Here is a 71,422-nt window from a genome sequence, read left to right as displayed (position 1 = left end):
TTGATTTCTCTGCTTGGAAAGATGCTGAAGTGAATATGCATCTATTTAACCTGGAATGTATACTTTTCAAATTACTTTTCAGAACGTGCAGGCTGGCGAACGGGGAGCAGAGCTGAAATCTCATTTACACCTAGTCTGGAATCTGCACAACGTGTAGATGCTTGGATCTGTAACCAGTTTTGAAACTCTTCCATTTCTCCACATCTGGAAAGGTTTTGTGGCTACTCTGCAGATACCCAACTGTTTTAGAGAGGGAGGCAGAAGGAAGCAAAGTCCTCACACCTTCTTAGTATCCGTCTGTGTATTCAACAAACATGTGAGTGCCAGGTACTGTTCTAGGCTCTGAGCACACAGCAGATGAAACAGATACAAATGTCTGCCCTTGGGGGCTTACACCCTAATAGACGGAGGGAGGGAAGACAGACAACACAAAAAATGTCTTCTGAAAAGTGCAATGGAGAAAAACAGAGCGGCAAAGGGACAAAGCAAGGCAATTAAAACAGCAGTGCTTAAGAAAGACCCCCCCCCCTCCTTCAAGTGCCTGCTGGGGATGAGGGAGCCAGGCAGCTATCTGGGGACACCAGTCCAGGCAGGGGGACTATACAAACACTTGGAAGAAAGGACAGGCTTGGATCTAGGAGCAGCAAGAAGGCTCGTGACTGGAGCTGAGGGAGTGAGGGGGAACGAAATAGGTACGAATTGCTACCATATTATTCATAAGGGAAAAAACCTCACAGAAGTCAAATTCCAGGCAAAGAATGGGAGAGGAGAAGGGAAAAGGGATTTGAAAAAAGACTGTGTTTCTGAGCGAATCTGGATTGGTATAGAATTTCCCTTGGAATCTGGGGTTCTTCTTATGACATCTGAGGTCTACATCCCTCGGATGTGCCAACAAGCAAAAAGCAAAACAAAACAAAAACCCCCCAAAGTATTAATAACTTCTGGCATAACAGTATAATGGGAGGATTTTGTCTAATGTGAGTGAGTGTCACTGGCATTATCTCCACACATAATATTTATAATTGTTATAATGTCAGGTTTTTTAATTTTTAGAAAAGATTTTACTTATTTGTCAGAGAGAGAGAGACAGACAGACAGAGGAAGAAGTAGACTCCCCACTGAGCAGGGAGTCCATGTGGGGCTCAATCCCAGGACCCTGGGATCATAACCTGAGCTGAAGGCAGATGCTTAATGGACTGAGCCACCCAGGCATCCCTAATTTCATTTTCTTACCAAAATATAACCTCATAAAAATCTGCATTGTCTGGAGTTCATAGGAGGGAAATAGAAACATGGTCTGTTGACAATACTGTCCAAGTACTGTGTAATGTCCCTTTTGCCAGCCTCGATCTCAATCCAGTTCCTGATTTCAGAGCAGTTTGTCTCCACCAGCCAGCCCTGACTTCAAAGGCTGCTCAGCCCCTGAAGGCTGGCCTCCATCTGCCCATCATCTGCTCGTCTCCCCTCGTGCAGCTGCGACGTGGCTCTGCTCCAGGGGCATCACGGTCCTGTCCCCTTGGTTTGCCATGGGCCCACTTACCCATCTGCTGTGTCCACAAGTACAAGTCAAGCTTGCTCCTTAGTTGGGCTTCCAAAATGCTATCTCAGCCGTGATGGGAAGTTGATTGACAGATGTGAAGTCTGTAACGCAGAATGGAGAAGAGAGCGGAAAATCCATGGTACCCTTTCTCTGGTGGCACATTAGTCTTTAGGATGTTTTCTATCCTAACGAAACGCAGCCCAGATGATCAGATTTCTAGTATGATTATGCAGGTTGAATCATTTGAAGAAGCCTATCTCTGACCATTTTTGATTTCATACAATTCAATTTCAGCTTTCGATTCTCTCTTCCTGCTCCAGTAATTATGAAATTAAATTTTCATCTCCCTTTTCATGACCAGATTATCAGCATCAACTCATTTATTGAACTGAAATCTGCAAGTTCGGATTTAGTCTTCTGTCCAGGCCAGTCCAGCTGCCTCTTAAGGGACATTGGCTGCCCTATCCCAGCAGCCTCTGATAGACATTGCTGAAAAATCTGAACAACGCAACCAAACAGCCCTTAGACCAGAGGCAGTGGTTACTTCACGTTCTAAATTATGTCCCCCTTTAACCTGTAGATGACCCATTGGGGCCATTTTTACAAAAGACTGTGAAAACTCACTGGCTTACAAAATAATTGATCAAGGATTTACAGATATTCATCCATGGGGCAATTTATATTTATTGGGTATCTGTGATGTACAGGAAATTGTGAGGCAATGTCAGGAACAGTAAAATCAGATATCATCTGATTATTATCGGAGTATTATCGGAGAACTAAAGCATGGAACATCAATAAATATAATGCACAAATAAACACGCAGCAGCAAGCAGTAAGTGCGATGAAGGAAGTACCAGCCTCGTGCTCTACCATCTCAGTACATGGAGAGACCCTGTTCTCATATGAAGGAATCCAGAAACGCTCCAAGGAGGTGGCCAACCTTCTGAGAAGCTGGGCCTCCAATGAGGCCTGAAGGGTAGACGCATTGGAAACAACCGTCAGAACTGCCATTTGTTTACTGAGTACGTGCCCTGTGTTAGCCCCAAGCTAAGTCCTCCATCAACGGGAGTCTCATTTACTTCTCATAGCAGCCCTTCGAGGTAGGTCTTATAATTCCCATCTTGCAGACAGAAAATAGGTGCAGAAAGGTGAAGAAAATTGCTCAAGATCATCCCTAGAATCTGTAAGTGGAAGAGCCAGGAATCACACTCCCGTGGCCCGTGAGGTCTACCCGCCTGAGATTACCCAAGTGGCCTGAACAGTAGGGGCACTTTCCAGGTTCTGTTCTGGTCTTCTCCTTGCCTGGTCATCCCTGCTCTCTCCCGCCCCCTTGTGTCACAATGACTCATTATCCCTGATTTCCCAGTCCCTGGGGGCTCAGGCTCCACATCTTCCTACAAGTGGCCGTGCGTCATGATTGGATAACCAGGTCAACGCAGTTCTGATTATTACTCATTACTTCTCCCAAATGGCCCAGTGCCTTAATACCATCAAAATGATTATGATTTCTGGGAACTACTCATTGGAATTTCAGGCATTGTGGGAATGAGGAGAAGTGGATGGTGATATTTTTAGTTTTAAGGCTCTCTGGATGCTTCTCAAACCATGCAGTCGTGTGGACGTTTCTATCCCTAACAAGGACCTAACCACTCACCTAACTACGGGAACTTAGAGCGCTGTGTGCGCTGACTGTGGCAATTTGAATTTTTTAGCTACTCTTTTGAGGCTACCCTTTTTGGAGGTTACTGATGTCTTCTTTCATATAAATCTTATTCTTTTCTGAATTTCCAGAAGGCACGGTCCTAGCTGCTAGGGATACAGCAATGAACACATCAAAGTCCCTTTCTCTGATCTAATTTCTATGAGGACAACTGACAACAATTAATATATATATTATATTATAAATATAAATATATATATTATATATATTTTTATAAAATATAAATACATAAAACAGGATTAAGTGGTGACCAAGTGTGTGAAGAAAAATAAAGCAGAGGAAGGAGACAGTGTAAAGAGAGCTGATCTTATAGATAGAGGGACCAGGAAAGGCTTCTCTGAGCAGGTGTCATTTGAGAAGAAATTTGGATCTGGGAAGGAAGGGAGCCATGGGCAGGGAACCTTCCAGAGAGAGAGCAGCAAGTCCAAGCCTTCTAGGAGGTTGTCCACTCCATGTGTTTGAAAAATAGCAAGGAGAACACTGCAGGGTCACATAGAGCTCTAGAGAATGAATGGCTGAGCTCTGGTAGGTTTTTTTTCTTAGTATTCTCCGCATACAATGATGACCATATGCCTCATATTTCCCAGAAGAATTCTAATTTTTGAATTTCCTCCTTTTCACATGATTCATTGAAGTTGTAACAAAATGTGATTTGATACCCATACTCATAAAAGGTTTTCCAGAATAAATATACCTTTGGACATCGGAAAGAATGTCCTTTGTCATCTGTCTCAATCTGGGTTTCACAAAACTAGTGCATCAAGAGCCATGTGTTTCATCTTTACCTTAGGCCTCCTCCCTCTAGTTGCTGGTAACCCCCTGGAGTAAGAGGATTAAGGTCAAGGGGCTTTAAGAAAGAATAGGCAGATATTCCAACTAGTCAGAAGAAAAAGCTACAAATGGGTTGAATTTCTCAGATGTAGATAGTCTCAATGTCAACCAGGAAGAAGAGGGCCTTAGGGGAGAGGATCATTGTCTTAGAGAAATGTCTTCGGTTGCACGTACCTTGGCAACAGCTCCATGGAAACAGACTGAAGTCTACTACAGTCTATAGCCAAGGCTCACATTTTCTCATGTTAACTGTTTTTGAACTCTAGGCTTTTTTCTAAGCAGATGATCTCCAAATCTGCCTTCTAACGCAGGGGGCTTCTCCATCATCAGTCCTTGTCGGTGAAGGATTCAACCATTTGTGAAGAGCAGATTGATATAACAGATTGATATCTCCATAGAATTGTGAGTAATACCAAGAGACTGACCTTGGTTATTTCAAGGTTAAACACACAAAGCATATATGGCTGTGCAAGAGGGAACCCATGTATGCCCCCCCCGCCCCAGATTACAAATTCCCATAGGCTGAAGTGAAGAACAGGATGGGTTGTAACGTGTGAAACATCTGGTTTTGGTTTTGTTTTTGAGACAAATTCTACGATGACAGTAAACCACAGGTGCAATTTTGTAGTCATTGTTGCTGCCCAAATTCTCTATGGCTCATCGTAGTCGGATAACTTCGGTTTCTTAGGGATATTACCTTTGAACATAGATTCACTTGGGAAGCATTCATTAAGTGCCTGTTCGTCACTAGGTAGTGCCTGGGAAATAAAGAAGAGGCAAATGAGGAGATCTCTCCCTGCCTTCAAGGGAAGAATTTCGCAAGTAGAACCTAGAACTGTGGACAGGCACTATGGGCCTGCAGAGGAGGAGCAGTGTACCGCAGACTATGGAGTCAAGGAAAGCAACACAGTGGAAGTGACATTGAAGTTATCTTGACAATTCCTGACCCCAAACACTCTGGTATCTCTTCCCTGTATTTTCCCATCTAGAAGCGCCTACTCAGAGCCTGCCTTAGGCACAAACATCAAGGAGACCAAGTCTTTTTCATAATCCCGCCTCCCTTGTTAGCATCCCTCTGTGCTCAAGAACGCTCAGTCAGTGTTGGGGCAGGAAACAGCCTTCACCTGAAGGAAGGGACCCTTTGCATAGGCATGGGCAAGTTTAAGGGAGTTCATAAGGGATACCGCGGCACGCAGAAACTGGTAATCATGGAAGGCCTGTTACTGACCCTAGAGTTGCAGAGGTAAGCGTAGCAGACAGTTTCACTGAGGCTCAGTGGGAGCTAGAACCATGGGGAAGGGACTGTTTACGGAAAACTGCGTAGCAGAGGCGCACAGCTACCCCCAGACGCGTTACAGAATGAGGGCAAGGAGGAAGAAGGAAATACCCCAACCTCTCCTTCCTCCCCGCTCTCTGATCTCTTTCCTCTCAGGTCCTCCCACGGGGTGTACCCAAACAGATATCAGCCTACGAGAGCAATAAGGCGATGCAGTCTGTAGCCGTCAGCTTCTCAGGGCGTAAGATAGAACAGAGAAAGGTTGGAGTCTAAGGAGTCAGAAGGAAAATAGCCAGCGGAAAGCGACCTTTCCTGTCCTTTATGGCTGACTGGTTTTATTTCATTTTCTACCAACGATCAGCATGTTAAATATCCACATCCAAAAGTGCTGTGACATTGTGGCAAAGCCTGGGACTACGGGCTTGAGGACCTGTGTCTACTTGAGACTTTGTTGGTGAGTTGAGTCAGCCTCCCTACTCTACGCCTGGGTTTCCTTATCTTGAAATGGGGATATATTCTTAGCCCACCACAAAGGGTTGTAAGACTATCACATGAAAGACTATGTGTAGAGTAGGTATTATGTGATATATAAGCTTTGAGCTTCTAGAAATATCACCCGTTTCCTCCTTCCTCCCTTCTTCTTTCCATCATTTATCTCTTATCCTCACCCCCAGTCTTTCCCCTTTCTGACGTGAATGGTGGGACTTTTCTGGATTAAATTTCTATAGAAGCAGGAGCTATGTCTGTCTGATTCACTGTCGTATCTCCCAAAGTGTTTTGCATCTAGTAGCTCATCAACCAACATTTGTGGAATTAATATACAGATGATGTGAAAGAGCTTTTGACTGTCAAGTACATGAGCCCAGACTGATTTCTAGACATTGCCTGCCAAACCACTCTGGAGGACCAGCCCCTTGCTGGGTGAGCAGTTGCTTAAGACAGAGAAGCCTGGTGCTTCCTGCCCGTGGGCCTTCTCATGTATTTCAGACAACAGAAGGCCCATGTGCTTTCCCAGTGACATGGATCCCCTAAACAATAGAAAAAAGAATCCTCCTATTCAGTTGATATCTCTTTACACCCAGTAAACAAGTCCAGAACCATCATTTTTATCTTTCTGGGATCTTTTGTGACAAGTATGGCTTATGGTAAAGAGAAAACAAACTAACAAAAACCAGAAATAAGCCAGAGCAATGGATCTGCCCCACTCTTCAGCACCCCTGAAACTCAGGAAAGTGAGGAATTTGCCAGGAGGGTATTTCCAGAATGGCTTCTATCCCTTGGAAGGCTGATGACATGAAAAGTCTCTAGTGGCTCCACCAAATCTTGCTCTGCAGCAGCTCAACAACCTAGCAACACCCAGGGCCCTCTCCTAATAAAAACAGGGAGAAATACTGAGTGTCATCAGTTGCTAGGTAGAATAGAGAGACAAAATGGCAGGGCTTATGGCCTTCCAAGGTGACTTTTAACCCTTTATTGGTCTCACACACTGCTTCATCCTTTTAGTGTGCCTGTCTTGACCCTATTCCCAACTTTTAATTATTTTTGGAGCAGAGCAATGTGCAAAGGCGCAGAAAGACCAACAATACCTGGTCCCTTAAGGAGCTCAAAAGAAAAGAAGCCTTTGGTTCTTCACTGGAGCTTAGTTTGCACCCAGGGTCAAGGTAAAAGATTCACACAAAGCTCCCAGAATTTGAAACTCCCTCCTCTGGCTTCCTGCAATCTTAGACCCCTTTTGTCTGAGACAGTATGTATCACTGACTGTCTGGTTATTTTTAGCTTAGGTCTATCATTCCTTGTTGCTTTAGCACCCAGCACAATAAGCTCAAAACATGCTTGTTGAATAAAGGAGGGCAAGAAAAAGTCCTAAAAGAAGATCCCGAGAGGCAGCCACTTGACTTGCTTGATTAGAAATCCCTATGATCAAGCTGTGACTATACCTCAGTCGGTCAGTTGGTCGTCAGGAGAGCATATCAAGTTGAGAAACAGCAGCTTAAGCTTGTCCGGGAAGCTGGGGGATGGGCCCAGATTGGGAAGAGGAAGTAGAGGTGAATGGGAGAGTAGAGTGGAGGCAGGGCCATGAGGAAGGCTGGCTTGTGCTGGGGTTCAGGTATCTGGGTTTGTGTCCCAGCTGCTTGACCTTGGGCAGAATCCCACATTGCACCAAGGCTCAGTCTCTTCAGCATTAAAAGCAAATCCTGGCATATGTTGCACAAGGTTGTTGAAATATCAGATGTGGTTCTGGTTTATGATGCCCCTTGTAGGCAGCAGAACTGTGAACATTGGCTTCCTTCTGTGGTAGGCAGGATAATGTCCTCACTCCCATCACCCTAAAGTTATCCACATCCTAATCTCCAGAACCTGTGAAAATGTTATCTTACATGGGATTTAACAGATATGATTAAATTAAGAATCTTGAGATAGAAGATTATCCTGGATTATCTGGTGGACCCAATATGATCACAAGAGTGTCTTAAAAGGAAGGCAAAGGAGTCAGATTCAGAGAAGATGTGACAATGGAAGCAAAGGAGGCCATTGTTGAAAGGGGACCCACGCCAAGGAATGCAGGCAGCCTCTAGAATGATAAAGAGAAGAAATAGATTCTACCCTAAAGCCCCAAGAAGGAATGCAACCTCCCAGCACTTTGATTTTAGCTCAGGAGACCCACTTTCAAACTTCTGACCTCCAGAACTGTAAAAGAATACCTTGTGTCGCTCTAGGTCACTAAGTTTATGATCATTTGTTACAGCAGCAGTGGGAAACTATTTGTCTTTCATTTCCCCAAAGAAAAAAGAAGCCAAGTAATGAAATCAATATTCAGGAACCTTCCAGCCCCTCCTAACACTTTTTCTTCTCAGATCTTTATGTTTCTTTCTTCCTTTCCTTCTTCTTTTTCTCCTCTGTTCTTCCCTTTGTTCTTCTTTTAACAGTGGATTTCAAAAAGGAGAATCAAGACAATCAATTTGGGAACACTGAAAAAAAGATTAAATTTAATTTAGAAAAATAAAAAATAAAAATAAAAAGGAGAATTGCTTTAACGGTCCCTAAATTCTCAAATAAATAGATTTGATGATAATCAAGATTGTAAAGGACAAGTGAAGCCTGCCACACCCCCTAAGCTGGGAATCCCTGGGGTAGGTAAGAGGTCTGTGAATTCTCCTTGGGAAGAACAAGCCCTCCCTCTGAGCAATTGTCTATCCTTAAATCTCGGGCTGTACTTTTTAGTGTTCTGTACTTATCTTGTTCACTATGGATCCCTTTAATTTTACCTCGGCTTTGTGTGTGTGTGTGTGTGTGTGTGTGTGTGTATGTCCTGGCTTTTAATATCTACATTATCAAAAAGCCCATCTGAAGAATCTGACCCAATAGGACAGGTCACCCTCAAAAACCAAAAGACAAATTATCAAATTAGCAGGAGAGTCTGTTTGTTAAATAATGCTGTTTTTCATACAATGTAGTTTATCACGGTCAATAAATAGTTTCCTCTTGGCTATTTTAAAAAACTCAGTAGGTGTGCCTGTGCTCAAGCACGTGTGCCCATGGGTGAGTGCATGGGGGTGTGTGTCTGAAGTCTGATCTGAACCATTAGGTACCATTACCTAATCTGAACCATTAGGTGCTTAGGTAAAATCCATTTGCTAATTTTGGGGGAAGACTAGCCCTTGTGCAAATGGGCAGTAGAATACGGTAGCAAAGAACATGGGTTTAGGAGTCAGACAAACTTGTATTCCAATGGGGCTCTGCCATTTCCTACCTATGAGACCGGGGGCAAATTATCAACCTCTCAGAGCCTCATATTTCTCATGTGGAAAAGGGGTAATGACAGTATCCTCCTTGCAGGGTTGTGTGGATTCAGTGAGATCCCCGTGATGGAACCAAGAGGTGACCAGTTACTTGGTGGGACATTAGAGCACTAGTATCACACACACAATCAACATCAGCCCTCTTGAGCCTTCCCAAATAAACCTGCAATTTAAGGAAAGGCAGTGGGTCTATCTTGTAACCTTAATTCAAGCCTCCTTGCCCTGGCATACAAACACGTTCTAAAACCTGCCCTACGTAGAAATTCTGGAGCCACTTCTGAAGATGTGCATGGATTAGCACAATGTCTGCTACATAGTAAGTCAATGTTAGCAGTCATTGTTACTATGTTTAGGATTCTCTTGTTTTCCAGGAGAGATTCCCTGTACCCTGACAAATTTGTAGAAAATGGTAAAGGTCAACCTGTCCTCCTACAATGGTTCAAATTCACTATTTTGTCAAGGAGGTCACTGAATTCCAATAACACATTTTAACTTTTAATAGTATCAATATCCATCCATTCATGCATGCTTAACTTGCCTGATTCTAGAAACAGTCCTGGGATCGAGTTCCACATGTGGCTCCCTGCTCAGCCCTCTCTCTCTGCTCTTGTGTTCTCTCTCTGTCAAATAAATAAATAAAATCTTTAAAAAAAAAAAAAAAAAGACTGCTAACTTTTTTTTTTTTTTAAAGATTTTATTTATTTATTTGACAGAGAGAAATCACAAGTAGACGGAGAGGCAGGCAGAGAGAGAGAGAGAGAGGGAAGCAGGCTCCCCGCTGAGCAGAGAGCCCGATGCGGGACTCGATCCCAGGACCCCGAGACCATGACCTGAGCCGAAGGCAGCGGCTTAATCCACTGAGCCACCCAGGCGCCCCAAGACTGCTAACTTTTGATGTAGTTTTTGAACATGTGGTCACTTGGCTTTCTCACTTTTCTTTTTTTTAATTTTTTTTTTTTTTACTTTTTGTATTTCTGATTATCCAAGTAAAAATTATGAAATTTTAAATACATTTCCTTTTTTATACATATAAACATTTTCTATGTATAAAGACATTTGTATATATGTATAAATATGTATATAAAATGAATGTATATATGTTTAAATGTATACATATAAATGAACAGTGTATATAAAATTGTATATCATAGGGGCACCTGGGTGGCTCAGTGGGTTAAGCCTCTGCCTTTGGCTCAGGTCATGGTCTCAGGGTCCTGGGATGGAGCCCCGCATCCGGCTCTCTGCTCAGCAGAGAGCCTGCTTCCCTCTCTCTGTCTGCCTTTCTGTATACTTGTGATCTCTCTCTCTGTTACATAAATAATTAAAATCTCTTAAAAAATGTGTATCATATATTCAATGTTGTGTCTTGCTGTTTTCCATATTTGTCATTATACACTTTAAAACATCTCTAATAATCACCAAATGTACATTCTATAAATTCTTAATCACTGGGGCACCTGAGTGGCTCAGTCAGTTAAGCATTTGGCTCTTGATCTCAGCTCAGGTCTTGATCTCAGGGTTGTGAGTTTGAGCCCTGCTTTGGGCTCCACACCAGGCCTGGCTCGTACTTAAAAAAAAATTCTTAATCACTTTTTTTTTTTAAGATTTTATTCACTTGACAGAGATCACAAGTAGGCAGAGAGGCAGGCAGGGAGAGGAGGAAACAGGTTTCCCACTAAGCGGAGAGCCCGACACGGGGCTCAATCCTGAGATCCTGACCTGAGCCGAAAGCAGAGGCTTTAACCCACTGACTCACCCAGGTGCCCCTCTTAATCACTTCTTAATGTTGGTATATATGAGTTGAATAGAATTCCTCCCTATTTATTTTAAACCAATATGTAGAGAGTAAGAGTGGGAGATGCTGGTAACATCCAAGGAGTGAAAAGAAAATAACCACTGTGTGTCTGTCTCCTGTGTCTGGGACTGGGAAACATAGTCATTGCTGGATCAATGGAAACCAACATAAGTGAATGTTTCCTGGAGTGTTCTAGAACACAGGGTTTTTAAAAAATTGGGAAAATGATGAAGAATGTAATACCTAACGTGTATGTAACACTTTTCTCCCTTACTCTGTGCTGTTTCAAAAAGGATTGAGAGTGAACTCAGCAACGAAAAACAACTCAAGAAATAAGCAAAGAATTTGAAGGGAACCTGCTGGCTCAGTTGGTAGAGCATGTGACTCTTGATCTTGGGTCAAGATCCCAAGCCTCACATTGGGTGTAGAGATTACTTAAAAATAAAATCTTAAAAAAAAAAAAAAGAATTTGAATAGATATTTTGCCAAAGAAAATACACAAATGATCAACAAGCACACAAAAAGATGCTCCACATCACTAACCATCAGGGAACTCTAAACCAAAACCACAACGACATACTGCGTTACACCTGTTAGTAGGGGTACTATTAAAAACAAACAAACAAACAAAATAACAAGTGTTGGAAAGGATGTGGAGAAATTGAAACCCTGTGCACTGTAAGTGGGATTGTAAAACGGTGCAGCCATTGTGGAGGCACTCTGGTGGTTTCGCAAAAAATTAAAGTAGAATTAGCATACAATCCAGGAATTTCATTTCTGGTTATATACCCAAAAGAATTGAAAGCAGGGTCTTGAACCAGTATTTGTGCACCTATGTTCATGCATCATGATTCACAATGGCCAAAAGAGAGAAGGAATCCAAGTGACCATGGATAAATGAATAGATAAACAAAATATTGTATGTACACACAACTGAATATTATCCAGCATTTAAAAAAAAAGGAAATTCTGACACATGCTACAACATGAATGAATCTTGGGGACCTTACGCTAAGTGAAATAAGCCAATCACAAGAAGACAAATACTGCATGTTTTTGGTTAGGGGATTCCTACTGTAGTCAAATTCACAGATGCAGAAAGTAGAACGGTGGTTGCTAGAGGATGGGGGGAGGGTAGAAGAGAGTCGTTGAGTTGGTACAGAGTTTTGTTTTTGCAAAGATGAAAAGAGTTCTGGACATTGGTTAAGCCAACACTGTGAGTATATCTATCACTACCGAATTAAATGCTTAAAAATGGTTAAGATGCTAAATTGTTACTTATATTTTACCACAAGGAAAACATTTTTTTTTAAGATTTTATTCATTTATTTGACAGACAGAGATCACAAGCAGCAGAGAGAGAGGAGGAAGCAGGCTCCCTTCCAAGCAGAGAGCCCAATACGGGACTCGATCCCAGGACCCTGGGACCATGACCTGAGCTGAAGGCAGAGGCTTAACCCACTGAGCCACCAGGCGCCCAAGGAAAACATTTTTAAATTACTCTTTTAAAAGGATTTGGGACACTTACAGCTACCCGTTGATCCTTAAAACAACCCAGTGAGGGAACAGGTTGGGTATTTTTATTCCCATTTTAGAGTAGGAGGGATTCCTTTGCTGGGGTGTCATGCCCCCCCCCCCCCCCCCCAGCTTTTAGGGGAAAGCAATGGCTCTGGTCTGCCTTGGAATCCTTAATGATAGGATGTGATTCTATACTTTCTGATCCTCATTCTCATCCAATCCCTGACCTAGTGACCTGTGCTTGGCCCCCAGCAGGCTCCTTCCATCACCCACTCTCCTACCTTTGCAGACTCACTCAGGGACTGGAGTTTCTCCTGGACGCCCTCTCAGGACTGCACAGAAAACTCAGAGGTGGCATGGCAGCCTCTTCCAGCGAAATGAAATGAACAGAATCTAAATGTTACAGTTTTATGAGGTCTAACAAAGGCATTTGACTGTATAAGCCACACTCCTATCAGGATATACAACATCCACCCCTCAGAAAATTTCCTTTCCCAGTCAATACACCCACGTCAAGGCAACTACTGTTTTTATTTTATTTTTATTCCATAAGAATTTTTAAGGGTTTGGTTTTTTTGGGGGGAGGCAGGGAAATAGGGGGAGATGGTTTTTTGCTGAGATTTTTTTTTTTTGAGTAATTGTGTATGCCAGGACCTGAGGCATGTTAAAGTTAAAAAAAAAAAAAAAAAAAAAAAAAAAAAAAAAAAAAAAAAAAAAAAGAAAGGAAGGAAGAAAGAAAAGAAGAGAAAAGAAAAGAAAAAAGAAGTAACTTCCTTTGTTTCTCCCTCATTTTAATTATAGCTTTCCTTTCCATGGGTCCTGTCTGTCCCACCAATCTGAGTTCCTTGAAGGCAAGGACCAAGACTATTCATGTCTGTGTCCTCACTGCCTAGCACACAGTAAGAGCACAGCAGGTGCTGGGCATTGTTAAGCACCTTTCACACATTAATTCATTTAATTCTTGTGATACTCTGTGAGGAAGGTGTTGGGATGCAGTCCATTTCACAGATGAGAACAAGGAGAAATTTAATAGCTTGCCCAAGACACCATAGTGGGGAAGCAGCAGAACTGGAATTTGAACTCGAGCAATGTGGCTCTTAATCAGTATTAAGAGTATGGCTCTTAATCAGTATTCTCATCTGCCCCTCAATGACATGTGTTTGTTGAATGAATGAACAATGATCCTTTTCACCTTCCTATCTCAATATGCCCATAGCCAAATTGAATGGTTCTCTCTCCAAAGTTCTTTTCCCCACATCTGACCTCGCTGTTCCTCCTGGGTCTCAGAAGCAGGGAGATCTTCTTTTTTCCCCTAAGATCTTATTTATTTATTTGTCAGAGAGAAAAAGAGAGAGCACAAGCAGAGGGAGCAGCAGGCAGAAGGAGAAGCAGGCTTCCCGCTGAGCAAGGAGCCAGATGCAGGATTCAATCCCAGGACTCTGGGATCATGCCCTGAGCAGAAAGTAGACATTTAACTTGACGGGCAGACCCTGAGCCATCCAGGCATCCCAGAATGAAGATTTTCACCTCTCTCCTCCTCAGCTTCATTGACTGCCTACATGTCTACCTGTTTGTACTCACTAATCTTTATCTTACACCTTGCCTTAAGCTCTTCCCTCCGCTTACCTCTCAACTCAGGCGCAGGAAACCCAAAACCACCCCTCAGGTGATGGTGAAGGCCCTGATAAGGCCTCCCACCAGCCCAGACTACCTGTACCCCCACTCATGACTGTGCAGATGGACCATGGAGTGACCTTTGGAGTGACCTACACTACCTTTACTTCATTATAATATATCTGCTTAAGGAGGAGACTTACACTCATTCACATAACGTACAACGCATGTATAGGCATGTTTCCTTAAGGCACTGGGCAAACTTATGCCTGCCTCTGCATACGAACAAGGCTCCCTTATCTAACTATTCATCCTAATCCTAAACAAAAGGAACCCATCCACCCTCTCTTGGGAAGTCAAGACTCCCAAGACTCTCCTTATTTGCTGAAAATAAAAGTTTTCTTTGTGTGACGACTCAACATGGTTCAGTTTCTGACTCACAGAAGAGCAAACTCATGTTGGTTTAGTTGCACCTTTGCAATTGCTGCCCCATTGTTTGGGGGCCTTGGGGTTTACATGTATTATTATTTAACCTTCACGATAATCCACAGGCTAAATATTGTTATTCATGTTTTGAGATGAGAAACCAAATAATAGAATCCAGGTTCACATGGGTTTTGTCTGGCTCTGAGGACTCTTCCATCACCAAAAGGACTGGTGACCTTGAGCAAGTCACTTAACCTCCAAGAATCTCAGATTTCTCATTCTTAAAATGGGGATAATAATGGCAATTATCTCATTATGAGAGCAACTGAGATAGCGGTACAGTGCCTGACACACAGTTAAGTGCTCAGTAATCATCAGCAGTTAAAGTTCACAAAGCCTATAGCATACATAGCACCAGAGCTGGCTAATTGTTTTGACCAAAATGCTATCTGGAAGGGCTTTTGAACTATAGCGGGGAAGAAATTGCCATAACTGGTCCCTTCTTAGTCTCTTAAAGGAGCTCTCTCTAGGGAAGCCCGGTATGCTGTATGAGAAAAATTACTTTACTGCTCACTTGCAGGGTGCACGGCAATAGAAAATACACCCAGTTTAGCGGAGAGCGCATAGAATCTGTGACTGCCAGGTCCAGGGTGTGTGACCACAGGCAGTCTTGAAACCTCTGAACTTCTGTCATTTACAAATTGGAAATAATACCTTACCCCCAGGAAAATTGCGACAATGTACATTCAGCCTTGAGGGCATTGCGGGACACATAGTAAGAACTACATAAAGGGGTTGTGCAACATTATCATAGTCAGATATATGAGCGTGCTTTATTGCCTGGACAAGATGAACTTATAAATCTTGTCATCAAAATTAAGTGTTAAAAGTACAGGAAAGGTGGGACGCCTGGGTGGCTCAGTTGGTTGGACGACTGCCTTCGGCTCAGGTCATGATCCCGGAGTCCCGGGATCGAGTCCCGCATCGGGCTCCCAGCTCCATGGGGAGTCTGCTTCTCCCTCTGACCTTCTCCTCGCTCATGCTCTCTCTCTGTGTCTCTCTCTCAAATGAATAAATAAAATCTTTAAAAAAAAAAAAAAAAAAGTACAGGAAAGGTAAAAAAATCATAAAGATCAGGTACTGGGGTATTGCCCTCCGGGAGGGAGCAAACCTAAGTCGCCAAGGGAGTAACTGTAGCCCTCGCCCACCCGCCTCCGAGCCCCGCCTCCAGGGTTGAGTGACGTAGCGCCCAAGCCCCGCCGACGGGGGGCGGGGCTGGCCTTGGTCACGTGAGAGCGGGTACGGAAGTGGTGCTGCGGGCCGCGTCTGTGGTTGGCCGCGGCCGCGGGGCTCGGGGGCGGGGTCAAGCCGGCCAGACGCGCCGGGAGGAGCCGGCGGAGGAGGCGGGCGCGGGGGCCGGCGTCGGAGTCGGGGGTTCGGTGTGCGGGGCGATCGAGTGCTGGACCGGCGGCGGTCTCGTGCGCCCCGGCCTGAGCGCGCCAGCTGCTCTGGGTTCCTCGGGCCGAGCCCCGGCGGCTGCGGCAGACCGGTGGGGTGGGCCGGAGGAGGCTCGGAGGGCGCGGGCGCCCTGTGCGCGGAGCGGGCGTGAGGCAGCCGGGGCTCCGGGACGCCATGTCCATGGAGGACCCCTTCTTTGTGGTGAAAGGGTGAGTGTCCCCGTGGGCTCCACTGGAGGAGGAGGTGGCCGTGCTGCCAGCCCGCACCTCCCCGCTCTTCTCTCTGGAGGGGGAGGGGAGACAAGTGGAGGCTAGGGAGGGGACAGTGAGGACGGCTTAGCTTGCAGGGCCATGACCAAGCGTCCAGAGACCTCCCCTCTCCGTCCTACCTGGACTGTGAAAACCGTACCCCCAACCAAGCCCCTGGGGAAGGGGATCCCTTTTGGGCTGTGCGCGGAGATGCAACTTACTTGGGGTGCTAGGGGATCCGCAGCTCTGCAGGTGGGGAGGGCAACACGCGTCCCAGCCCACACCGGGGCTCTAGTGGAGCACGGGGCCCTACTTCGAAGGAGGGAAAACAGCATCTGGGCAGGAAAAGGGAAATGGCCCTCCTGAGCTTTGTAGTTGGCGTTGATGGGGGTGAGCTCCCATTGTCCATTGAGTTTGGAGCGCCGGCCCGCAGAGTGGTGAGACCACAATACGCCCAGAGGCGTCTGAGCACGTTTGCAGGCTGGGCTGCGGGGGAGCAGGGCTCCGGAAGACAACTCAATTCAGTGGGGGCGTTTTTACTGAGTAATGTGAGGGGAGGAAAGCAGTCGTTCGAACTCGGTGGTGATGTTGGAAGGAAAACAAAATGAAATCAGCCAAACTAAACTTTCCTCAGCTTTCTATTAGCAACTGGGATTTTCCCACAGTGCTAAAGGAAGTGAGTGCTTTCTTTTTAACTCCCTGATTTCATCCAGGCTCTTTGACAGGTTTCCCCCATTCTTATCCAGCCTTTCAGAACAGAACTGCCTTAACTTATTTTTTCCCTAGGAGCTGTCCTGACTCCATCTTTGATTGCTCGATTGTTTGGAGATAGAAACTTTATTTGCACTTTGTTAGATTATCTTTGTAACCATTAAACAAATAAAGGGGGGGGGTCGGTTTTCATGCTGTTGTAACTTGTCAGCTTTATGTTTTAAATGTCAGACATAAAAAAAATCTGACAACTCCATAGTTCCCAGATCAGGGCTAATAACCACAAAGTGTCCCTTTGCTTCCAACTAGTTGCTGCTAGTTTCTTTTTAATGCTGACCAGTTGCTTGAGTGTTTGTGTTTTTTAAGGATTCTTCTAAGAAAATTTACATGGTACTTTAGGTGAAGTACTTTGTTATCCATGATGCAGTAAAATATGTATTTCTTAACATTATCCGTAAAGATCTCTTTCTTCATCCTACTTAAAGGTAGATAGGGAAAACTGAGTTGCAGTTTGATTAGTAATATGTGGCTCTCTACCTGGAAAATGTGTTATTTGTTAGAAGGATTAGTTTAGAGGTTAATTTTTAAATGTTAAAGCCATGTGTCTTTCCCTCAAATGAAAGTTCTTGATGCTCAGGTTGCAAAGGTTATCATCTCTGGCGGTGGAAACCAGGGATAATCAGAAGTTTTTTGTTTGTTTGATTTTTAATGGAATCTGAAAATGCTAAATTACGGCACCATCTTGGCCTTTTTTTCCCCTGATAGTATCCTATAGAGTCTACCAGTGCTTGCTCACTGATGAGATATCACTGCTGTATCGGAACATTGGCCTCGATTCTTGGTTGACTTTTTTTTTTTATCATTTTAGCTTGTGTCCTTAAGGTGTCTGAAGGAAGAGATTGGTGATATTTTCTGCCATAGAAGGTAAAGTTAGCCACAAGGGTGTCTCCAGATTGTGACAGGATATCTGGGGAACTGTGTACCTCTGTTTATTGGAAGTATTGAAAATGCATCACACAACGTGGAAAATTAGATGCCTACATTTTGGCCCTTAGCCTAGCAGCTGATGGTTCTGAGAAACAACTCACCCCAAAATTAAGTAGAAATGACAGGGGATAAATTGAGTGCTAAAACAAATGTTACAGAAGATTAACTGCCCCAGTAGTTCTGAGAAAAGCAACTCATTAAAATTGGTTATGATTGGAAAAGCTTTTAGAAGTAGTAGTAGGTCTTGAATTAGGTTATGAAGATGGGTAGAATTGAGATAATTCAGGCCTGTGTCTCATCTGGACTCTTATTAAAGAGTCTCTTATTTGGTTTGCCTGCTTCTAGTCATCTGCCTTTGGTTCTTTTGGGTTAGTGCTATCTAAAATATAATGTGAGCCATATATGCCATTTTCCTAGTAGCCATCTTATTTATTTATTTATTTATTTGACAGGCAGAGATCACAAGTAGACAGAGAGGTAGGCGGAAACAGGCTTCCTGCGGAGCAGAGAGCCCGATGTGGGGTTTGATCTCAGGACCCTGAGATCATGACCTGAGCTGAAGGCAGAGGCTTAACCCGCTGAGCCACCCAGGCATGCCCTAGTAGCCATCTTAAAAAGTAAAAAGAGGGGCATTTGGCTGGCTTAGTTGGTGGAGCATGTCACTCTTGATCTCCATGGCATGAGTTCAAGCCCCACAATGGGTATAGAGCTCACTTCAAAAAAAAAGGGGGGGGGTAAAAAGAAACTAGTGAAATTAATTTTAATTTCATCCTTAATGTATTCAAAATATTTCAACAGATAGCTGATATGAAGATTATAATAGGATATTTTACTTTTTCTGTACTAAGTTTTCAAATTTGGAGTATATTTTACACATACAGAACATTTCAATTTGGACACTAAAGTTTCATCAGGAATATTTGCTCTGTATTTAGAGTATATTGAATTTACAGTTGAAAGAGTAGATTCACATACCCAAACATCCCAGACATACTTAAAAATTTTCCAGTAACTGAGTTGCATATCAGCTTTTAAATGTAAGTTAATTGAAATTAAAAAATTAGTTCCTCAGTCACAACCAGTGCATTGCAGGCATTCCATAGTCATGTGTGGAGCCCATGGTGGGTAGAAGACGTGTAGCTCTTCTAGAATCCAAGCAGGGGTTCTGCACTTAACATCATTTCGTGGCTGCCTGTTTAAAGTCCAGACTCTCCATGACCACCGTGATGCAGCTGTCCTTTACCCTCTGGCCCGTCTGCCCGTTCTCAGCGCAGAGCTCCCGCAAGGTCAGGCTTAGTGATTACGACCACAGTCCTGGCTGCTCTTACTCCACCTACACCCACTCTGCCTGGTTCACCCACTACGCTTTGAAGATCAGTGTAAGCAACTGCATTGCCTCCAGGAAGTGCTTCCCTTGGCCCTTGTAACACGTTATTACACCTCTTCCTCTGGCTGTCTTTCATTATTAGACTATGAGCTCTGAGGGTTTGGGGCTATTTATTTTTCCTATATTTCCAGCCCAGCACCTTGAATATACGGTGTAAATGTTAAATAAATACTCGTGGTGGTGGTGGTGGTGGTGGTGGTGGTGGTGGTTGAGGAGTAGTGGTTCCTGGGTGGGAACACCGCCAACAGATGCCCTGAGATGGGCATTGTGTATTAGAAATGATCAAGGAGTGTGTCCCGGGTACTATAGGAAGTTTATTTAGGGAAGTAATAATAATAGCTAACATTTAAAGGATACAGCTCCTGTTCAGGCGTTTTGAGCTAAGTAAGGACTTTATAAACATTTTCACTTGATAGGAACAGCTCTGTGATGTGGGTACCACCCACATTTAGAGATGAGGAACCAAGGGAGCCCAGAGGGGTTATTTGCCTGGGGTCACACAGCTAAGAAATGGTAGACCCAAGATTCAAATTCTAACTGCCTGGTTCTACTCACACTGTTAAAACTTCACAGTATAGATAGAATAGGGTCAAGGAGAGTCTCATTTTGAAGCCATTGGAGATTTTTCAGTCTGGGAAATGGAATGAAATGAGGGTTTTGGGGAATATTGATCTGGTAGTACTGTTGGAGACATCCATGTGAGGAAAGATTTAAAAGGGGACCAGTTAGAAAGCTGTGTTAATTGAAATATGCAGTTGTTTTTTTTTTTTTTAAAGTTCAGTAGGGATTCTGTTTTTTGTTTGTTTGTTTGTTTATCTATTTGACAGACAGAGATCACAAGTAGGCAGAGAGGCTGGCAGAGAGAGAGGGGGAAGCAGGATCCCCGCCGAGCAGAGAGCCCGATGCGGGGCTCGATCCCAGGACCCTGAGATCATGACCTGAGCGAAAGGCAGAGACTTTGACCCATTGAGCCACCCAGGTGCCCCAAAATATGCCGTTCTTTTTTTTTTTTTTTTTAAGATTTTATTTATTTTTTTGACAGAGATCACAAGTAGGCGGAGAGGCAGGCAGAGAGAGAGAGGAGGAAGCAGGCTTCCTGCTGAGCAGAGAGCCCGATGTGGGGCTCCATCCCAGGACCGTGGGATCATGACCTGAGCTGAAGGCAGAGGCTTTAACCCACTGAGCCACCCAGGTGCCCCAAAATATGCAGTTCTTAATGCCCAGATGTTTGGGCTAGGTTTGTGAGGGTTTGACACGATCAGTGTCCCATTCAGAGCAGAATCCCAGGACACAGAGGAGAAAACCACCACAGTGGGGCAGCTGAGCTCTCAGGGCATGTGGGGACCCAACCTGGCCTCATTCCCAGTGGTGTTTATAACACCAGAACTCAGTGTCTGAAACTCCAGGGTCTCCTGAATCACCTCCCCCTGCCCTTCGCTCGTAGCCTCTTGGGTGGATCCTGCCCATGTGCTGTCACTGGGGCAGCTTCGTTATTCCCCTGCATCAGGTATTGCCCGTGTATCTGAGCACATCTGGTCACTCTGGTCCCACTCTCTTCCCTCCCTCCAGATGCCTCACCAGATCTTCCTCCTTTTAGCTCTCCATTCCTGACTCCCCATTCTCCTTCAGTCCCACGTCTACTTGGTCATCATGTCCTATCAGGGCCATCCCTTGGATACTTCTGGAATCTCTTCTCCCTCCCTATTTATGGTTCTTCTACTGTAGTGCTTGTCCTAGTTCTCTCCCACCTGGACGTCTGCAAGCAACTTCTTCAGCAAGCTTTGCACTGCTACCAGATGTGTCCACAGAGACACGATTAGGTCACTTCTCTATTCAGAATCCTTTATTCTAACACCCTTATGGAGTGTCTGTTTTTGTGTGCTAGGAGCTGAGGGTACAGCAGAGAGCAAACAAAATCCCATTTTTATGGAGACTACATTCTAGGGACGGGAAACAGACCACTAACGTGGTATGTCAGGTGGTGATAAGTTCTGTAAGAGTAAAGGGGGGTAAAGAGAAAGGAACGTGGATTCTGGGTGTAATTTTTCTTTTTATCTGACTTCAGAAGGCAGTGAAGTTTGGTGAAAGAACTGTTTTTTGGTAATCGAGCCCACCCAATGTTGGGATCATAACCTTTTAATTACTTGGTGTAACTTTGGCTATTGAATTCTCCTCTTTGAACCTGTTTTTACAAAGTGGCTTAGCACACTGTACAAAATTGACTTAACAATACCTGCCTTATTGGTTATAAGGATAAAGTGAATTAATACGTGTAAATGGCCTAGCAGTTGGGGGCACATGTTAAATGCCCAGTAAACATTCTCTTTTAACTGTTTCTGGGGTGCCGGGGTGGTTCTGTGGGTTAAGCCTCTGCCTTCAGCTCAGCTCTGGGTCTCAGGGTCCTGGGATCAATCCCTGAATCAGGCTCTCTGTTCAGCAGGGAGCCTTCTTCCCACTCTCTCTCTCTGCCTACCTCTCTGCCTACTTGTGATCTCTTCCTCTCTCTCTGTCAAATAAATAAATAAAATCTTAAAAAAAAAAAAAAAAGAGAAAAAGGTCTGTTTCTGTGTTTCCAGCCAAATAAGGTGCCCTTTCTGAGAGGAAAGACCACGTCTTACTGGTTTTTGAGTAACATTCAAACTAATGTTAAACCAATATATGCTTATTTTAGAAAATCTAAGAAACAAAAATATAAAAAGAATAAAAATTTCTTGAAATGCCACCATCCAGAAATAATTTGTTAAAATTTTTGTGTGTTTTTGATCTTAACTTCTATTAATAGTTATAGGCAGGGGGCGCCTGGATAGCTCAGTGGGTTCAAGCCTCTGCCTTCGGCTCAGGTCATGGTCCCAGGATCCTGGGATTGAGCCCCACATTGGGCTTTCTGCGTGGCAGGGAGCCTGCTTCCTCCTCTCTCTCTGCCTGCCTCTCTGCCTACTTGTAATCTCTGCCTGTCAAATAAATAAATAAAATCCTTAAAAAATAGTTATAGGCAATATTTTTCACCAGTTTTTGATCTCTTACTATGTATTAGGCACTGTGCTAAGAACCTAACAGTAATTATCTTTTTAGTCCTTACAAAGTAAGTACTCATACTATTATTATCATTTTACAAATGAAGAAAATGAAACTTAGTTAAAACAAAACAAAACAAAACAAACTTCAGGCTTATACACTTATAAGCAGAAAGGCCAGGACTTATATATGTGTATATTATTATTATTGAATAATTGTTTTAGAAATTGGGATCAAACTGTATTATAATCTTTTCATCTGTATATTTTTTTCTTTTTGAGGCACCTTATTTACACATATGTATTATATCCCTAGAAGAAGGATCCCGGGATTTTCCCTCCTGTGTGTTTTCATCTTGCTTCTTCATGGTCCATGAGGCCACTCGTGAGAGGTTGATTGATCCCAGAGATTATCCATATGATGAAACCAAGATAGTGGTATGGGAGCAGATTATTCTGCCATTTTTCTAGATCTTTGAGTACATCACATCTGGGGCTGATCGCTCCACACATGTTTAACCTGCCTGTGGGTTTCACAGCAATTTTCCCAGCTCTCTGATCTCCCGTGACTTCACGTTCGCCAGTGTAACCCTGCTTCGTCCTCACAGGGAGAGACGGGGCGAGGACTTCGGAGCATGGCCGAGGAAGAACCTGGCGTTTGCCTCCTCAGCGTGGCTAATGCTCTTGGAGACTCTGCCAGGACATTCATGTGCACATTGTGGCGGCACTGAAAGATGGCAGAAAGGGGACTGGAGGGCCAGCTGGATTTTTTTATATCCTCAAAATGTCTTCAGTGGGGGGGGCTTTTGAGGACTACGTTGTATTTTGCCATATAAATGTAATATAAATGATTACCGAGGATGACAGGATGTTTCTAGTTTTTCACTATTACAAATAGAGTAGTGGCAAGGAGAGTGAATGCCTGACACGTCTTTATTGCTGCTTCTGATTATTTCCAGAGCCTGTATTCCTGCGGCAGAATTGCTAATTCAAAGAGTAAGCACGTTTTCAAAGTTTCCGATGCGTATTACCAGATTGCCCTCCAGAATATACCCTGTCTCCACTCTCTCTCCAACCCCCATCCATTTCCCCTGATCTCTTAAGAGTCCTGGGATTCTCATTTTAAGAAATCATTACTCATTTGCGAAGAGAAAAAAAACGCCATGTTTGAATTGTGTTGTTTTCATCTTTGTATTTTGTTAGGGACTCATGTGGTGCTTGTTTGATGAGTGCATACATTTTGAGTTTGGGGTTCTGTATTTTTCCCTGTCTTGTTGGCAACTTTTTAGAATTTGCAACTTCTAATTGAACTAACTTAGAAAACCACAAAATTGAGCAATGAGAGTCTGTTGGTACCAAGTCAGCCTCTCCTGTAGGTAAAAGGCATGAGTGTTGTGGCTCTTTAGTATTTTGTTTTGGAGGCTTTGTGTGCCTTAGTAAGGATCATTTCCAGGTTCTTGGCTGTGGATCAATGTTGAAATAATGGCCTGAGTAAGCAGATGAGCAATATGGTGTATGTTATGTTGTATTCTTTTTTTTTTTTTAAGATTTTATTTATTTATTTGACAGACAGAGATCGCAAGCAGGCAGAGAGCAGGCAGAGAGAGAGGAGGAAGCAGGCTCCCTCCTCAGCAGAGAGCCCAATGTGGGGCTCAATCCCAGGACCCTGGGATCATGACCTGGGGTGAAGGCAGAGGCTTTAACCCACTGAGCCACCCAGACACCCCTCTTACGTTATATTCTTTAATTGGCATTTGTCTGTATGTGCTGCCTTCTTAACTCTAGATTGTGAGTTTCTTGAAGGCGAGCATTGTGCATTTTATTCACATTGTTGAGAGAACTATTTATTGATATAATCACTGAAAAAGAAATCAATTGCTTGCAAGGAAATCTTAGTGTAATGAAATGAATGTAAGTGAGATCTCACATTCTGCGTTTTAAAATCAGAATCAGATGTTTCACCATAAAGACTTTGCACACATTTGTTTTAAGTTTATTGAATGCCTAATACTATATTTGGCTGAAATTGTAGTCTAGTTGGACAACACTATGCAGATATGCAGAGTGTAGGCAAAAGACAATGTGCATTGTGTGTAAGATTTCAGAGTAGAATTGAGATGTTATGGAGACTGAAAAAAGGAAAGACCGCAGTAGGACTGTTGGTCAAGGACATTTTAGTGAAGCAAGTATAGGGTCTCATTCTAGCCCTTAAAGGAAATGCCTGCTTTTCATTTGCAGAGATGTAGGGACTCTTTCTTTGCTGGGGAAGCAGCCAGCAGAGGTCTAGAGCCAGAAATGAGAAAGGGGAGGATGGGAAGGAGCCCTGCCAACTGACACAGATTTTTGTTTTAGTGAAAAAAATTAGGTTGGATATTAAAGTCGGCCAGTTTGGGGGAAGATGTGGAATACCCAGCTGAGGAGTTTAAATTTAATCTGTTTCCTATTGTAAGTTCTTCTTCTTTTTTTTTTAAGATTTATTTATTTAACAGACAGATCACAAGTAGGCAGAGAGGCAGGCAGAGAGAGAGAGAAAGAAGCAGGCTCCCCGCTGGGCAGAGAGCCCGATGTGGGGCTCGATCCCAGGACCCTGGGATCCTGACCTGAGCTGAAGGCAGAGGCTTAACCCACTGAGCCACCCAGGCGCCCCTGTTTCCTATTGTGAGTTCTTAACTAGCAGTTAAGAGGCAGTTTTAACTAGCAGTTACTGTTTACTTGCCTATGGTCAAACAGCTGTTACGGGTTCAGTCCCAGGTCTTCTGATTCCACAAAGAAAACAGATCTGTCCAAAGGCTTGGCAAAGATGGGATTGAGTAGTCTTGGTACTGGAAGGCACCTCATAGTCAGGGTCAGAAGCGTATGACGCAAACAGCCAAGATTCCTGGGCCCAGTTCTGTGTGTTTAACGAGTGCAGACTAGTTATCTTGAAAGTTTCTTCCAGATCTAAAATCCAGTGATTGAACTTAAGTAGAAGTTGTGCAAAGTGAGAAGAGGAAGAGTGTCTAGACAAGTTTGAAATCTTGGAAGATAGAGGCACTGTTGACTGAAAAGGGGAAGTTAGAGAAGGAAGCAGACTTTATTTCTACTTTATCTGTTTGTTTGAATCCTTGCTTTTTATTTATTTACTTGTAGGCAGAATAAGATCAGTTTGGTTTTAGGCAAATGGAATGGTCCTGCAGGCAGCCAAAAATCCAGGAATTAATCCTGGGTGAGTGACTAGGGTTGGTAATGCTGTTGGGGAGTGGAGTTTTCAGCTAAAAGGGATCATTTGAACCTCTGAGTATTGATGAGCACCTAGAAGTTCTAAAAAGTGCTGAGAAACACTAGGACCAAGTGGAAGAAAAGGCAAGAGAAAACTGCTACAAACTAAAAGCACAATGTCACAAAAACAAAGGAAGTGAGAGTTTCAAAAATCAGCTATGAAGGCTGTAGTGGCAAGTACAGTGAAAGTGAAGACGAGTTCAAGCCAGTCATGACTCTGACCTGCAGTGTCATTGGTAGTAGTGGTACTATCCCAGGGGGGTTGTGGAAGCAGCAGCAGATTTGAGGTCAAATTTTATATAACTGTAGGTAAATAAGTAGAGTCAGTTTTTCCCCGACAAGAGTAATTGCAAAAGGTATCACAGTACAGTTGAATTCAGAAATGACAGTGAGGTCAAGTGAAAGGAGTGTGTGTGGTTTTCCCCTCAAATACAGAAGATGTGAGTACGGAAGCCCAGCAGCAACCAGAGCTCCCCCCTTACCTAGCATGAGGGATTGGTGGTGGAAGGAGGTTGGTAGGATATGGGCCGGAGGGGGATATGGTTACAGAGGCTCGCAGAGCCCGAGTTTTTCAGATTTCATTACTGGAATGGACACCGTCTGCCTTTCCTAGCCTCTCAGTCTATTGATGAAACAGGAACCTCTCAGTAGAGTTGTGCAGAACGAGCACTGCCTGCCCCAGATACTGGTCTTGTGGCCGATTGTCTTATTTCTACAGGTGGTCATCCCAGTATCTATCGTGCCCCCTTTGCTTTTCTGAAGTTGTGAAGCTGACATTCACCTACCAGGCTGAGATCCTAGTTCCTTTCCCTGGGACCTGATTGCCTCCCCTGACAGAATGAGGCAGAGATGACACTGCTTGACTCCCGAAGCTTAAGTCCTAAAAGATTGCCAAGCCCATAAAGCTTCCACCTGCTTCTTCCTGACTTGGGAGGGAAGGCAGGGGTGTCCGGAGCTAACATGTGAGAAGTCCAGCTATACTGCAGCTGCTCTGCTAGGGAGATCATGTGCAGAGACACAGAGACCCCACTGGGGAGCCCATGTTTTTGCAGCCCGAGACATTGTGGAGCAGGAACCAGCCATCTGGTTTCCTGACCTGCAGAATCCATGAGCATAATAAATGCTTGTTTTACTCCCACTAAGTTTTGGGATGGTTGTTATATAGCCACAGGAACTGGAACAGATGCCAATTTGGAGTCTGTCAGCATGGTGAAAGAAAAAAGGAGAAATTAGAAGGCTGACGGAGGTTGCAGCTACAGTTACTCTGCAACTTGTTGGCATAGCCGAATGGCAGATTCTGCAAAATCAAAGCTCCCTAATGGCTGAGATACTCCTTCCTCCAACTTTTCTGAGAAACTTGGCAAGATCTAGAGAAGAAAATTTGGTGATTTTAATGGACATCTAGATGTATTGCCTTTAGTCCTAGAGGTTGGTTGGGATATTGGGCCCTTCCCCATGGTAGAACAAACTAGAATGTTGTATGGGAGAGGCTCAGCTAGCAATGACAGAGGGTTAGTGTTTGGCTTCGGAAACAAACTAGGTTAGTTCTGACAGTGTCAACTTTTTATGTGTAATGAGTGGAAGAATCTGGTTTTGAAAGCTTTGATGACTTCATTTTGGTCCAAAAGATTCTTCAAAGATGTGGACTGTGTTTTCACTTTTGACAGTTGCCTTGCAGTAGCTCTCTGGGCATTGATGTGGACCACAGTGAGGGACCTTCATTCTGGTGTTCATGGAGTTTAACCCATGAGGATATGACAGGTCCCTTGATTTTGATAGACCATTTGGTAGACAGCAAGGTGGAAGATCTTCATCCCTGGCATTTTCCAACACTGTGACTTCTGTTGCCCGTGAACTGGGTAAGACAGAAATGACTTTGGAAACATCTGTAACAGATGTAGCAGCAGAAAATCTGTTTGACTGTTGTGGGGACCTTCTCTGGGTCAGGTGCTAACCCTGTACTTCTAGGAAAGCAGTCAGCAAGTTTTTGGCGACATGGTGCCAGACAGGATTCCCAGAGCTGTTGGTGAGCAGGTGGTTAACCTAGAAGTCTGCTTATCCAAAGAGATCCAAAAAGTCATGGTATACCTGGCCCCTCATGGAAAGTTCTGGGCATCAGACTTCACCAGTCATTCCCTTCACATAGTTGAAAGGAAAACCTCAAATAAGTAAACCGCACTTCACAGGAAAAGGAAAGCAGTGTTTTGTGATTTTAACCTTTCTGAAGACTACACAAAATTGGATCTCTGTTGCCCAAGGAGTCAGCCACTGCTGCTGTCTGGTCAGGGTGCTGGGCTCATGTGGGCTGTGCAGAGCCGCCTATGCTGGGCATGTATGTGGGCGGGAAGAGGGGGGCCTGCCTAACCCGCCACTTCTTACAGAAACGACTCCGTTGCCCTTCCTGAGAGAGTCGTGTGAAGAAAACTCAGTGGGCTCTTCTTCCCTTGTTAAAACCCTCACAAATCTCAAACAGATCACGCTATCATATACTCCTCTGTCTTTTTGTTGTTGTTTTCCTCTGTCCTGATTGATTTCCTTGGAATGCCTAGTGATTGTAAATATTTAGTTCCAGATATTTACAAATGGTTCCTGATTGAATGAGTTGTCTCGCTAGAGTCTCACACATTATTAGGTGTGGCTTGGGGCTCTTGAAACTGACCAGAAATCCCAAGTTCTCTTAAATTCTGGCTACCCTAAATATCTGGCTTAAAGAAGGATTTGTCTGTGACACACGATGTTTTCTACTCTCCTTTCATGCCGCCTTGTTTCAGGCTAGCACTAGACTGAAATGAAATTGGGAGGTGTTTTAGACTTTGAGGGACCCCACAAGCTGCTGTTAAAATAGGATTCCGTGACACATTACAGGTTCCGGCTCTTCAAGACTTGAACAATTGATAGTTTTCACCTTTGTAATTCCTTGAAACATTTGTCTTAGAACTGCAAAATAATCACCACTTTCCCTTTCTTGTGTCTGTGCCACTAACTGAAAACCTCTTGAAAAAATAAGAGATTGAGAGTGGAATAAGCCAGGTCACTGGGCAGGCCTGTGGGTGTTGAATGTTATCCTGGGATTGCTTTGTGGCATTTTTCTGATTCCTGCCATTTCTTTGATGTCTTCTTCAGAACATGCTTAAGGACTCCTTGATTTCACTCTGTGCTACCAGAATTGAATCCATCTGTGTGCCCCCTCCTCCCCATCAAGTCCGACTATCAGTGTCTTAGGAGTTGCAGTTACGAAAGTGTGGTCCTTGGATCTCAAGGGGTTCTTGACCCTTTCATGGAAGACTCCCTTAACCTAAAACACTTTGCATAATAACTCAGATGTCGTTTGCTTTTTCCATTGTACTAACATTTACACCAATGGTGCAAAAAGCTGTGGTGGCGGGTAAAACTGCCCTGCCTTAGCCTGCCCTCCCTTGCAGTGAAAAAGAAAAAAGGCATATTCCCTTAAAAATGTTCTTCATTGAAAAATTAAAAATTATTAATTGTATCAAATCTTGATCCTTAAAGACACTTCCTGTTTTGTTTTGTTTTGTTTTGTTTTAAGATTTTATTTATTTATTTGACAGAGAAAGAGATAGGAAGAGCAGAAACACAAGCAGGGGGAGTGGGAGAGGGAGAAGCAGGCTTCTTCACTGAGCATGAAGCCTAATGTGGGGCTCGATCCCAGGACCCTGGAATCTTGACCTGAGCTTGAAGGCAGGTGCTTAACAACTGAGCCATCCAGATTTTAAAGTTCTAATTTGTCTACCATAAAATTGATCTTAATTTTTAGTGTACATTTCTTCACAATTTGACAAATGGATACAGTTGTGCGCAATCACCACCTCCACAAATAAGATATAGGACAGACCCATCCCCCCCAAAGGTTTCTCTGTGTCCCATTGTAGCTGAACTAATGTGAGTTTGCTCGTTGGTGAGTCACAGATAAAACTGTGTAACGAGCACTGGGTGTTCTATGCAACTGATGAATCACTGAACTCTACCTCTGAAACTAATAATACACTGTATGTTAATTAATTGAATTTAAATAAAATTCAATAAAAAAATACTGTGCCAGGTGGCTTGTTGCACAAAGGAAACTTTATTTGCAGCAAATAAGGAGATCACGGGGAATAACTTTCAAAGCTGTGATTCCCTGAGCAAGTGTAGATGGGTTCCTTTCATTTTGGATTAGGATGATTATTTAAAAAGGGGAAGCTTGTCTGTCATATGTAGAGTGGGTGGAAGGTCGCACATGTGCCTTCAGGAAACATGCCTGTGTGTACATTGTATGGTAGGTAAGTGAGGCCTATGCTCCTCTTTGGGTGGAGAATTTAATATTATAATGCGATAAAGGTAGTTGTTGGTCATTCTAGAAGTCACTCCATGATCTGTCTGCGCAGGCTTGAGTTGGGGCTTACACTCAAACTGGTCTGGGTGGTCTGGGCTGGCTGGAGGTCTTGTCAGGTCAGTTGCTATTGCTTGGGGGGTGGTGGTTTTCAATTTTTGACAATTATGATTAAAGCTCTACTGTAAGAATTTCCAGGTGGTTGTGTGAATGTACGTTTTCATGTCACCTAGAAGTGAGGTTGTTGGGTCATATGATAAACATGTTTGTTTGTTTGCTTTTTAAGATTTTATTTATTTATTTGACAGAGAGAAGGAACACAAGCAAGGGTAGTGGGAGAGGAAAAAGCAGGCCTCCCACCGAGCAGGGAGCCTGATGGGGGCTGGATCCCAGGACTCTGGGATCATGATCTGAGCCAAAGGCAGAGGCTTAACTACCTTTGCTTACCAGGCGCCCCATAAACCTGTTTAATTTAAGAAAGGCATGTTATTTTCCAAAGTGGTTGTACCATTTTGTATTCCTACTAGAAATGCACAGGAGTTCCAGTTACTCTACTACTGGTCAGCCCTTTGGTGTTGTCAGTCATTTATTTTAAACCATTCTCAGTTAGTAGTGGTATCTCATTGTGGATTTAATTTGCATTTTTCTAATAACTAATGGTATTGAACATCTTGTGTGCTTAACTATCATCCATATGTTGTCTTTGGTGAAGTGACTATTCACATCTTTTGCTCATTTCCTACCACCCCCCCCCATTTCTTAATTAGGTTTGTTTTTCTTGCTAAGTTTTGAGAATTTTTTTTTTAAGATTTTATTTATTTATTTGGCAGAGATCACAAGTAGACAGAGAGGCAGGCAGAGAGGGAGGGGAAAGCAGGCTCCCTGCTGAGCAGAGAGCTGATGCGGGGCTCGATCCCAGGACCCTGAGATCATGACCTGAGCCGAAGGCAGAGGCTCAACCCCCTGAGCCACCCAGGCGCCCCAGTTTTGAGAATTTTTAAAAATTATATTCTAGATAAAAAGACATTGAGCAGTTATGTCACATAAATGTTTTTCCCCAGCCTTTGTACACATTTTACTATTCTCTGTGACAAACTGAGAGTATGGCAAAGCACTTTTGCTATATTATGGTATAAGATGGTTGTCTTTGAAAAGCAATTTGTGATTGAGTTGCTAGCTGAAATAGCTCGGGTTTTTTTTGTTTTTTTTTGTTTTTTGTTTTTCCAGAATTTTGGAAAGTTTCTATCGACTCCTATTATCTTGCAGGTTCCCAGTAGTTAATTTTTTCTGATGAGATTGGTGGTGGTGTTATATGATTTGGGATATTGTTTAATGAAAAGAGTCAGCATTTTCAAGACCTGTGGTACTCAGCAAACTAATACTTTCCAGATGACCAGTATATGTGATAAAATCAAACATGGGCAGGTAAAGGATCCATTCGAAATACAATGGATGGTAATACATGAAGAGTTGAAAAAGTCTTTGATACAGTTTCAGGTTCCACATTGCAACTAACCTTTAAGAAACTGCCGCTTTGTTAAGTTTTGGTATTGGGTCAAAAAAGAATATCCACAATTAAACAGGCTATTAAAATACTCCTCCCTTTTCCATCTGTCTATCTATATGAGGCTGCATTTTCCTCTATACTTCAACAAAACATGTCAACAGACTGAATGTAGAAGGAGATATGAGAATCCAGCTGTCTTCTGTTAAACTAGTATTAAAGAGATCTGCAAACATGTGAAACAGGGTAATTTTTTTGTTTGTTTTTTAGAAGTTTTATTTTGCAAAAAACATTATATTAACATGTAGCAAGTTTAGTTTATTTGATTACTTGATAAATACTTCTTAAACATCTGTTTGAAATTCTAATATGGTGAATGGCAATAGATAAATAACCCACACCAATCTAAGTTCTTTTTTTTTTTTATTGTTACGTTAGTCACCATACAGTGACTAATACCATTCACTGTTTGCATATGACACCCAGTGCTCCATGCAGTCCATGCCCTCCTTAATACCCCTCACTTGGCTCACCCATCCTCCCACCCCCCTCCCCTCTAAAACCTTCAGTTTGTTTCCCGGAGTCCAGAGTCTCTCATGGTTCACTCCCACTCTGTTTCCCTCCCCCTCTTCATTTTTCCCTTCCTTCTCCTAATGTCCTCAATGCTATGCCTTATGTTCCACAAGTAAGTGAAACCATATGATAATTGACTTTCTCTGCTTGACTTATTTCATTTAGCATAATCTCCAGTTCTGTCCATGTTGATGCAAAAGTTGGGTATTCATCCTTTCTGATGCCTGGGTAATATTCCATTGTACAATCCAAGTTCTTTGGGGTCTTCAGTAATTCTGAAGAGTGCAAAGGATCCCTGAGATTTAAAAAGTGTATGGAGGGATGTCTGGGTGGCTCAGTTGGTTAAGCGTCTGCCTTGGTTTAGGTCATGATTCCAGGGTCCTGGGATCGAATCCCCTGTCCGTCTCCCTGCCCAGTAAGAAGCCGGCTTCTTCCTCTTCTCCCTGCTTGTGCTCTCTCTCACTATCTCTGTCTGTTTCTCTCTCTCAAATAAATAAAACCTTAAAAAGAAAAAGTGTATGGATTGCTACCATAGAGAATTTAATTTGAGCATATAATCATGTTCTGGGGATGGAGAGTGTGGTATGCCCTGGCCTCAGGCTTCTTTGTTTTAAGGCTTCTTAGTTCTCAAAAAGGAATTTATATGTACTTTACAGAATTGCTAATTTTTATATTCTTTAAAATGAGATGTCATGATCGATGCCTCTTTAACTCTGTCTTCTAGTACCATAGGTGATATTCAACACCTAAAAATAAACCCAGGTACCCAGTATTATGGGAAGATGTGTACCCTTTCTCCACCAAACCAGACAGAAACCATAGGAAAAAGTAAAAAACGCATGCTTAGTCTCTTCCTTTTCCTAACTCTATGTTAAATAGAGTTTCTCATTAACACAGAAAGTATAAGGCTGATGTGGGAGGAACAATGAGAGGACCCTGCTAACCTTAAACTGGGTGTTGAACAGACCTGGGGAGACGTCTCTGTTGGCCATACAGCTCAGTGATATATTCAGCCTGGCCGCATAGCTCTATTCTCTGTTTTAAGACTCTTTTTAGCTCTCATGAGTATTCTCAAACCGAAATATTATTGTAAGGTACCTTTCTTCATTTTGCTAGTGCTTTATCTTCGGGTTAAACTGTCAGAGGGACTAGGGTTTCTAGACAGAAACTGCAGTTTCTGTCTTAAAGCTATAGGAAGCAAACACCCTGAGTGAACCCCCAGAAGTACCAGTTAAGAATCATTGAAGGATCAAAACAGATCTCTTAGTTTAGGTGTGTGGAGATTATAATATTTGATATAAGAGACCATATAATTAATTATAAAATGATTCCTTTTTGGCTTTGATAGGCAATAATATTCAGTTATAACATTTAAATTGTGGATATTGGCCCATTTTTAGGTGGCTAAACTTCATTGTTGTTTTTCTTTTCTCTTATCTTTATTTGCATATCCGAAAAGTTAAAGTGTCATTTTCTCTACACTAATATAGAATGCTGCCTCAAAAGTGGTTGGTCCTTTTTTTTTTTTTTTTTTTTTTTTTAACCCTTTATCAGATAGATCTCTTGTGAATATCTCTTTCCAGGAAGGAGGCTACCTGTTAGTTCCGTTGATTGTTTCCTTTGCTGTGCAGAAACTTTTTATTTTGATAAAGTCCCAGTAGTTTATTTTTGCTTTTGCTTCTCTTGCCTTAGGAGACATGTCTTGTAAAAAGTTGCTATGGCCAGTGTCAAAGAGGTTGCTGCTTGTGTTGTCCTCTAGGATTTTGATGGCTTCCTACTTCAAATTGAGGTCTTTCATCCATTTTGGATTTATTTTTGTGTGTAGTATAAGAAAGTGGTCCAGTTGCATTCTTCTGCATGTGGATGTCCAGTTTTCCCAACACCATTTGTTAAAGAGACTTTTTTCCATTGGATTTTCTTTCTTGTGTTGTCAAAGATTAGTTGGCCTTATGCTTGTGGGTCTGTTCTGGGTTTTCTGTTGTGTTCCGTTGATCTTTGTGTCTGCTTTTGTGTCAGTGCCATACTGTTTTGATGATGACAACTTTGTTATAAAGTCCAAAATTGTGAGGCCTGCAGCTTTGCTTTTTCCTTTTCAAGATTGCTTTTGCTTATGGGGTCTTTTGTGGTTCCAGATACATTTTAGGATTGTTCTAGCTCTAAAAAATGCTGTTGGTATTTTGATAAGGTTGCATTAAATGTGTAGATTGCTTTGGGTAGTATAGACATTTTAATAATATTTGTTCTTCCAATCCATGAGAATGGAAGTGGGAAAATTTTTACAACTTTGTGACTTTATCTAATTTGAAAGCATTCTAAATCATAGCACTTTATGGCCTAGTTTCACTCTCTAAACAAGAAACACACTTGTCTGCTACGTGTATGTTTAATACATATTTAAATAACAATATATATTTAAAGCTAATAATACTAGGAAATCTTCTAATGAGATTTTGGATTTTAAAATGTCTCAGATTAAAGACAAGCTACCGAATGGGAAAAGATATTTCCAGATGACAACTCTGATAAAAGGGTTAGTATCCAAAATATAAAAAGAACAGATACAGCTCAACACCTGAAAAACAAATAATCCAATTTAAAAATGGGCAGAAGACAGGAGTAGGCATTTCTCCAAAGAAGACATACGGATGGCCAACAGACACATGAAAAGATATTTAACATCACTCATCCTCAGGGAAATCCAGATCAAAACTACAATGAGTTATCGCTTCACACCTGTCAAGAATGTCTAAAACCAAAAATGTAAGAAACGACAAGTGTTGGCGAGGATGCAAAGAAATAAAAACTCTCCCGTGCAGTGTTGGTGGGAGTGCAAATTGGTGCAACCACTGTGGGAAACAGTAGAGAGGTCCTTCAAAAAGTTAAAAATAGAGCTACCCTGTGATCCAGGAAACATACTACTGGGTATTTACCCCAAAAATACAAATACACTAATTTAAAGGGATACGCGCACCCCTATGTTTATAGCAGCATTATTTACAATAACCAGAATATGAAAGCAGCCCGAGTGGCCATTGATAGATGAATGGATAAGGAAGATGAGGTGTATATATATAAACAATGGAATATTAATGTAACCGTAAAAAGAAATTAAATCTTGCCATGTGGAACAACATGGATGGAGTTAGAGGGTATAATGCTAGATGAAGTCAGTCAGTCAGAGAAAGACAAATATCATATGATTTCACTCATGTGGAATTTAAGAAATAAAACAAATGAGCAAAATTAAAAAAAAAAAGAAAACCAAGAAACAGACTCTTAACTAGAGAGAACAAACTGATGATTATCAGAGGGTATGGGGTGGGGGGGCTGGGGGAAATAGGTAAAGAGAATTAAGAGTACACGTACCATGATGAGCACTGAGCGGTGTATGAAATTACTGAATCGCTGTATTGTATATCTGAAACGCACCTAACACTGTATGTTAACAATACTGGAATTAAAACAATTTTTTTAAGTCTCAGATTAAAGTACTTCCCTTCTAAAAGGCTAGTTGCATGAATATAACCCTTCCTTGACCCTTTTTTCCCTCACCTCCCACTACCCCCACCCTCCAAGAAAAGGAAAGCTGTGTTAGGACTTGTTTTTGTGAATACAGATTACTAGCACACGAAATGGCTGCGTGTGTGAATGTTAATGGCACTTTAGTTAATTTGTAGGATTGTTTCTTACATGGCTTTTAAGTATAGGCTCTTCAGAGAAAAACTTGCCTTCTCAAATAATTCTCAAAAAATTGTCCTTCTCAAATAAACCTGATATAGCTATTTAAATAATGACCATTTTATTCCAAAATCAGCTGAGAACGTAATACTGTTATTCTTAAAGGTTTGAATTTTGGTATTTGTTCGTCAAGATCCTTCCGTAAAGGTCTAAAACACTTCTGGGGATGGTAGTCGCTGAAGATGGTATGTGATCACGGTGTTAACTAGATCAGGCAGTAGTTAACTTGTTCATGCAACGCGTCTGTGATTTCTGTCCTTTCCCTTCACCTTGATTGCAGAGAGGTACAGAAAGCCGTCAACACCGCCCAGGGATTATTTCAGAGATGGACAGAGCTCCTCCAGGACCCCTCTACGGCAACGAGGGAAGAAATCGACTGGACCACCAATGAGCTGAGGAACAACCTCCGGAGCATAGAGTGGGATCTCGAGGACCTTGACGAGACCATCAATATCCTTTTCCATGGTGCCTGTGCCTTTGGGGTCAACAGAAAAGTGAACACGTTTTTATCCTGATGTCTCAAGTACATTGATTAGAATCTTTCTTTATAATTGATAGCACTCTTTTTTTTTTTTTTAAGATTTTATTTATTTATTTGACAGAGATCACAAGTAGGCAGAACGGCAGGCAGAGAGAGAGGAGGAAGCAGGCTCCCTGCCGAGCAGAGAGCCAGATGCGGGGCTCGATCCTAGGACCCTGAGATCATGACCTGAGCCAAAGGCAGAGGCTTAACCCACTGAGCCACCCAGGCGCCCCGATAGTGCTCTTATTTGTACCTTGACACACTTGAAATAATTGCCCAGTAAGCCAAGGTGTAGGGTCACCTTCTACAGTGTGTGATAAATCTGGCCACGTGGAGACAGTGTGGTGCAGTGGTTCAGAGCTTGGTCCCTCAAAACAGACCGTGTGTTCAAGTCCTGGCCACACCAGTTACCAGCCATGTGACTTTGGGCGCCTTGCTCTCTGCTTCAGTTTCCTCTTCAGTAGAAAGTTCAGGTAACAGTGGTACCTATCGCATAGGGGTGGTGTAAGCTGAGCAGATAAGTGGGGGGCCTGCCACGCAGTGAGCTTCTGGGAGTGTTAGTCATTATTCCGTAGAGCTGTATACAGACCAGTGTCCTACACTGTTAATTAGAAACCAAAAGAAAATCCTTTTGTGGACTTTTTCCTGTTCAAGAAGTGATGTGTTACAATGCTAGTGTCCAAGAGAGGCATTTTGTGCCATGAGACTGCATTTAGTAAAAGCGGATCTATTAAGTCATGCTGTTGTTGGGAAGTCCACTGACGAACCAGAGAATGGTGGCCTTTTTTCAGCTAGAAAAATTCCAGTTAATCAAAAATTTTGAAGATATGCCAGTTGCATGTTCTCACTTCTCTCTTGTTCTCTCTGTGTGATCTAGGAAACCAGCTTTTCAGGTTCATATGCAGTTAATAAGTGGAGGGCATTATCTGTTCATATTTCTATTTATCATATGACCCTGGGTACCTTTTAAATTATTTTAAAAAGTATATTGTTAAAAATTAGTGGAACAAAACTTGAGAAGGTGGGATCAAAAACACAGGTACAGGGAGATACCTTGAGATAGAGGGAAGAGAAGAAGATTGATGAGACCGAGAAATTGTGAGAAAAAGAGGACAGAAGTGTTAACAGGTGCACGTACACCTTGGAGATACTGTGGGTTCGTTCCAGACCACCACAGTAAGGTGAGTATCGTAGTCGCAGTAGAGGAACACAAGTGAATTTTTAGGGTTTCCTGGTGCATATAAAAGTTATGTTGACACTATACTGTAGTCTATTCAGTGCACGACAGTATTTTGTCTAAAAACAATGTATATACCTTAATTTAAAAGTACTTTATTGCTGGCACCTGGCTGGCTCAGGCAGTAGAGCATGTGACTCTTGAACTCAGGATTTTAAGTTCAAACCCCCTGTTGGGTGTAGAGATTACTTAAAAAAAAAGTCTTTTAAAAAATACTTTATTGCGGGGTGCCTGGGTGGCTCAGTGGGTTAAGCCTCTGCCTTCGGCTCAGGTCATGATCTCAGGGTCCTGGGATCGAGCCCCACATCGGGCTCTCTGCTCAGTAGGGAGCCTGCTTCCTTCTCTCTCTCTGCCTGCCTCTCTGCCTACTTGTGATCTCTGTCTGTCAAATAAATAAACAAAATCTTAAAAAAAAAAAAAAACTTTATTGCAAAAAATGTCTAATCATCATCTAAGCTTTCTGTGAGTCACAATCACAGATCATTATAACAAATATAATAATAAGAAAGCTTGAAATATTGTAAGAATTACCAAAATGTGACAGAGACAAAGTGAGCGAATGCTCTTGGAAAATGGCGCCCATAGACTTGCTCGACACAGGGTTGCCAGAAGCCTTCCATTTGTAAAACACACAGTGTCTGCTAAGTGCAGTAAAACAAGGCACAATAAAACGAGGTATGCCTGTGTTTTCATCATTCCTTCAACAAATAATCGTTGAGTGTACCATGAGCTGGGTATTTTGTTAGTTACTGAGATTGGAGTGATAAAACAACAGTATACCAGGGGCGCCTGGGTGGCTCAGTGGGTTAAGCTGCTGCCTTCGGCTCAGGTCATGATCTCAGGGTCCTGGGATCGAGTCCCGCATCGGGCTCTCTGCTCTGCAGGGAGCCTGCTTCCTCCTCTCTCTCTCTGTCTGCCTCTCTGCCTACTTGTGATCTCTCTCTGTCAAGTAAATAAATAAAATCTTAAAAAAAAAAAAAAAAAAACAACAACAACAGTATACCAGCCCTCGTGGAATTCATGGTGGGGGTTTGTGAAGGGCTCAGGGGACAGGGGAACAGTTGTTAATCAAATAACAGCATTGTGTATTTGCAGGCAGTAAGAGAAAAGACCAGAGAGCCATGTGAGCATCTGACACGGGGCAGCGGGACCAGGCTGGGAACGAGATGATTAGGGGAAACTTCACTGAAGAAGCCTTGACCTCTAGAAGAATAAGCAGGGTTAGCTTCCTGACATAAATGAGATAATCTGGAACAGCAGGTGAAAAAGGCTTGCAAAGTGGTCTTGGGAAAGCTGGTCTGGAGTCAGAAAAGAATCAACAAAGAGTGCTGGCAGGCATCTGGGAGAGCCGGGCTCAGCCATGGTCTCACCATGGATTTGTAACGAACTCAGCAAGGGCTGTTGTTTCTTCACCTGGGTGGCTCTTCTCCACTCCGAGGCACAGAGACCATCACAGTTGTGGGAAGAGAAGGTTCGAGAATGATGTATGTCAAGTTGACAGTGTTTTAAGAAACACTGAGACAGATTGTATTGCTTACCTGTGAGAGATTGTGTGGTTTAACATGATGTTTGTTAGGTTTTTAATGATGAAATTGCTTTCCCTTAACTTTTTGACCCACGCATAGTTGAAGCAAATCCTAGAAAATTCAACCTCGATGCAACTGAATTGAGTATAAGAAAAACCTTCATCACAAGTACTCGGCAAGTTGTCAGGGTAAGGAATATCTTACCATGTTATTTGTGCAAGAAATAGCCACACTTCTCAAAACTCTTTTTCTTAATTGTAAACTAATAGGTCAACTCTAAAATGACTTTTTAGTATGAATTAAATGTCAGTGTCCCTCCTGATTTCTATGATTCAAATAAAGAAATTTATTTGAGTATTATCTGGTTTATTTTCTTGGAGCAAAAATGAAAATAGGTAACTGGCTTTGGAGGTTACTTGTCCATAGCTCCCATTTCTCCAAACCAATTATCTTTTTGCCTCTTAATTTCTCAGTATACCGTATTTTTGGACAAAAGGAAGAACTACTATTGTAGAAACCATTTGGTTTCTTGACTGATTGGTAATCACTTTGCATTGTGAAGAATGACTCTTACTAGGTTTGGATAGCGGCCTCTTCCACCATCTGAATTGCTTCTGGAACTTTTGCAACCCATGTTACTGACATTTCCATATACAACGGCTTGACAGCCTTCCGGGAGCTGTCCAGAGCAAGCATCCATTAGAGTGAAAAACACCAATCCAAGTGAATAAGTCTCTGGCCTCAAATTATAGAGCTAATAACCTATTGTTTAAAAAAAAAAAAAGAAAAGAAAAACGAGGAGAAAATACCATTTAAGTCAAATCTTGTCTTCTTGGGATATGTTTGTATTTTGAAACTATATGGCTAAGCCATTTGATTAGCATAACTAGATGTAAGAGAACCAGCTGTCTTTAACATATGTACTAGAAAGCAGCTTCCTTGAATAAAGAAACTTGGGATCATACCAGTGCTAACATATGGCTTTTTAGGAGTCATCTCAGGCAGGAACCTTGCTATGTGTTTGCCAAAGACTTTATGTCATGTGATTTCCTTTTGAAATTATTTCAAATCGTAGGTTATCACTGAACTTTAACTAATTCTTGTATCTTCTTTTATTCAGTAGTTGCCTTTCTGTGTGTGTGTGTATATGTGTGTATAAATTATTGTTAAATAAGCCCATAGTTTAATGGGCCACTAACCTTTTGGGACGTGGGTACATCATTGATATACACTGAGCATTTGTATTAGTCCTAATTTCTAGCCAATTTAGAATTCTGTTCTGATAAGAAAGCCCCTTTTTCCGATAAGGTAAGTCCCCAATTATTTATTTTATAAATATAGTTTGCTTTTTTATTTTTTGTAGTAGATTTTCTGAATGACACTTCTGTAGAGGCTGGTATTTAAGTGGCCCCAGGCAGTGAAACACAAATTCCTGAACTCGGTCGTTGTGTTTGTTCTTTTCGCAAGATAGTACTTGTAAATTCTGCACATTGAGATTCAGAGCTGAATATATTGAAAGTGAAGTTAGTTGGTATAATTGCAAGTAGAAACTGAAGTTCATTTTCTAATACTTGAAAAAGGTTTTTTAATTATACTCTTTGAAAGAAGTATTCTTTTTTTTTTTTCTTAAATTGTATTTATTAGAGAGAGTGAGAGAGAGCATGAGACGAGGGTCAGAAGGAGAAGCAGACTCCCGGCTGATTGGGCACCTGACTTGGGACTCGATCCCGGGACTCCAGGATCATGACCTAAGCCAAAGGCAGCTGCTTAACCCAGGGCACCCTGGTGCCCCAGAAAGACATATTCTAAACCACGTCCACATTTCATATGTAGTGATGCAGTCCTTCTAGAGTTGAGGTCTGAATCATACTTAACTATATAATCCAACTGAGTATTTTAGAGTTTCTAATCATTCTTCTTTTAGTTATGACCCATTTTGGGGAAGCTGTTACTGTTACTGTTTACTAGTTGTAGGTTAGTAGTACCTAACTGAGTTTTTGCTGATCTAATTTCGATAAATTCTAACTGAAGTCCTGTAAGAAGAGAAGGAGGTAGTCATGGTGCGAACTTGGATTTTTTTTTTTTTAAGCACCTTGTGTTGACTGAACATTATTGCATTTAGTTAAGCAGCATTTGTAGACAGAGATCTCTGGGTTCTAATTGGAGGAGACGGAGTGGAGTCAGAGAGTTCGCCGATTTGGGAAATGAGACCTATGACCACGCTTCAGTATGGGATTTGTCTTTCACAAGCTCATGTAAACTCCTCTGTTAACCATTATCAGTAGGTTTTCATTTAGTTGCTGTGAAAGAAATGCGTTTGTATCCGCAGCTGATGCCCGTAGTGCTTTCTCCTTCTCAGGTGGGAGAGTCCGTGATACACTGTACATTTGTGTCTGTGGTTGTTCTCTCTGAAGAATCACATCTTTCTTTTTTTTTCTTTTCACTTAATGTCCATTGGTTTTGCTTTTAGAAGCCTTCCTTGTTTTAGGCGTCTTGTTTTCCCAAGTGTCTTTTAAGGTTGTACAGTTTGCTGGCAGTTTTTACTGAAGAAAGCAAAATATTCTTTTGTGTGCATAAATAGCCTTTGATAATGTTGAAGTAATCATTTGTACATTTGTGGGGTTATCACCACATCAGTGATTTTTGCATGGGGAATTTTTCTGTTGCGGAAATCTGTTCCAGGAGTGACCACATTTTCACCTCGTAGCAGAAGGTTTTGCAGTGTGTGGCAGAGGAACTCAGGGAAGGAGCTGTTAGGAGAATGGAGTTCTAGGCTCATCTGTGACCTTAATAAATTTTCATCGTGGCAAGTCAGTTAGCTTCTTTGGCTCTGTGTTTTCTTTATCAATTAAATGATCCTCTTAGACATTTTCTTTCTTTCGTTTTTTTTTTTTAAAGATTTTATTTATTTATTTGACAGACAGAGATCACAAGTAGGCAGAGAGGCAGGCAGAGAGAGAGGAGGAAGCAGGCTCCCGCTGAGCAGAGAGCCCGATGCAGGGCTTGATCCCAGGACCCTGGAATCATGAACTGAACTGAAGGCAGAGGCTTTAACCCACTGAACCACCCAGGCGCCCCCTCTTAGACATTTTCTAATGTTAACTTTCAAAGGAATGAGAACCGTACATCCCAGTGGGGAAAGGAACCCAACTTGTTCCAACCCAAGAATTGTTCACTTTTCATTCTAAGTCAAGACAGACATGGTTAACCAACAACGATGAGGTGTACAGGGTGGGCACAGAGGACATTGGGATATGAGACCTCTTAGTGGGAAGCACTGGGATATATGTAGTGTCCCATTCACTCAGTCTGGAAGATACCATGACATGGGAACAGGAGTGTAAATAACCAGGACTTGTACTGGTCTTTTGGCAGATGAACCAAATCATATTGGTACTGCTTCTTGACTGCTGGTTTTAAACTTCATGTGTTAGAAAGACAACTGAGTATGTTTTTGGCTTGATGGGTTATTACAGAATGCTTACAACTGTTTAGTGACTAAGCTTAAAATTCTTAAATCCTAATTAATCATACCAGAACATAATCTGTTGCATGGTATCTCACAACTTTTAGCATCTGTAGAAACATAATCCTAATAAGAACATAATCTGCTGCATGGTATCTCACAACTTTTAGCATCTGTAGAAACAATGTCATCCTAGAAGTGAAAGCCTAGTGCTTTACCTGCTGCCATGGCCACACACAGGGTGCACGCCACACAGCTTTTGGAGAAGTCACGGCCATGGGGGCTAATCGCCCCCTCCCCCCAACATATATTTTATTAAAGTAATGTATGTTCATTAAAGAAAATTAGAAAAATGTTAATAAGAGAAAAAATAGAAAAAGAAACCTAAGCTCAAAATAATAAACACAAAACTTTGTTATGTTTTCTCATAGTCATTTTCTTAACACGTGGCAGTTGTGTTTTACATAATTCTGATCATACTGTTAAGCAATCATAAGCATTTTTTAAATTTTACTTTTAAAAATTAAAGGTAATTCATACTTGCTGTTTTAAAAATGCAAGTCATTTTGCTGTATGAGAAAGGTGAAAATGCCCCCTGCCCATTCTGTAATTCCACTTCCTAGGAATAATCACTGTTAACAGTTTCATGTATTGTCTGTAGCCATTATATGATCCTGAAATAGACTCTTAAAAGTAATGACATATTATTCTGGGTTTACTCTAAGTTTCTACTCTCTGGTTTGGACCTGCTGCTTATTTCTGTTTTTCTTTCTTTTTTTTTTTTTTTCCTTTCATATTACATATTATAAATAACACTGCTGTGTACATCTTTCCTTTTTTTTGGTATATATTTTACTTTTTTTAAAAAAGATTTTATTTTTAAGTAATCTCCACACCCAATGTGGGCTTCTAACTCACAACCCTGAGATCAAGAGTTGCATGTTCTATCAACGCAGCCAGCCAAGCACCCCCTTTATATTGTTTTCTTAAAATAAATCCTAGTAGTGGAATTGCTAGGTCAAGGTCATGAATATTTAATACAAATATCATAGCTCTTGATACAAAATGTCAAGTTTTCTCAGAGTCCAGTTTACCTTCCAGCCATTGTTGAAGAACAGTAGTGTTTTGTTTCGTTTTCCATTTTTATTGAAGTATAACAATGGAGAAAAGTACAGTATCCCAAGTACACAGTGTGAAGAGTTTATAAACTGACCCCAGCCGTGGAAATAGCACCTCGAAGCATTCCAGAGCAGTCCCGGCACCCCCTAGAAGCTTCCTTTTGCCCCTTTACAATCTTTTATTCCTGCTCATTGTCCCGACTTCTAACAGCAAAAGCACATTCTACAGCTGAAGTTCAAAGTTTACTTGAACTTTGGTTACTTTTTCCATACACATGTGTTGATATTTTCATTATGCAAATAATGTTCATTGTTTTGAAAAAAGGCTTATAAAATGTATTAAGTGCATTTTTATTTATTTTTCTTATTTTATTTTATTTTTTAAAAGATTTTATTTATTTATTTGATAGAGAGATCACAAGTAGGCAGGGAGGCAGGCAGAGAGAGAGGAAGGGAAGCAGACTCCCCGCTGAGCAGAGAGCTCAATGCGGGAACCCTGGATCATGACCTGAGCTGAAGGCAGAGGTTTTAACCCACTGAGCCACCCAGGTGCCCCTTAAGTGCATTTTTAAAGCATGTATTATCCAAGCCAATAAACATTTCAGATATTTGCTCTGCATAGTTAGTAATACATATAGGATTGTAGTGTTGTTATTATTTGACTAATTCAAAATGTCATCTTAAACTCTAGTTGGTTATTGGGAGCATGCAGTCTAGAAGATACTTATTAGGTGACAGGCTCACTTCCAGGCTTCTAGAATCTAGACCAGAGCAGCTCAGACTTCATAAGACTCACACAGGGACTTGTTAGCTGACCTTAGAGTCTGCCTGAATAGATCTGGGTGGGTTCCAGGGACCTGCATTTTTTTCTTTTTTTTTTTTAAGATTTTATTTATTTGAGAGACAGTGTCGGCGCAAGGGGCTTGGGGGAGGCAGAGGGAGAAGAAGGGAAAGAATCTCCAGCAGACTCTGAGCGTAGAGCCCTTGGGCTCAGTGTCACGACCCTGAGATCACGTCCTGAGCGGAAACCAAGAGTCCGACACTTAACCAGCTGGGCCACCCAGGCATCCAAGAGACCTGCGTTTTGCCTCCTGTGACCGAATCAAGCAAATCTCACACATTTAAGAACTCTGGCTTGTATAACTGAATTCCCTCTGTTTTAAATATACCAGTATCTAGGACACCTGGGTGGCTCAGTGGGTTAAGCCTCTGCCTTCAGCTCAGGTCATGATCTCAGGGTCCTGGGATTGAGCCCCGCATTGGGCTCTCTGCTCAGCAGGGGGCCTGCTCCCCACGCGGCACCCCCCCCACCGCCGCCTGCCTCTCTGCCTCTGTGATCTCTGTCAAATAAATAAATTTAAAAATATATATATTAAAAAATATATACCAGTATCTATTTCTTTGTTTTTACGGTGAATACTTTCTTTTACTAAGTATATTTTTCTCGGTGTCTGTGGATGGGCTTTTCTTTTTTATCTTTTGAAGTTTGAATGAATGAAATAAGGAGAGAATCCTATTTCTGGGTCAGTTGGACCTTAGACAGAGCAACCCTCAGATGCGCTGCCCACCCAGAATCATTTCCAAGGGCTCGGGCACCCTCTTGTTGAAGGCCCCCAACGGCAGGGAGCTCGCTCCTTCTGCAGGCAGCCTTTCTCACCTGGGGCAGCATTGGTACTTCCTGACAGGTTATAGGAAAATGATCGCTCTACCTTTGCTCTGCTTGATTAACATTTTTTCTACAGAAACACCAAAGTGAGCTTCTAAAAACATGAACCAGAATACTCCATGGCCCTGCTTAAAATGCCTCAAGGCCTTCCCATTGCCTTTGCACAGGGCCTGCGATCCATACAATAACAGTTCTACATTTTTTAAAGGGTGATTAGAGAATACACAACAGAGTCTATGACAGGGACTGAACACTTAATATCTACTCCTTTACAAATAAAGCTTGCCAGCCCCTGCCTCAGGATAAAATCTAAGCCACCTGATGCCCCCCTCCCCCCCCCCCCCCCATATTTGGCCAACCTTCCCTTCTTCCCCCACCCCTGAACGCACAGTTGGCTCCTTCAGCCTTTCTGGCCTGCCTTCTCCAGAGCTAGAGGCATTGAGCTTTTTTCTTGCCTCTGGGCTTTTGTACTTGCTGTTCGCTTTGCCTGGAATTCTCAGCCTTTAGCTCTTTCTGTTGCTGGCTCATTCTTGCCCTTCGGATCTCCATTCCAGTGTAACCCCCGACCTTCTAAAGTGGTGTCCATCACTCATGCAATTCAGCCCTCTCTCCCCTCCTTCCCAGCACCTTGTTGACGTGTCTGTGGAATGACTGTTCGCCCCTTGTCCACCACAGTACCTGCCCTGCGCGGGCAGACGCCTTCCCTTGCTCATGGTACCATATGGGTGCATAGTAGGCTTTAGTGAGCATTTGCCAAACATAGAAATGGGCGCTTGGAAAGCTGAAGCAAGGTGGTCGTGATTCAGACTCCCCACAGTAGGAATCACGAAAACTGGCACTGTTCGATCTGCTGTTCACTTGTCACGGGGCTTGGAAGAAGTTTCTAAGAGCCTAATATCTCAACATTTGCATCTATAAAATAGCCTACTTGCCAACAGAAAATTATAAATTATTTTGGCAGCCTTTCTTTTTTTTTTTTTTCCAAAGAAAATTTGTATTACAGTGATCATGTATTCAGTTCTAATCATTTTAAAGTATATTGGGTTGGGGTTAAATATAAGGAAAAGGGTTCATATTTAATAAAGTGTTTTGCTTCAGATTAAGTAATGGGTCCATTCATTTTTCTTTCCATACAAGATTATTTTTGGTACTGCTCTAGAAATCCACTCTTGTGTTGGAAATCGTCCATACTGGGGATGCCTGGCTGCCCCAGTCTGTAAAGCATACGACTTTTATTCTTGGGATTGTGAGTATGAGCCTTGGGTGCAGAGATTAGAGCCTTGGGAGGAGAGAAGGGAGGCGGGCAGGGAGGAAGGGGAGTCTGTACTGCACATGAGTCTCACTCAGAAATAAATAAAAGAAGAATACTAGAAAGTGTCCTCTGATGTTTAATGGTAAAAAGACTTGATCCTAAAGTGTGTGGTTTTCACATGTATTCTGTTTGTGAAGAGGCTAGTCCTTGAACACAGACTTCTGTGTTTGTGCCCCAGGATTGCCATTTACTGACTGAGTGACCTTAAGAAAATACCTTAGCCTTTTTAGATCTAAGTCTTCTTACCTGTAAAATGGAAATAATAGCAGCTTCACAGGGTCATTGTGAAAATTCAGTGACAACGTGTGTAAGTGTACAATGGTGTTGCAGGTCCCGGCAGGTACCCAGGAAATACGAGTTCCCTTGAGTTCAGTGTCCAGGAATGTGAGTGTGTCTATTTCCTTTGTTTCTGAGACTTAGAAGCTAAAGGATGTTGTCTTTTTGTTTAGAAAAATTCATAATAATCTATGTGTATTTTGTTAGCCTATAAAACATGAACCGTGATTTTATTTTCACTCGTTTTCTGGTCTTCTCCTCGTCTCATTAGGACATGAAGGATCAGATGTCGGCTTCATCTGTGCAGGCATTAGCGGAACGAAAAAATAGACAGGTGAGTGAACTTCTGAACACAGTATCAACCAAAGAAAGTCGCATGGTTAGATGTTTGGAATTGAAAAATGCTGACGTCTGTGTACCGTGTGTTCACCCAGAAGACCTGTACGTGCTGCGTCTGGCGGGAGGCTGGCAGGTGCTGTACAAGTCTGGTCCGCGGGCCCCAGGGCCATGGTGCTGTTTCCCTCCCTCCCGCACACCCTCTGCTTCTCCCGTCTGGGCCCCCGTAGCTCCCTCTGCTTATCCCCATAGGCCTTGCACACAGCCGTTCTCTCCGGAAAGTGCTCTGATGGCTTGTTTTCTCTTTTTTCTCTGCTGGACCCCAAGCAGTGAGGGGCAGTTATGTCATGAGCTGTTTTTAAATCACTAGCTGCTATTCCATTGCCCGTAGAACTTACTAAACGTCTACCAAGTGAAATTTTATGTAAAGACATTGGCGGCACCTTTAATTTGTGTTAAATGAAACCTTTCATTGTTTTAAGTACTTTTTAAAGGTGAGGTCCAGTTTTTGTTAGTTATTACAGATAAATTATGAAACCTGATTTTAAAACCCCAGGGCAGATAATGTCCTATCAAAAATAAAAGCTACAGGAGACCAGGGGCGCCTGGGTGGCTCTCTGGGTTAAAGCCTCTGCCTTCGGCTTAGGTCATGATCCCAGGATCCTGGGATCGAGCCCTGCATCGGGCTCTCTGCTCCGCAGGGAGCCTGCTTCCTCCCCTCTCTCTCTCTTTGCCTGCCTCTCTGCCTACTTGTGATCTCTCTCTCTGTGTCAAATAAATAAAATCTTAAAAAAAAAAAAAAAAGCTACAGGAGACCAGTCCTTGAATTTAAGTGTCTTTTAAAATTTTTTTTTAAAGATTTTATTTATTATTAGAGAGAGAGAGAATGTGAGCAGGGTGGAGAGACGGAGGCAGAGGGAAGAGCAGATTCCCTGCTGAGTAGGGAGCCTGATGTGGGGCTCGACCCCAGGACTCTGAGATTTTGACCTGAGCCAAAACCAAGAGTTGGATGCTTAACTGAGTGAGCCACCTAGGCGTCCCTTAAGTATCTTTTTAAAATTAGACACTTTGGATAGAAATTCCCTTCTGACTGATAAAAATCCTTTAAGAAAAAAAAAAATACAACAGTTGCCTAAAATTTAGATTTAACTTCAGGTCTGTTCAGACTCCATCAAGTTACTGATAACCCTTTTAATAGACTATTAAGAAACAGTTCATCGTCCTTAACGAGGAATCAGTACATCCTTAATTCAGACCTGCAGGGGTTGACCCACTGAATCCGAAAACAAGTAAGAGATCAAAGAAAGGGAGGGGCTCTCAGGATATCACCTACTTAGTTTTCCTGTTTCCTTTCCCTGCATTTCATTCTTCAAGTCACTGTTGGGGTTTTTCCTTCCTGTCTCCCTCCCTTCCTCTCAGCATTGCAGCAGGGGAAACCCAGCATATCGGGCACAAACTTTTTTTTTTTCTTTTTTAAAGATTTTTTTAATTTATTTGACAGACAGAGATCACGAGTAGGCAGAGAGGCAGACAGAGAGAGGGGAAAGCAGGCTCCCTGCCTAGTGGAGAGCCCGATGTGGGGCTTGAGCCTAGGATCCAGAGATCATGACCTGAGCCGAAGGCAGAGGCTTAACCCACTAAGCCACCCAGGTGACCCTTGGGCATTAACTCTTGAAAGGAGCTAGGGCATGGCCACGGCCGGCAGCTCCCTTCTCGTGTCTACTCTCAAAGCAGTTGTGACAGTGACATGGGGAACACCAGGCCTCCGTCACGCTGAACTTGAGTTGTTTTATTCTCCAGATAGTGAAAGTTGAACTATCATAAATAAAATATGTACTTACACCCTGTCTCTCTGAGTATGGCTTGGGATTTTGTTTTTGGCATGGAGTGAAAGGACAGATTCCCACGGAATGGCAGGGCCAGTTTTCTGTGTCACATGCAAGCAGGCCAAGTCGGCCTCGCTGCCCCGTGCCAGGATGAGGCACTGTGCTCTGGCCTCTGCTTCGCCAGGACCTTCCACTCTGGCATCTGCACCCAGGCCCTCTCTCTCCTCCTTCTATGAAGATAGATTCCCGAGGTCAGACTGGTGACGTCTAGTCTGTTTCACAGTAAAGCATAGATAGCTCTTACCGGCATGACCTATGTCTGCCTAAGTGCAGACCACAGATAGACTAGAAAGGGGAGCCCCGACTATGACCCCAGGAGTGCACAAGGCTGGTAGAGCCCCCAGTTCTCTGTGGGTAGCCTCGTGATGCACTGCACATAGACTTTGTGACCTTGAAAACATGGTCACTAGGCCTCCGTGTCCTCCGCAGAGATTCTTAGAGTCTTTGCCACGGAATGAGCAGGATCTTTTAAACTTGACAGCCTGATGATCAGGTTGGGCAGAGCCATCTACAAAAGGCCTTGGGTCTGCTTTATGCCAGAGACAGTCCCCATCCAGCTTCTTGGCTGGACTGAGGTCCTGGGCTGCTGGCAGCTCTCCGAACTCCCTCAGAACTTGGGCTCTGCGTCCTGAGCTTTGCCGAACCCAACCCTGTGTGGCTATTTGACTGAAGTCACCTCTGAATGTCAGACCAGGAGGTCCATGTCAGTATCGAGGGACTGTTGAAAAGCTTTGCAGACAGAAAACAGAGTAACCCGTGAGGCCTTTGACAGTTCCAGGGATTAGAAGTACCTGCTAAGAAGATCCGGTGCCTCCACAAGGAAGAAGTGTTGTAGCAGCAGCATCTCTGGTTCTCTGTGCAGGGCTGACGGGAGCGCTGACCTTGACCACCTGGTCAGACAGGCTCGAGGGGCTCCCGGTCAGAGCCCGCTACCGAGAATGAGCTCTCACATTCCTGGCCGGCCTCTTCATGTAAGGGAGACTTATCCTTTTTCCAGACTTATCCTGTTCTGGCTGCAAACTTCCTTGAATTCATAGTGGGAAACCTGACGCTGGGGAAGAGCAAGCATGGGAACCCATGCTTGCTTGGGTCGTGAGGGCCAGGTGCTGGTTTGTGGTCCCGCCTGCCTCCGAAGCAGCCCCCGCTCCTGTCTGGGACGCCTGCAGCCTTTTAGTCCAGCCAGGGGGCACGGGCATTGACTCATGGGTTCGGGTGAACAGACATTGGTGGTTCTGGTATCTCCTGTACGTGAGGGGCTGTGACTGGGCTCGTCATTCCAGGGAGCTCTTCCCACCTCCTTCCAAAGAAATGCAGAAACTTTCCGGCTCATACTTGAATGAAAAGGGCTCCTGATCTGTGGAGTCAGATTAGAACCTCTGGGTCTCTGATGAACCTCCGAGGGTGCTAGGAGAGCTGGTCTGGGGGCGCCTGGGTGGCCCTCTGCCTTCAGCTCAGGTCATGATCCCAGGATCCTGGGATCGAGTCCTGAGATTGGGCTCTCTGCTCAGCAGGGAACCTGCTTCCCTTCCTTTTTCTCTGCCTCCCTCTCTGCCTACTTGTGAACTGCCTGTCAAATAAAAAATAAAATCTTGGGGCGCCTGGGTGGCTCAGTGGGTTAAGCCGCTGCCTTCGGCTCAGGTCAGGATCTCAGGGTCCTGGGATCGAGTCCCGCATCGGGCTCTCTGCTCAGCGGGGAGCCTGCTTCCTCCTCTCTCTCTGCCTGCCTCTCCGTCTACTTGTGATTTCTCTCTGTCAAATAAATAAATAAAATCTTAAAAAAAAAAAATTTAGAGCTGGCCTGAAGAGACCAAGTGCTTTTAGATCGTAAAGCGGTATACAGATGGGCGTTTGTTGATTTTACGTTGACCTTTATCCGTGTTTGCATGGGACAAAGCCCATTTATGAGTTGCCCTGGGAGAGCTGGGAGGCAGCGGGTGCCCTTCCTGGCATTCCTGAGATTGTGCCACGCAGGCAGCAGCCCACACCACTGCACAAGGGCTGACCCAGCAGAAAGTGCACCGTGAGCAGCGTTTGAACTCGTCGAGCCCCTGTGCCAGAGCGTTGGTTCAGAAAGTAATGGCTTGTTTCCCCGGCCCCGGCTGCCCCCTGCTCCGCTCTCACAGGCACTCCTCGGGGACAGTGGTGGCCAGAACTGGAGCACGGGAACGACAGACAAATACGGGCGCCTCGACCGCGAGCTCCAGTTAGCCAACTCCCATTTCATCGAGGAGCAGCAGGCGCAGCAACAGGTACCCAAGAAGCCGAGGGCGGCGGCGCGGCACTCCCCTCTGTCCCCCCAGCCTGGGGGCTTTGTGGCCAGTGCCAGCCAGGGGGACCGCACTCGCCCTGCAGCTGCCTGTGTCCACGTGCACAGCGGTTTTGTAGATGAAGGGTTTTTAAAACCTTCTTCAGAGCACGACCTTTTCAAGAGAACCAAGCTTGATTAGATCTCTTAGGAAAGGCAGACCAGACATCCAAAACCTACAGACAAGGCCATTGACTTAAAAACAAAAACAAGAACACAGAAAGCACCCCAGCAGCCTCTTCCCCCGCCTCCACTTGTATGCTCAGTTTTTTGTTCATCTCAACAAAGGCACTTTCAGAAAAACTGAGTCCTTGTTTTTTCATTGCAAATTATTGTTGGTTCCATTATATGTAGAAATAGATTGCGTTGGTGGAGGTTATAGGGTAGAAGGAAAGGAAGGTTGATTATGTTTACATCGTGGCTTTTGATTTGGGTTGTGGTTCAAAAAGGAAGCTGATAATAATGTATCTGGGGATTTGAGGATTATCCATTGAAGCTACTGGTTCTTCAATATTACATTTTACGTATACACCTATGTTTGTGTGTTCTTTTTCCTTTAGTGTGTCTGTGTAACCAGTTGTCTACTTAAACTGCTATTAATCAAGCAGATTTTTTTTAATAAAAAATGAGGAGGCTACACCACAATTAAAAGTAATTATTTATCACTCAGTAGTTGTCCTTGATGCGGCTCACTGCCACGGGGCTTCCCTAGTTTGTCCTTGTGGAGGAGGGACAGGACTGTGCATACAGTTCTCCTGCATTCACAGATTAGCTGGCCTCTCTCTTGTAGTCAGGCTGAGGCAGTCTGTTGTGGTTGAGACCTTGGCCCTGGCAGTGGCCTTCCTCTCCTCAGCATCCCATGTCTCAGTGGTCACTGCACAGGTGCTTCTGACCCTGGCTTATTCCTGCATTGGACCTGAGCCAACCAGAGTAACTCGCTCTTGGTGGTTTCCGGGCCTGCTGACTGCTCACAAGTTGGATCAGCAGGAAATATCAGTAGCTTGACAACCCAGCCTTTTGAGCAGTGTGTTCTCAGAGGCGATGGTCTGGTCCTTCGATTTCTGGGCTTTGCTTCTGAATGAGAATTGTCCCAAGTTGGCAAAGAAGCTAGCAGCTGCTAGAGTACTGGGCTTGGAACCAGGTAAGATGGATTTTAATTGCTTATTTCCTATTTCTCTGGCACCAGTTGATCGTGGAACAGCAGGATGAGCAGTTGGAGCTGGTCTCTGGCAGCATCGGGGTGCTGAAGAACATGTCCCAGCGCATTGGAGGGGAGCTGGAGGAGCAGGCCGTGTGAGTGTGACACACCCCCTCTCGCTGCAGTGAAATGGAGGGGCAGAGCCGTCTTGGGAGACCCCTAAAAAGCCTGACAGTTACATGGCTAGTAAACCCAAAAGCTGTTTTAATTATCTAGCTGCATCTTTACTCTGTCTTCCAGACTAGCCTCCCCCAAAGAAGCACATTTATCAGATAAAATTTTCAGCAGGGTTTGGGCAAAGTTATTTTCATGATTATTTTTACACCCTGCAAAAGCAGATACAGCTTCCTCTGAGCGGATTCGCAGAGTGTTGTGACGGATGGAAACATGAGACAGATATGGCTGTGTAACCTCCCTGGAGATTTGGGTCCTGACGGGGATAGGACAGGAGCTGACTTCCCTCTGTCATCCTGTGACTCTCCTCCGTCAAACATCTTAAACTTTAACTTAACGAAGAAAAGTTTTTAAATTTAACTTTGATTAATAAAAAAAATTCCCTCTCAAAAATAAAAAGTAAAAACAAAGCAGATGAAAACATAGCTGAGTTTCTTTGTTTTTTCCTTCAGCACAGTCCCCTTCTGTGCTCAGAAGTAGGACACCAAAAGCATCCTTAAATGCTTTCATTCCACAGATTTCTTTCTGAAAAAATAAGACCATCTACGAGGATATTGCAGAACCTCTCCTATCACAGTCTTGAATTCAGCCTTACACATTCATTCTTCAGAAATTCAGACTGGTATCTGTTCTGCTGGGAGGTCCTGGGTACCCACAGAAGAGGGAACAGAACAGACTGTCTTCTGTCAGAGTTGACCAGTTACTGCACAGAACAGACATTCTGCAGACGGTGCAGGTCATTAAGAGGCGCAGAGACGGAAGGGGGAAGGGTGTGGTGCCATCCGAGCCCCCTCTCAGCTCAAGCTGCGGACCTGACTTAGCCCAGGTCCTGGAGAAAATGTTTGGAACTAGAACCTGAAGGATGAGTGGAAGGTGGCTGGGGGAGGGGCGGGGGAGGGTCACCTGGGGGTTAGAGTGAGAGAGTGCATGGGATGGAAAGGTCTGGTGTGTGTAGACAAAGGGGGGTTGCAGAAGTCAAGACAGGGAGGCTGAGCACAGAGCAGGGAGGCCTTTGAAGCCCCATTAAGGGGTTAGGTTAGAACTCTCTCTCCTGAGGGTGATGGGAAACCAGGAAGGTTATGTTGGGACTAATGCCATGGACAGGTTTACATTTGGGGCAGACCCATCTGGCTGTGGTTTGGATGACAGACGGCAGCGGAGCCAGACTGGAGGCAGGGAGACTAGAGGGAAGCTGTAAGAGTGGGAGTCTAGGCATGTGTGTTGAATTTCTAAAATGCATTGTTCCCCTAAAATTTCAGTTTGTGGGTGGAGAAGGACTAGTTGCCTGACTCCTCCTCGAGGTTCAGTAGATGGTAGAGAAGCCTGGCAGACATCAGTTAAAGAGGTGACTTGAACACACCAAACACACCCTTGATGTCGCTCCTTCCCGACAGCCCACTAAGGCACTAGCAGAGGGAGCTTTTTAAAAAACTGTCCTAAGACCTGTGGGGACATAGGGCATGAAATAAGAAGCAGTAACCATAACATTTTAGGTCCCGGAAAGTAGGAAAATGAATGGCTTTTGACTCGACAGACCAGAGAAAGCTGAATCCTCCGCCAGCCACAGGGGGCGCCAAGGAGCAGATGCCGTTCCTGCCTCTTGGCAGTGTGAGCTGGGAAGGGCGCGCTCATCACGTGGTGACACGGTCCTCTGGAAGGAAGGGGGATGAGTGGTGGGATGGATGCAGAGATGAGGAAGGAGGTGGACGCAGGGCTAAGCCCTGGCTTTTCTAGAGTCGAGTCGGTAGGACAGGATTCTGCTGTGAGTGTGTTACTTGAACTCATGGAGAAGCACCCAGGGGATAGTGGGAGGGGTTGGTAGCAGTTGTCCAAGGGGACAGGAAACATCCATGTTTTTTTACTAAAAAGCCTGAATATGCTACTTAGCTCTTTAAACTATGTCTCACTTTGGTAAAAATAATATTTTTGGTAAAATAATAATATTGGCAAAAATTTTGGTAAAAATTTAAAAAAATTGGTAATTTTTTTGGTTAAAAAATAATATTTCTGGTGAAAATAAAAGGAAAGTCCCTGAGTCTTGGATTTTGACCTGTGTCCTCCAGCACAGTGGCCACTGGCAGCTGTGGCCCATAAGGACATAAAATGTGGCCAGTCTGAACACAGTTGTGCCCTGAGTATAAAGGCACATCAAGTTTTGAAGACTTCCTGTGGAAAAAAAAGTAGCATAGCTTGTGATTGATTTCTCTTAATTACATGTTGGAATGATAATATTTGGGATATATGAGCCAAAAACCCAGATTATTAAAATTAATTTCATCTCTTTGTTTCAAATGTGGCTACTAGCAAATATTAAATAGCATATCGGACTTACAGTCTGTTTCTTTTGGACAGCACCGAGTCAGATCTGGGCTAGAAACCTAGTTTAGTGGGTGTCCTTGGGCTGGAGGTTGGGTGACTGGCCTTTTTGTCCTCAGTAGGAAAAGTCATGCCCAGCATACAAGGGTGGCTCTTGTTTTTCCATATTTGGCCCTGCCTGGGTAGGTCTGCAGCTGCAGACCAAGATGCTACCAGGATCTTAGATGAGCTAATAGTGTGTTAATTTGAAATTTCAGGTAAGGGACAAAGATCTGTTTATTTAGTTGTCAACGTGGAGTTTATTTAATAATTGACTTAATGAGGAGTTGGTTGTCCCAAATCCTGTGGGTAGTCAGGTGCCTCTTGTGGGCACAGACCAAGCCCAGTCATTTCTAGCTGCCACTGATGCTCCTAGGGTAATAAGGCCTTTTTAATAAGACCTCTGCTACTAATTGGTGTGTTAGGTTCCATACTCGGAATAATCATATGTTCACCGCAAGTTGAAAAGTCTGGAATTTTTTTTTAATTAACATATAATGTATTATTAGCCCCAGGGGTACAGGTCTGTGAATCGCCAGGTTTACACACTTCACAGCACTCACCATAGCCTATACCCTCCCCAATGTCCATAACCCCACTACCCTCTCCCTACCCCCCTACCCCCGGCAACCCTCAGTTTGTTTTGTGAGATTAAGAGTCTCCTATGGTTTGTCTCCCTCCCGATCCCATCTTGTTTCATTTATTCTTTTCCTACTCCCCAAACCCCCCACGTGGCATCTCCACTTCCTCATATCAGGGAGATCACATGATAGTTGTCTTTCTCCAATTGGAAAAGTCTGGAATGTTTTGTCATTTATGAAACACTGCTGGAGTATTTTGGTGTTTTCTTTCCCAGCTGCAGCTTGGACAGCCAATAGTGTTTGCTTCCTGGAGCCACTTCTCTTAGCAGGCAAACACCGACTCCTCTGTGGGTATAGATGAGGAGGGCACACCTGCAGGAGTTTCAGTCCCAGGGCCTCCCAGCTCTGTGACAAAGCACAGAGCACGGTTAGGAAGATTATTATGTGGTTAAAGCATGTTTAACTCATTGCCATAAAGTGCTTTGTGTTACGCCCTGGCCCCCACAAGACCCTGGCAGGGAAGCTGTCCCATTTTATGGATGTGAAAACAGTCCCAGAGTGGGGTGCCTTGTCAGGGCAGTGAGGTAAGCAAGTGGCGAAGCCTGCTTGTTGGGCTTTGCTTAGCCTCCTCTGCATATGCTGCCCTGCCCCTGAGTTTGTGTTACTATATGGTCCGGTTCGTACTGCCTGATCTCCGATCATGAAGTTGAGAGAGTGCTAAAAAAATAAGTCTTTTTGGGACGCCTGGGTGGCTCAGTGGGTTAAGCTGCTGCCTTCGGCTCAGGTCGTGATCTCAGGGTCCTGGGATCGAGCCCCGCGTTGGACTCTCTGCTCAGCAGGGAGCCTGCTTCCTCCTCTGCCTCTCTGCCTGCTTGTGATCTCTCTCTGTCAAATAAATAAATAAAATCTTTAAAAAAAAAAAAAAAAAAGTCTTTTTAAAAAGGTTTTCAGCAAGTTCCTACTATGAAGAACCTGACCTGAACTGACTGCAGCTATGATCCCTCATGGTTTGCTCTGAGGCGATATTACTGTGTTTGATGACGAGGTCTGCCCCGACCCTGCTTGGGGTTGTTGGCTAATACACAGCACGTGCAACTTAGTACCTTTTTTTTTTTAAATTCCCCCAAATTCAAAAACCTATCTTGTGCTAAGGATTTTGGGTAATTGATTGGGGGCTTGAATCCCAAAATTACTGGTTTTAGGTTTGCCAAAATGGAGGCATAGATCCTGTTTTAATTCTGTGGCCAATGCATTGCCCAGCCTTTATGCTGATCAGCTACCCTTCTGGGTCTGCTTCTCTTTCTAGTATGCTGGATGACTTTTCTCATGAGTTGGAGAGCACTCAGTCTCGGCTGGACAATGTGATGAAGAAACTTGCAAAAGTATCTCATATGACCAGTGGTATGTATGGTATTTAAAGCTTAAGAATTCCTATTGAAATCTAGAAACACCGTCTGTAGGGTTCTCGTAGGCATGCCCCTTCGGATCTCTCCTGTGGGACATTTTTGGTCCTGTTCTTTGGTCGGGAAGGAAGACTAGTTTGCACAGGCCTTGTCTGCTGCTTGTGGCTTGAGAAGTGGTCTTTGCACCCCCCCACTGCACAAGGCTGGTGGTGTTGGGTGGCTCTTCTCCTGGCAGACCAACTCTCTTTAGAAAATCCTTTCTTACATAATTTTTTCTATTTCCTTGCCAAAATAGGGAACTTATTATAAAATTACTCTTATAAGTAATTAAGCCAGTTACTGTTTTCTTCTGGACTGATTTTCTTTCATTGAGAAACTCCTACCATTTCAGAATAAGGTGGCCTTACAGATCTAATTTAATGGTTTTCATTTAAATCCACAGTGAAATACTCCATTGGGTTTGCAGCAGGATGGGGTGAAGAATTAACAGTTTTCAAATCAGTCACTGTGTAGGAAAATATGTTCCAATGACTCTATTATTTTTTTAAGATTTTATTTATTTATTTGACAGACAGAGATCACAAGTAGGCAGAGAGGCAGGCAGAGAGAGAGGAGGAAGCAGGCTCTCCGTATTTTTTTTTTATTGTAACAACCCTTGCTTCCTCTAGTACATTAGAAATAATGTGTTTTATTTATTCTTTTTTAAAGATTTTATTTATTTGAAAGAAAGCAAGGGAACGAGACAGAGAGCATGAGCAGGGGGGAGAGGCAGAGGGAGAAGCAGACTCCCCGCTGAGCAGGGAGCCCAACGTGGGGCTCCATTCCAGGACCCCAGCATCATGCCCTGAGCTGAAGGCAGATGCTAAACCAACTGAGCCACCCAGGCGTCCCAGAAATAGTGTATTTTAAATTAAAGAAAATCCAGTATCTCCTTTTTTCTTTTGTTGGCTGGAGTGGCCTGGTGAAGGGGGGACCTGAGCTGCTCCTTGAGCTGATGTAGCTGTTTTTGAACCAGAGCTCCCAGCTCCCCCACCAAGATCCCCCCCCCCCCCCCCCCCCCCCCCCCCCCCCCCCCATTTCTTGACATGTCTTTCTTTGGGTTTCCTTCCCTCAGGTCTGTGCTATGGGGTCTGATAGTTCGGACTTTTGAGCTGAGACTTAAATACAAATGCGTATTTGCTTTCCAGCACTTCAGCTCATAGGTTATAGAACAGTCGTCTGGGGCTCAGCTTCTTATCTGTAAAATAATAGGTTGATGCCTTGGTCTCAAGATCACTGTGAAGATTAAATGAAGTAACAGTAGTTAATCTGCAAGTGTTTAACAGTGTCTCCCGTGTATTAGTACTTACCAAATGTTTGTTTTAAAAAAATACCTAGACAGGCAGAATATGGCCCTGCAGGGCAAAAGACCTGTTAGATCCAAAACAGAGGGAAGCTGGTAGCCAGGCTTCCTTCTTCCTCTCCAGGGACAAATACCTTTATGCTTCTAGCAAGTCATTGCCGGAAGCACATGCCCCCTTAGTTCATCATTCACACTCTTCAGAGAAAGGTTAGCAAAGCCGCCTTCCTTACTGCTCCGTGTTCTCTCTCCCACCTTCACCCCTCTACTTAAAAAAAAAAAAAAAAAAAGTTAATGAACTATTATATAACCAGTTGCAACACCAGACCTCTCACTAGTGTATGTATTAGTCACAAAGTCAAGTAGCTACTTCAGCACCAGTTTTGTTTGGGGAAGAGCAAAGAACAAAGATGCACTGTGTCTTTGTTTCACAGCATTCCGGGTATGAATAATTTAGAAAAGTACTTGCATTGTGATAAGCCGTTCAGTGTGTATAAATAGCACTGAGCCTTGTTTATGCTTTATTCTACTTTATCCTGTAAGAAAAGTTTGGGGAGCAAAGTGGGGACTTCAATTATGTTTGTCTAAGAGAAAGAGCATTCAGCCTGAAAGGCCCTTCAGTTTGGACAGCTCGCCTGGGGTTTTCATTTTAATCTTTGCTCGCTCCCAAAAGAAAGCTTGCTCAGGGACCTCCTGCACAGTGGTGCTGGCTTCAGTTTGACAACAAGGCAGTTTGTATTTGTCTCTGTTCTCCAAAACTTTGGGGCAGGTTGACTATCTTTTCATCTGTCCTTGAAGTGTAGTAAGACACACGGACTTTCGACGAGGCGGTCACTGAGCACTCACAGGGCAGCTGCCCTCCCCATGGCTGGCTGCTCCATGGCCAAGGACAGCCAAGATGCACCTGCCTTTCCAAGTGACCCAAGGAAAGTCTATTCTTTTGAGTAGATACGGAGGTTTTCTTCCCCTCACATTCCAAAATTCCGTTATCTTTTCTCTTTAGGGAAGGAAAATATTCTGGAAGGTGGGGGGACCTTGCCGTTGGAGTTCTCTTTGTTCCTCTCTGACTTTTTGAGGCAGGCCTTAAACTTGCCAAGCTGGTTAGGCTTTTCACTTGAAAGCACAGAAGCCTTTGTGGTTAGGACTCAACCCCTTCTGGGGAGAAGTCAGCTGGAGTAATGGCTCCCAGAGCTTTCCTGGTTCCGGCGAACCCAGCAGCAGCTTTCCACTACAGAGGAAGGTGGCTTGGAACAGAGTTCTGGGTTGTGCTGCTCGTGTGACCCAACTTCTTGATGAAAACCCCCAGTTCAATGCAGTTGTGGAAGAGAAAGTGACTGGGGGTGGGAGGGGATTGGGCAGAGGCTGGCGAAAAGCCAGAAAGTGGAAAACTGGTTCAGCATCGGGAATCTGGGTTTGAGATGGCAGGTTGGGGAGCAGGGCAGGGATCTGTATGAGGCTGGGGGGTAGGGGTGGTGAGGAAGCAGTTACCTTGACTGTTTTGTGCTGGAGGAATACTGACTAATTTTAATGAGAGGGTTTTTAAAACATCATAAACATTTTTAAATAGATGAAAAAATGCTAGATACTGAAGTTTTCTTGGCCAGTGAAGCGATAAACAGATTAAAAATATTTTCTGAGTAGGCTGATTCTGCCTCCCATGCCCATTCAACTAGCCCTTGTCAGGTAAGTAACTGACAGACTTGGGGTCTTTACCCTGATCACACTAGTGAGTCTGTAGCACGTCTGAAGTAGAACAAGGTGGTTGGCACTGAGATGATACTTACTTTGCTTACTGCTACTTGGTGGCTGGCTGTTGGCCGGTTCTAAGATTCTGCTCTCCATGACATTTAAGTAATTTAAGTGCTTGGTCTGTGGACTTAGCTATGCTCTGTAGCAAGTTTGGCAATTTGTTTTCCTAGATTCAGACCTTTATATAATGTGATTCTTGATAACTATGGTATGCCACAGTCTGCAGGCTCTCCAATAACCTTCTGATGAATCAATATGACTTTATGTTTCTGTTTAAACTGAGTGATCTTTTCTGGCTGTTGAATTGCATTTTCATAGGCCCATGAAATCCTGTTCTCTCAGTCTGACCCTTCGTGGAAAATGCAGGACTCGTCTGCAGAAAGACCATGTGTTCTTTATACACCTGCACAAGTGAACAAGGCATCCTGGCAATGGCAGCATCTTGGGCCCCACGCCCGGCCCGGCCACAGAGTGTGTGAGGCTGTTGGTGTTCACACTCACAAAGCCCGGCCAGGCAGCTGCCGTGCAGTGTGAGGGCCCCGCACCCAGGGTTGTGGGTGCAGCTGGGGCTCCCCTGGGGCTTCCCCTTGGCTCTCCTGCCCCCTCCTGCCCCTCGAGCCTCCTTGCTCTCACCATTTAGTTGGACTCTAGCCACTTAGCTTCCGGTGCTTGTCCTCAGGCATCGATAGGGCAGAATGTTTCAGGGAAGACATTCCACTTTCATTGTCAGGCAGGCTGTGCCGATTGTTGAAGTGATCTTACTCCTTTCCTGACCAGCTGTGGGGCAATGTGGATCGTACTCTTGATCCCAGAGTTTGCTTTCTCAGCTCGTTTCCTGAAGTGACCAGCAGGCGCTTCTGTTCTCTGTCCACCCTCCCTAGTGCTCATTGAGCAAAGAACATGATTCCTGTTGAATGAAATGATTTCACTTCGGTGGGAGATGAAAGCAGACGGGCTTTGGTCTGTACGGCCGATGCCAGCCACCTTCCACGGACACGGTGCCCCCGAGCAGCAGCAAACCGAGAGCCAGAGTCTAACTCACGGCTTAAGACATGAAGCACGCACTTAGAGGCCCGTTTTCAGGAGATGGGCCGAGCCGTGGACGCACACGTGGGGCAGGCCCCCCGGGCAGGCTCCGGAGCATCTGTGCGCCCACCCGTGTGCTTTCTGTCCCGGCTCTGCCTCGGGGCCTTACCTGTGGCTGTACCTTGGGGAGTGCAGCGTCGCGAGCACTAATCCTCCTGTCCTGCCTTCCAGATCGGCGCCAGTGGTGTGCCATCGCCGTCCTCTTCGTGGTCCTGCTGGTCGTGCTGGTCTTCTTCTTAGTGCTGTGACGGCGGCCCCGCGCGGCTCCTGCGCACGGACCCCAGGGGAGGCGGGCAGCAGCGCCCGGCGTTGCCGTCTCCTCACACTCCTGTCTGGAAAACACAGCCTGCACTGACCTCCCTCCTCGCGACCCTGCCGCGGAGACAGCGGCGCTGCCCCGGCACTGGCAGGGCCGCTGGGAAGAGGAGGCGGACGACTGTGCGCGCCCGGCACCGCCTGTCCTGAGGACGGCTTGCCGCTGCTTTGCCTCCGGGGCCCGGGCCCCGAGGACAGCCTCTGAGGAATCCAGGAAAGTTCGCGACTCAACTAGTGCTTGCTGTTGCTCATTCCATCCTTCTCTGGCCGCTCTTTCCCCTGCCCAGACAGCACGCCTGTGCCCTCCGGGACCGCGCTGGCCGCACCGGCTCCCGGGCGGGTCTCCTCTCCCGTGGCGGCAGTGGCCCCACGGCCCAATGCCCCCCCAGAGCTGGTTGCTATTGGGGACACAAGGCCCAGAAGCAGTTTGTGACAGAAAATGCAGTGGTCCATTTTTCAGGGATAAGTGCTGGGATAAAATTGCTTTTCCAGGCTCATTATTCTGTGGTAGAAACAACTAATGGAAAATAATGGAAAGCACAAGGCTTTGGGGGTGCCCACAGCTGGTGGCCTGAACTGAAGGGAGGAGGGGGCAGCGTGACCCAGAGTTTGCACAGCTGAGGGGAGGGTGGACGAGGTTGCTGGAGGCCAGAGCCTCGCCAGATTCAGGTCGCTACCCTGGGGCTGCTTGTGTTTCTAGGACGCTCCTTACCTGTACGGCTGCTGCGCAGCTCAGCCACTTGTTTGGACGGTCTGGACCCAGGGCCAGTCTGGCAGCGGGTCAGGTCGTTGCTGTGGCACTCTGTATGGGGGGAGGGGCGGTTAGTACACTGGCAGGTACAGCGACACTCACTCAGAAACCGTAATGACCAAAAAGGCTAGTTCTGGACCAGATTTCTCTTAACCTGGGAGGAATGGCAAGAATGGCTGTAGGTGAACTTGGGTGGGGTTTTTTCCCACTGAGATGACAACTCAGTTTTTTTATTACCCATTCAAATAACTGAGCCAATTCAAATTTGAAGAACGGATGCTTTAATTGAGTTTTAGTAGCTGAAATGCTGAGATGCTAAACTTTAAGCTTCCGATGATGCCTCCAGCGTCCTGGAGTCTGTAGGATATTTTTATCACCTCCCCGATGCCGTCACTGGTGTAGAGCATCAGCCGACCCGGAGCCCGGTGGCAGAGGCCACGCTCTCCCCACCACCTTCTGCACTTGGAAAGCACGGCAACGTCTGGATAGAGCTCTAGCTTTGACTTCCTGTTTCCTCATTTTATTGGGGCCCATTCCTCGGCACAGTCTCTCTTTTTTTTTCCTTTTTCCCTTTTTTCATGTTTTGTCTGTATTTCTTGGGGTTTTTTTTGCTTATTTGCTTTGGGCTTTTCCCCCCTTTTTTGTGATTTGCAATGATGTACTTGCCCAGCTGACTTATGAATTGCACTTTTTAATAAATATTTGTAACAGTTTTTTAAAGAAGGGTATTTTCTCATGGTTAGGATCACAGTAGGTAAGGAAATCTGCCTCTTGCTGAAAGCTAAAAGCAGATTTATAAAACTAAAAGGGTGGCTGACATCCACGTTTACACTCTATTTGATATATAAATAAGTTATTTTTTTCAAATTAGCAAAAAAATCCACAAGATTACTACAAAGGGCTTCAGACGTAGGCTACTAGATTATTTGTTTTACAAGTTTTGAGACTCATTCAAATAGTTTTCTCTAAACTTAGAACAGGGATGGTACTTAGGTTTGCATTAAAATGAACAGGTCTTTGTCTACCGTACATGGGGACCTTGTCTGAGTACTGTAATCCACACTCCGCGCTACAAGAGGCGGCCAGCAGCCTAAGGACCTGTATGATCACGCCATCCAAAAGCCGTGCTCTTCTCCTGCTGTTACCAGGTTTACTGTGCCCTGCACCACTGTCATGGGTGTCCTTGGGGCCTGCTGGGAGCGTGCCTGGTCATTAATGGGTAAGATGCTTCCTGAGGTCGGCGGGCCAAGTGTTGTGACCCGGGTAATTACTAAATGTCGGGAGAGATTTGGAATTGGCGCGAGGACCTCACTTAATTTCAGATGTTTGCTAAGCAGTGGCTGTTGTAGACCAGACTCCCACTGAACCTGGCCGGGGAATTCCTTAGGAGGAGAAAGTTTACTTCTAGATGCGGGCAGTGCCTGCGTTCCCCGCGGGTGCCCCATCTCTGCGCCTCGCAGGAACCGCTCTTGGACGGGCGTCCTCTTAGCTGATCGTCCGCGTTAGCTCTGCCCCCAGCACAGTTTCCGGCCCCGCCAGCAAGATCCTGGGTCTGACCCTGTTGTGTCCGAACTGGGCATCGCCGCAGACGTCTCCGCTCAGCTCAGAATGCAAACGGGGCAGCCCGAGGGAACAAGCCAGGGGCTTAGGTTGATTTTTGAGGACATATGTTTCTTCATCAGCGATCCTAACACTGCCGGGCTTTGGGGGGGCCCCTGCGTGGTCCCCTTGCCTGTAAAACGGGGAGAGTAGACCCCGATGACCCTCTGCCCTGCTCAGAGGCACATGCTGTAGTGCGCGGGCTTCTCCCCGCAGCCTCGGCGCCCCGACACATGTCATTTCTAAGGAACTGGCGGGATGTGGTGGATACAAGAGAGCTCGGCTTACATTTATCGGTTTATTGGAAGGTTTTTCTAATCAGCTGATTTGGGGGGACAGGTGGGGGGAATGAAGCACCGAGAGAGGTTGCCAGAGTGGGGATCCAGCTGGAAAACCGAAATACCTTTCGTTTTCAGTCCCGAGTTTCCATCTCGCCTTTGTGCGGACTGCCCGCCCCGGCGCTCCGTGGCGCCCGCTGCCGGGGGCCGCTGGGAGTCGCAGCCGCGTGAGCCGCACGAGGGTCCTCACGCCAGAGCCCAAGGGAGGAAACTTGGGAGCTTGCCCATTATCCCCCGCTTCTAGCCAGAGTTAAACAGACTGATGGGTCTGGTAGCCAACCGCTTGGCAACTCCCACTCCTTCTCACCTCGTGAGATTCGGGGCTGTGAAGAGAAATCTCGTCTGACTGCAACAGAAATCTGTCTCTGCGAAGTGCGGTACCTTCTGTACGCGACGGTGGCAGAGCCAAGATCTCTCTCTTGGTAATTTCCCCGGCTATAAAGTGCGACCGTTACCTTTCTAGAGAATTCGTCGCGTTTGAGGATCTGGGACCGGCGTGACGCGCGGGAACGGTCCTGAAGCGCGTTGGGCTCCGGCGCGCGGCTTCACCTCCGGCCGCGGGAGGAACTCGGAAGCGGAACAGCCGGCCCGAGAGCGGAAGTTGGCCGCCGCGGCGTGCGCGACCCGCCCCTTTGTCTTTCTCTCGCGGGCATTTCTTTCCCTGCCAGGTTTTTTGTTTGTTTGTTTTTTGGTTTTTTTTTTTTTTAAGAATAATATTTTTGAAATGCATGTTTTTTTTCACCAAGAGCAGAGAGAGGTGAAACCAGAGGGTTCGCAGACCTCCCACAGCGGCGCTGTCGCCGACCAGTCCGGGCGGGAAGATGGCGCCCCCGTGAGCGGCCCAGCGGGGGCACAGCCACGGGCTTCTCCCAGGGTCTGAGCAGGGACAGCTGCGTCACCAGGCGAGTGTGCCCTGTCCTTACTGCCCCCCTCCCCACCCCACCTTCATAGACATGGTTGCGCTTCAAGGGAGAAGGTCTTACTCTTGCAAGGCCTGCAGTGTGGACACCGGCCTCGCCGAGGTCCCTTGCTGTGACACTCTGAAGCTGCCCTCAGGTGTCAGGTCCAGAAAATCAAGAGAATTCTGCGTAGAACAGCCGTTCAGACAGACTGGGAGAGTCGTGCAGTGAACCTCCGAGGCTCCCGCTCTTAAGGCTCAGGGCCCGGAACCTCATGGCAGGGCTGAACCCCGGACTGGCTGGCTTCTGGGGTCAGCGTCGCCGACAGCGCCATTGGAAGGGCTCGGACCACTCAGCTCAATCCTCTTGTTTTAGGACGAGCCCAGCACGGCTCCCCGCACAGACACGGGGATGTTTGTTGCACTGCTTTCTGGACTTGGGCCCCAGGGAGCTCGTGCACAGCTTGGGACAAGTGACCTCGGTGACATATCAAGTTAGGCCGGTAGTGACCTGTCATGCGCATCCCTCACCCCAACCATCTGATGTTTTTTGCTTTTGGATAAACACTGAAGCTTCGAAAGCTCCGGCGGGCCGGCCCTGTTGATGCCGTCTACCTGTAGGCGGGAGTTTGTCATGTTCTGGTCTCTTTATGATACAGGTGTGTGGCAAGGTGGGGAAGAAAGAACTTGGTTTCCCTGCGACATAAGCTAATGTGTTGGTGCTGTTTTCCTTCCCATGTGACCTTTGTCCAGAAATGCCCTTCCCCAAGTCTGTGTAGACCGAAACTCTGCTGAGACAGTGAATGTCTCAGTCACCTGCCTGGCTGCTTGGCATGGACCTGTGAGAAAGTGTATTTTATCCTTTTCTTTCTTTTTTTTTTTAAGGTTAGGAGTTCTTGAACCCAGAAGCCACTCGATTATCCAGGGGATGTTAGAAATAAGACCCCCAGCCTCACTGTTCGCTGAGCACTTGGACCTTGTGTAGCTCAGTGTCGGCCCAATGCGCCACACAGGCCAGGCTTTCCGTTAGCCCTGGGCTGAGACCACGTTAACCGTTGTTCTTTCTGCTCCGCAGAAAGTGGGTTTTAGCTGAGACCCTGCTCCAGGCTGGAAATTGCAACCCTGTAGGTGAAGTCGGCCCTGGGAGAGGCAGACGTCCTAGTCCTCGGGAAAAGAAAGTATCCGTGCGGGGTGAGGAGAGGCCAGCCAGGTGCCTCCCAGTAGAATAAGTTACTGGAACTTGCTTGTATGCTTGATGTGCCTCCGTCCTAGGTTGACCCAGGCTGGGAGAATGCCCTGGGTGAGGGTGGCCTGGAAACCAGGAAAGGGCCAAAGACAGCAAGCTGTAAATGATTGTGGATTCATTTTTTTTAAGTGGAAAAATACGCTTTCACTAGCTCATATGCAATCAGAAATTAGTGTAATGAAAAAATGAAATGTGTAATACCTGGCAGTACTCAGCCACATTAAACCATGGAATCTTCTTTTGAAAGATAAATAACCTACAGTGTTTCATTTTTAAGTAACTAGAAGGTACAAACTAAAGAAGTGAGATAAAAGATTAGAATTGCAGATGCCCAGGTGACTTCCAGGTGGTGCCCCCCCATCCCCCTGCTAGTCCCCATGAGAAGAGCCCGGTGGTCCTGGTGCCAGTCGACACTCCTCACCACAGGTAGATGCGTCTTGCTTTTTCTACAGGCCGGGTCTCCAAGTGCGGTGTGGGACCAGCCTAGGCAGCCATCGCCCAGGAGCTTGCTAGAAATGCAGGTTCTCAGGCACCCCTCACCGGCCCTGCTGTATCACAGCCTCTGGGGCGTTCACAGACCCTCCAAGGGGGTTCTGACGCCCAGTCTAGTTTCAGAAGCACTGCTACTGCGTCGTGGAATTTAGGCTACAGTAAACCATCCCTGCATAATAAAACCTCTTCTGCAGCTTTGCGCGTAATTCTGACATTAAACAAACTGATGACACTACACACTTGAAAACTTTTTAAAAATACTGTGTAAGAAAAATCTCAACTAGCCGTCTTTCAAAGTGGTATTTTTACACCCTGGAGTCTATCAGTAATGTTTCTTACTTCTGCTCTTGAAATCATGTTACAGCTGTACAAAGAATACTACTGTTCAGTATTAAAAGAGAAATGGAAAGACCATGACCTTTGTCTTGGGCTGTTGTTTTGTTTGTTCTTGTCATTGTTTTGTTGGGTTTTGTCTCTGTTTTTATTTCTTTTCATACCTACACACAGCGCCCCCCTTCTGCCCCCATTAATAAACATGGACATATGCATGCACCTGGGGTTGGGAAAGTGTGTGGCTGTTGGAAGGTCTGAATTATAAATTGTGATTTCCTTGGTTGGGCAAGTCACATGAATGATGAAACCCCCAAATAAGCACACTGTATATTCAAAATATCATACAGCACAGTTTCAGTTGGGACAGGGAGTGTGTGGGGAGTAGGGAAGCAAGACTGAGTCTTATTTCCCCCTCACCGAAGTGTTGGCCAACAACAATATGGGCCATCCCAGTTGGCAGTTGAAAGAACCTGCCTTCAGTTCTGTGTGGGGACAAGGTCACGAGGCTACATGAGTGCCTTAAGGACACAGACCTTCATCATTCCATCTGTCATCATCATCCTCACTCCTATTAGCCGAACACCTTCTGTGCGCCTGGCACTGTTCTAGGTATTCTCTGTCTGCAGAGACTTAAAACGGCTGCATGAAATAGTGAGGTTTCCTCATCTAATAACCATCTCAGGTGCAGAAACTGGAACACAAGTATTATTTCTCAAGGTCACACAGCTGATGAGAGGCAGAGCCGCTTACCGTGCCCCCAGCACTGAGCACAGAAATTGGGACATCAGCGCTTCATGAGTCTTTTGACTTACCCCAAAGGTAAGAGTGAGGAGGGTTGACGCAAACCAACCTATAACAAGCCTTGTTAGGGAGACGAGGGCTTATTTTGAGAGTTCTAGCTAATAGTTGAGGAGGATGGGATCTAGGAGGAAGACATGGTTATGTGTGCCCCTGATGAAAGCAACTCCTCCCCACCCCAGCCTGACGAAATGTGGACTGTGGTGTGGACAAGGTAAAAAGCAACCCACTGCTCCACAAGGCTGAGGGCTCTGGACCGACCAGCACCTTGACTGCACTGTTGGCTCTGCTGTGCAGCGAAAGAGTGATTTGCTGTCTTTCAAAAAGTCCCCACTGGCTACAGATCTTACATAAAATTCTGAAAATACAAAGACATGAGGCACAAATTAAACTCCTAGGACGGGAAGGCCATGCTGCCATCATGTTGCACCATCCAAGAGAACATAGTTCAGATCCATAAACCTTGATCCGTGGCATGTCTGAGGTTTCCCTCGTCTGGAAACACCTCCCCAAGTGACACTGATGACAGAGTATTATTGACCCCTCCGTTTGGTGCAGATATCCCCACAAATCTGTCTCCCAGCAGGGGATGCGTTCCAGAAGCTTGGACGGGAGAAATCCAGATCCAACCTTTCTGACCTCTGTGATGGCTTTCCCTTTCCCCACCACACCATCAGACGCATCCTGTCTGCTTTCACAGAGGTCCACACAAGGATTGGTCACCCTCTGGGAAGGGATCATCAACTCCTAGAAAAAAGTTTCTCAAATTTTATATTGAAATAGCAGCTGAAATTCTAACCAACATTTGATGAGAATCTGGTGGGCTGGCAGGTCTTTAGCCAAGGCATCTGGGATGCGGTGAGGAGTGAAATTTATGTCTTCATTTAATTCCCACAACCCCGCGAAGGAAAACCTGTCAAGGCCCATTTTATACCTGAAAAAAGGTATGAAACAATTAAGAATTTGCCGCAGGGTTCCATGAGGAAATGGCAGGATGAGAACCCAGGTCTGACCGGACCCTTATGAGGTCAACCACCATTCAGACAAAAAAGGCACCAGGCAGATCTGAGGGGAGGCAAGCATCTCGGGAAGGCGTCTTTCTAACCTGAGGAGGTAAAGTGGAGGCGAGGACAAGGACTCCGAAAAGCTGTAGTATGAGTCCATGCTGGGTTAACGCTCTGAACTAGAATTACCGGAGCTGAAACCTGGACACCGGGTACCCTGGATTTGACCATGTCTCTGACCCTATGCGCCCGCCCTGCAGTCCACAAAGTCTACTCGTCAAGGACCTCAAGCAGGTTAGCCTTGCTGATAAAATGTTTCAGAGCTCTTATCTGGCTGGAAATGTGCAAAAAGTAAGTGAGCCAAACTCGTTAATGAACTCAGAAAAGCCTGGAGACGCGATCGGAGGCGCCCGGGGGGGAGAAGCAGCGTTGTGGCATCTGAACGCCGCTGTGAGTGCCCGTGGCTGCCAGCATTCCTTGCTCCTGAGGTAACACCACAGCTCAGACGGAGGCCAGTGAGCCCACGGCGGGCTCTTCTGGGAAGCCTCTCTGCTTACCAGGTGGAGCGGGGCCCCTGCCTGGGGCTTCCATTGTAGCCCTTGGCACGCTGGTTTGTCTCTTTGCAGCTGTGGCTGTCTCCACCCCGGGGACATGGGCATCCCAAGGGCAGGGCAGGCCTCTCCCCAGCACCTGGCACCTGGCCAGACCCCTAACGTCAGCCCCACACTGTGAGTCGGGGCCTGAGCCCAGACTGCAGAAGGACAAGACAAAGGCAGACCCAGCGGGCAGCCGGGCAGCCACAGGAGAGCCCCGGATGTCCTCCAGGCCTGGCAGGGCAGCTGTTGAAGCTTGGCTCCATGGGTAGAGACTCAGAGCCAATGCCGGCAGCCCCTTCCTCGGGGCCCTGGACTCCGACCTGGCCAAGCCCACAGCCTGAGAAAGCTGGGCAGAGCTCCTTGCCAAGGAAGGCTATTGCCATTTCTAAGCAGGTGCTCTGGCTCTATAGGAAGGAGGGAAACTTCAGAGAGGATGCTGGGGAGGGAGGAGGGAGGGGAGGAAGGGGATCAGGTGACAGCAGGGCCTTCTGAATAGCTCCAGAACCAGCCTGGGGACTTGGGGTGGGAAGTGGGTTAAGGAGACGGACCAGGGAAGTCCAGTTGTTGCCAGGTGAGTTTGGTGGAAAATAAGCAAGAAATTCTATTTGAGAAGAGCCACAATAAAGAGCGCTTGTACCTGATTATATGGGAGCTAAGGAAAGGGGTCCCAAGTCAGCACACAGGTGTCCTGGAGCACCTCCCAGGATAGGCACCTCTGACCTTTCTGAAGGCTGCCAAGGAGTCCATCGTGGACAAGGGCACTTGAATATGCAGCCTGAAGTGGGTGAGTGTGCGGGTCCAGGTGTGGCCAGATCAGGGCACCAACAGCCTGAGCTCCTGCCGATACATACCTAGGGACGAATCCCACCGCACCAAGGCCAGTCTGGAGGAGCAGGAAGTCCAGTCACATCATCATACTGTGCTTCTGGGACACGGGCCTCTTGGCGACGAGAATGTAGGATCAAGGATGCCTCTTCCCCTGGGGGCCAGGCACACTCAGTCCAGGAAAGTTTCTGCAGCCTCTTGAGGCAGCCTGCCCCCCAAAGAGGTTGGAGTATCAGAGAGCAGAGGCAGCCTCCCCAGGCTTAGCCCTGAGGGCATGTTTCTGGAGTCCTCTGGAGCAGGGTCTTAAGGACCCTTTAAATTACAACTCAAGACACCCCCATCCCTGGCAGAGGCAGTTCCCAAACAAAACCTACACTTGTTTGTGCAAAGCACTGATGTTCTTTTAAATGTTGGTCTCGACCAATTTTGTGACCCATGAGGGGGTTACACCTGCATCCAGAAACACTGTTCTGAAAAGCGATCTGTTCCCCTGCGGAAAGGTGGGTGCGCCAATGCCAGTTCCCTGAAGAAAAGCGGAAGCGAACCCCTCAGCCCGGCCCTGGTGAAGGTCAGCAATGGGGTAGGCCCAGCCAGGTGCCAGGGCCGTCTGTGAGGGCCAGGAGGGGTGCTGCAGGGCCTCCGGATAACGTGAGCCCCACGGGGTCCCAGGAGGGAGGATGCATGACGGATGGGAGTCGCAGAGGCCTGGGTTCAAATCCAACATCCATTAGTTTGCCGTGTGAGCTTGGGTAAGTAATTTAACCTGGATCTCAGGCCCCTAGTTTGTAACCCAGAGAGAAGTATTCCCTCCCTCGAAGAGCTGCTGGAAGGATTCAGAATTGAATCCTGAAGTCCCCAACAGAGCTCTGGAGTATTTGTCGAGCAGACAGAGCAGGCTGGGAGATGGTGTAGAGACTGCAGGCCCTTGAATTAACCTTGACTTCCCAAAATGGAGCCTTG

At 44.9% G+C, this 71,422-nt stretch overlaps 1 protein-coding gene across 1 annotated transcript; it reads left to right on the top strand.

Moving 5' to 3' along the window:
* Positions 1–15,902: 15,902 nt before the first annotated feature.
* Positions 15,903–67,323, top strand: STX6 (syntaxin 6). The gene is made up of 8 exons (XM_059412716.1): positions 15,903–16,190; positions 36,012–36,181; positions 39,111–39,205; positions 47,127–47,189; positions 51,201–51,326; positions 52,569–52,675; positions 56,997–57,091; positions 61,439–67,323. The coding sequence occupies exons 1-8, from the start codon at positions 16,156–16,158 to the stop codon at positions 61,513–61,515; spliced, it is 768 nt and encodes a 255-aa protein (XP_059268699.1). The 5' UTR covers positions 15,903–16,155; the 3' UTR covers positions 61,516–67,323.
* Positions 67,324–71,422: the final 4,099 nt, after the last annotated feature.

The sequence above is a fragment of the Mustela nigripes genome, chromosome 10 (genome assembly GCF_022355385.1).
Source record: "Mustela nigripes isolate SB6536 chromosome 10, MUSNIG.SB6536, whole genome shotgun sequence".
In the NCBI taxonomy this organism is placed as follows: Eukaryota; Metazoa; Chordata; class Mammalia; order Carnivora; family Mustelidae; genus Mustela; species Mustela nigripes.
The sequence above is the reverse complement of the archived record's forward strand: the minus strand, read 5'-3'. Positions and strand labels throughout refer to the sequence as shown.

Bases quoted from the DNA above. Each gene is read 5' to 3' on its own strand.
- STX6 (XM_059412716.1), top strand. From the start codon at position 16,156: ATGTCCATGGAGGACCCCTTCTTTGTGGTGAAAGG. The intron at 39,206-47,126 runs GTAAGGAATATC...TCGTCTCATTAG, and splicing joins GTACTCGGCAAGTTGTCAGG to GACATGAAGGATCAGATGTC. The intron at 57,092-61,438 runs GTATGTATGGTA...CCTGCCTTCCAG, and splicing joins AGTATCTCATATGACCAGTG to ATCGGCGCCAGTGGTGTGCC.